The sequence below is a fragment of the Crotalus tigris genome, unplaced genomic scaffold (assembly GCF_016545835.1).
Source record: "Crotalus tigris isolate CLP2741 ecotype Arizona unplaced genomic scaffold, ASM1654583v1 scf7180000020075.792833, whole genome shotgun sequence".
In the NCBI taxonomy this organism is placed as follows: domain Eukaryota; kingdom Metazoa; phylum Chordata; class Lepidosauria; order Squamata; family Viperidae; genus Crotalus; species Crotalus tigris.
Genome location: NW_024097847.1, coordinates 630,223 through 702,311, shown reverse-complemented (window position 1 = coordinate 702,311; position 72,089 = coordinate 630,223). Strand labels below are relative to the sequence as shown.

Here is a 72,089-nt window from a genome sequence, read left to right as displayed (position 1 = left end):
CACAATGACCAGTAGATCTTTATAAAAAACTTAGAATACTACCAATCTGACTGCTCCCTACCTATCACACTTTTGAAATGTTACCTTCAGAAACTATCCATTTATGCAACTTGAACTTCTGCAGAAGGAAAACTAGATACTACATTTATATATGCATTGCTTTCTCTCTATAGACAGTCATACTGATGTCACAACTACTTGCAGGAGCCAATAGATTTTGAGTGAATATGCAGTGCTTAGTAATTTTTATACTGTTTCTACTTTTTGCATGTTTTCTACCTTTTTTTGAAATGGGAAAAGTATGGGATATGTTGCATATTATAGGTATAAAGCATTATGTAGAACTATCAGAGATTGGTGGTTTGCTTGCCAATGTTTCATTATCTGACCCCCATGACATGAGAGGGGTGACCCCATCGATATTCCTCCAATATGTTGGTACATTTGTCCATCATTGAAAGTAGATGGTAAGGAAAGGATTGATGAGGTCTATAATCCTGAGTACTTCAGTCTTAGCATATATACGTAGGTTGCCATGGATTCTTTCACAATAAAGAGGGAAATGTTGCTAAAATCAAAACAATGAGAAAGATATGTATACATGCCTCAGATAGACCCCCCCCCTAATTCACATGAATATAAGAAATGGAGGAAGTAAAACCATCACCTTTTGTGAGATGGATGGTTATATAAATTTGATTAATAAATAAATAAAACATAATCAGATTTCTAACATTCTGTTACTATTGCCCATCTTAATAAAAATAATTTTAGTCTTAATATGAAGTTGATTTCTTGGTCTGAACTACATCTTAAGCCTGATAATACAACATATATCTTATGTTCAGAATAATTATGTTAATCTAAATAGAGCTTTATTGAACAGGACCTGCCTAATATTACAACATAGGATAGCAGGGTTGAAAGCGGTCTTGGAGATCTTCTAGTCCAACCCCTGCTCGATCAGACATCCCTATATCATTCTGCACAAATGGTTTCTTGAAAAGTTCCAGTGATGGAGCAGCCACAACTTTTGGAGGCAAACCATTCCACTGATAAATTGTTCTGTCAGGAATTTCGCCTGAATTCTAGGTTGTATCTGTCTTTAATGATTTTCCACCTGTTATTTCATGTCCTGCCCTCAAGTGTTTTGGAGGATAGGTTGCCTCCTCTTTTCTGTGGCAACCCCTCAAGTACAGGGAGGCAGGTATAGTGTCATCCCTAATCCTTCTTTTTGATAGGCTAGACCAGGAATTCTGGGAGTTGAAGTCCACAAGTCATAAAAGAGCCAAGGTTGCCTACCCCTGGGCGAGACATATCTAGTTCCTTCAACAGTTCATCATATGGTTTACCTCCAGACCCCTTATCATCTTTGTTGGTCTATCCTGCATTCTTAATCTATTTAATTTATTTAATTTGTTAAAGTCTACTAGGTTTGTGCAGGATTAGACCCTTAGGGCTTTCCAAGTCACAAGCCCAAAGGTTTAGACCACAAAGCAGTATTTTAAATTCACAATTCAGGGCTTTTGGTGGAGAGGGAAGGATTATTCTATATGATACATTAAACTAAGAGCCATTCAAAATATCATTACTTGGAGTGATCATATGGACAATGTTTTTTTTTTTTTCAGTCAAGGTAGTAAAAAATAAAATTAAATGATAAATCACAAGTTATTGCAGTAGCTTGGTTTTCCCCACATTTTTTTATTTATATTATGGATTTCAACAGAAACAACAATAACAATTTATTAAATTTATATTCCACCTGGCTTCCTGGCACTCTGGGTGGTTTATACTTGCTAAAAAAAACACTTGAAAATACAAAAACAGCACAAGACAAAAGAACAACAATGGCAAAGAAAACAAATTGGGAGGGGAACAAAAAGGAAGAAAAGGGCATCCAGTCTGTCCACACCAAAGGATGTTGGGAGGGTATTGAGAGAAGGAAGTTCAAGTTATGTTTTCTGTCTTCCTCCAGGTCTCTCAAAGTTTTAAAAATAACTTGGTTCCACTACATTTTAGAAAAATGCACAGATCAAGCTTCCCCTTATGCAAAAGCATTGATGGATAAGTATTCACTTGCATAACTTATACCTTCAAGCATTTGTTTAAGGCAGGGGTAGTCAAGCCAGCTCAGGAATTCTAAAGAGCCAAGGTTGACTACCCCTGGTTTAAGGCATAGAAACCGGAAAAAAAAAATATTCTGCTTTCAGACGCAAACTTTCAATCACTTTTTAAAAATACAACAGTACCAATTAAAATTTGGTTAATTCATGTTTTATTTAACTACAGCAGGGAATCACGCACACTAGGAAACAAGAGCTTTGAAATGATAAAAGCTATATTCAACAGTACTAGTTTGCAAAATGTAACTATATTAAAATGATTTTGGTCCCTTCTACATTTTTTCCCTTTGGGAAGAAATTTAGTTACAGATTACAGATGTGTGTGTAGGAGAAAACCAGGTTCTGAAGAAAAAAACCCTGATGTTTGAATCATTTTCTCAAATGTGGAAACTAATCAAGGAGGGAACTAACCTAGAACTAAAGAAAAATTTCCTGACAGTTAGAACAATTAATCAGCGGAACAACCTGCCTTGAGAAGTTGTGAATGCTCCAACACTGGAAAATTTTAAGAAGATATTGGACAACCATTTGTCAGAAATGGTATAGGATTTCCTGCCTGAGCAGGGGGTTGGACTAGAAGACCTCCAAGGTACCTTCCAACTCTTGATTCTATTCTATTCTATTCTATTCTGTTCTGTTCTGTTCTGTTCTGTTCTGTTCTATTCTATTCTATTCTATTCTATTCTATTCTATTCTATTCTATTCACATGTGAGTGTTCAAATGAAACGTTCAGAAGATTTGCTGACCTAGACATGGCGCTTACTGATCTTTAGCAATTATTAGGAAAGTTTCTCCCCACATCCACTTTCAATGGAGCTTCTTCATTTAGTTAATCTGAAATTTTATCCACCTCCTCTCCAAAAGAATTCATGATAATCATGCATATTTATTTATTTTAAATTATAGCTTATTTCACTAACTACTAAATGTTTAAACAAAAAAAAATGGTTTTAGTATTTGCTTCCTAGACATTATTATTGTCCATATGGTAGAAATTTTTAAAATTTATATTTTAGGCTATAGTTTTTATATGCTTTCTAAAACATCTTGGGAAAACATCTGCTTCAATTGGCATCCAATTTTAAATAAATAAATGAACCTGCTCATTTGGTTGCTCTGAGTGCAGACAACTTATGAGGGATTGTGAGACGCTACTGAAATCATTGTACGTATATCTCTGTGCCGAACAATGGAGTGGAATCTCACATTTCTTAGCTTAGCTTCCTCCCCCAATAAATGCTATATGAATAAATAGAGAAAATGAAATTAGCTTATAATAAGTGCCAACCCAAAATGGTACAGCTGTCAAATTCTGGTTTCTCCCATATGTTCTGTATTATGGGAGGATCAAAATCTCTTTCTCTAGCAGCTTTGATACAACTGCCTTTTGGCAGGGATTATCCCTTACTATCAAAAAGAAAAGCTGCAAAGCAGATACTAGTCTATTCTTCCAAAGCAATGAACCTGAAAGGCATCTTTTCAACCAAACCACTATACAGTAAAAAAAAAAAAAAAATTCAAACTCTACATAAGGCCTGCCTTGACTGCTAAAGCAACTGGTGGATGAAGACAGAAGAAAGGCAAAAAAAAAAAAAAGTGTATTGCAGAAAAAAGCTCACACAGACTATGGGAAAGTTAATCCCTTTTAGCACATTTATATTACGAAGGAGAGAGAAGGACATGGAGGAGGAAAGGAATAGAGAATCTTTATTGGAAGTTGAGGAAGAGCAGCAGTAACAAAAAAAAAAGACATTCAGGAGTGACTTGCTGTGGCAGAAGAGGAAGCTCAGTTCGTTGACAGCTTAACTCCAGATGCTTTATTCATATTAAAATATAAGTGTCTTCCCTGCATTCTGTGAAGAAAATCTACCATTTGATCAGAAACTTGTTATTCACTATCTTTCTACCAGTTCTGACAGGTTATAGGCAGACTTCAAAGCTGGTTGACCCAGCAAGAAAAAAAAATCCAATGTATTGAGGGAGGGTTTCTATGAAATGTCAATTTGTTTCAAGAATAGAATAGAATAGAATAGAATAGAATAGAATAGAATAGAATAGAATAGAATAGAATAGAAAGGTACCTTGGAGGTCTTCTAATCCAGCCCCCCACTCAAGCAGGAGAACCTATACCATCTCAGACAAGTGACTGTCCAGTCTCTTCTTAAAAACCTCCAGTGATGGAGCACCCATGACTTCTGAGGGCAAGCTGTTTCATTGGTTAATTGCCCTCATTGTTAGGTACTTTTTTCTTAGTTCCAGGTTGCTTCTTTCTTTGATCAGCTTCCAACTACTGTTTCTTGTCCAGCCCTCTGATACTTTGGAGAATAGTTTGACCACCTCTTCTTTGTGGCAGCCCCTCAAATACTGGAATACTGCTATCATGTCACCCCTATTTCTTCTTTTCTTTAGACTAGCCAAATCCAAGTCCTCTGCAGCTGTTCTTCATATGTTTTAGTCTCTAGGCCGTTGATTATTTTAGTTGCTCTTCTCTGAACTTTTTCCGAGGCGAGGTCTCAACATCTTATTTGTAGTATGTGACCAAAATTGGTTGCAGTATTCCAGGTGTGGAAGGGATCCTCTGGATTACATCAAAGGAGTTTGAAAGAAAACAGAATTATGGCCATGTTTATATCATGGAAAAAGAAAATTGTTTTGGAATTACTCTTTGAAAAATAATTAGATTAGCACTCTGTAAATCCTAATTTACTACTTTCAAGGAAATAAATAATTAAATTTTCAGGAGTTGATGCAGTAAGAAACAGTGAGCTTTAAAGTAAGAGACATTACATAAGGTTTTCTTCTGAATTCATCTTTAGATGTTGTGTTGTTTTAATGATTTTGCTTTTAAACTGGTATAGAACAAATCTATTTTCTCAAGTCCAATTTTAATTTTCAAAAATGTTATTGTGCATTCAGAGATAAGGATATAAGAAAAGTCCTGCTAGTTGCAGATTAAAAACTAAAAGGATCATGCATTGATTGACATTGTTTAGAAAACTTTGGGATCTTTCATTCATCTACATTTAATATGTTTCTACTGCAGTGTGTAGATATATAATTTTTTAAAAAAATATTGTAGTTGCATTTCATTATCAACTATTTTATTGATAAATATATACTCTGAACCTTGGTAAAATATTACAGAGGAGCCAATATGAAGATGTATTTAATGGTTTCAACATTTTTTTCCCTATGAATCTTTATTATGGGCCAATAACAGATATGTGCATCAGTAAAATATTATAGAAAAAAATTATTTCAGTCTTTCATCAGTCTATATCCCCAATATAGTGATTTGATAGAATAAAAAATATAAATTGGTTGTGGAACAAACAAGTACGGTACATTATATTTATATTACAGTAAATGTGTATAGTAATGAATATGCTTACTTACAGTTAAAAATATCTCTAGAAATAATTAAAGAAACACAGATGAAAGCAAAAGTGATCTACAAGTAATTTGTATTGTCGACTACTAAATCATAACCACCCAGCTGATTTTTGCAATTCTACATGTGAAAATTCTACTGGCAGTTTGATTATAAATTAAATATGCATAGAAAGCTAACCAAGTTATCCTATCAATAAGGTATTCAAACTTCCTTTATGAAGAGACAGGCAAAGTCATCTCAAAACTCCTTCCAAAGCAAATTCTTTAAATTTGGGTTTGCTTTCATGCAATTAAAAGATAGGTATGTGAGTTTATGGTATGATAATGTTTTGTATGTACATTTCTTCTGACAACTTGCCACTACTAGTCAAAAATATTTACAGTTTATGGAAGCAGTTCTAACATTAACAGCAACACCAACAATGCCCTGTCACTATAACTTTCAGTTCCCTGAAAACAAAACAAACTCTTAGCTGAACAGAAGAATTCCAGAATAAGATTATTTCAATGTATTACAATCACTAAAACGGTGGACAAAATTATGTTTGAATGTACCATGAACTTCTGATAAAGTTTGTAAAATACTACAAAAGCTGGATGAGTGGTATCATCGGTCTGTTTAGTCACTTTGTGGGATCAAGTGCCCCTTTTGTTCCTCTTTTTACTGCTATTCTTTCTAAAATCAGTTTAAGATTGTTTTATGTGATTAAATAGATTAGCCTGGCCACGTTTGCTGACAATAGTTTGAAACAATGCTATTCATATATCTAACAGTTATATATGAATCACTTTTTGTGTCTTTTATTTAATTCAGATTGATCCTGAAGTTCATTCCTAAAAGCTGAACAAATATGTAAAACCTAAGCACATACAAAGTTGAACATCTCAAATTCAAGAAGGCCACAATTTCAAAAGCTTCAAAGTTTCAACCATACTTTTTCAGGATTTCATTTTTAAATAATGAAGCTGAACTCCAAGATTCTTATTGACAAATGTTGTGTGCAGTAGGAGTATGAAGTAACCAATTTCAAACTTTCTTTTTCTTTATGTATTAACATATTGTATTCATGTTTACAAATGAATTTGTAAAAGTTTGATATGGGGCATTGATCAGCAGCTTTGTTTCAATCTTATTTGTTGAAGTTGTATGCATATATAAGTGTACTGGCATACACAAATTGGTCTTTGAATGCATATTCTAATATACTTCTTGGTTTGTTTGGAGCTATGCATTTCACCCAGAAAACTTTGACGACTTCATGGGAGAGAAGTGATTTGAAACTCAAATTCATTTTACATTACAGGGAGATAAAAGATAAAAGACAAGCAGGAGCAAGAGATTTCAAAGACTCAGCCCAGAGTCACCCGCTCCTGTTCCCCCAAACCTACTCCATTATGTACTTTGGACAAAACCCTTGACTGTAATGAACCACAAACACAAACATGGCTTCTTCATTTACATTCAGTATGAGAAGAGATCTGCTTCTAATGAGCACTGCTGGTCACCCTTCCCCAGCTGCTGAAAGAAGCCCGCTGTTTCTCCAGGGAAGCCACCACTGAGTAAATCCTCGGGCTTCGGATTGCAAATCACATTGTGCTACACACTGCTGGCTCATGCTTCCATCCGTGATGCTCTTACACTCAGTCTGCCATCTCCTTAGGAATCAAAGAGGCAGCGGGGGTCCTCAGATCTCCTTACTGTACATACACAGAGATTTTAATCCAATTATGCAGCTTCTGCTCAGCATGGGATGCTCTGCCTGTTTCCTATTCTTCTTTTTCATTTGTTTTCAGTAAAGAAGCTTAATTTGTTTGGAAACTTTTTAGAGGCACAGATTCAGCCATTGACAAAGAGAAAGCTCGAAATCATAGGACATGTTAGAGCAGTGGGATGGAAATAGCATTGTGACTTCATTTAAAAATAATCCATCAAAATCTTATTAGGAAGTCTTTTTTTTTTTCATTCTCATGTTCATCAACACTGCAAAAACCCACTTTTAAAATGCCCTAGTAACTTAAGTACTTATGATGTCCATTGAGTATAGATTTTGATATTTAACAGAATCAGAAATTTTACCTTGTACTTTCTTAAGTTTACATTTAAAAAATAATGTGTGTATCAAGTGTAACATAATTAGGAAAACCGTTTTTATTCTGCAGAATTCAGTATAGATGATCTGTGGAAGGACTGCGATAGGGATAGTGTGATCTTCTTGGTCCTACTTGATCAGTAGCTCTTGATACTATTAATCATTCTATCCAGTGGTGGGATTCAAATATGTGAACAACCGGTTCTCTGTGTGGATGCTGCTTCCGGAAGTCTGTTCTGGGCCTGGGCAACAAAAAATTAGCTACCGGTTCTGCCGAAGTAGTGCGAACCAGCTGAATCCCACCACTGATTCTATCCTTTTGAGCCATGTTTGAAGGTTAAGAATGGGGAGTGCTGTTTGGCAGCGCTTCTGTTCCTCCCTTAAAACATAGGACTGTTTTTAGTTGAGAGCTAGCATTTTAATTAATAGCATTTAGTAAATTAGTACATTAGTAATAAATTAGTAATATTTACTGTGGTACAGGTAGGCGTCAACTTACAACAGTTTGTTTAGAGACCGTTCTAAACGGCACTGAAAAAAGTGAATTATGACCATTTTCATACTAATGACCATTGCAGCATCTCCATGGTCACATGATCAAAATTCAAATGCTTGGCAGCTGACTTGTATCTATGATGGTTGCAGTGCCCCAGTGTCATGTGATCATCTTTTGCGACCTTCTGACAAGCAAAGTCAATGGGGAAGCCAGATTCACTTAACCAATGTATTACAACTTATCATCTGCAGGGATTCACTTAACAACTGTGGCAAAAAGATCATAAAATAGGGCAAAACTCACTTAACAACTGCCTCACTTAGCAACAGAAATTTTGAGTAATCATATGTCGAGGACTACCTGTATCTTGGAATTGTTTTGTTTTTTTACATCCTACCTTGATTAAATAAGCTTGATTAAACCATTTTAACTGTATTTTTTGTTTTATTATTGCTTTTGTCTTGGTAGTGAGGAAAGTAGTGGTCAGAGCAAGGACAAGGAAGAAAAGGAAACTGGTTTGGTAACTAGGACAATGGAATAAGAATAAGGAACTAACACAGTGGTCAGTTCCAGGAATAGGGAGCTGACCTGGAGGTCAGTCCCAAGAAAGGGAAATGGGATGGCTATTGGGTGGTACCAGAATGCTAGAGGTGGGCACAATGTTAAGGTTTAAAGCCTGCTTCAGATATTTGGGTGTTGCCATTTGGCTTAGCTGTTACATTTAATGACTGCTTGTCCATCCTAGCCCTTATCATAATAAGTTGTTGAAATGTAAGTACTGAATTGGGTGTCAAATTTAAATAAACCTCTGGATCCTAAAGTGAGAATTTTGTTGTGTGTTGTCTCTTGTTTCTCTTTAACAAGTTTTTCCCTGACACTTGTTAAATGCATTATATCTTGGACACCTGCTTTAGGACAGGCAGTACAAGAACGCTTACATTCATACCGAAGTTAAAAAAAAAAAGATACGTTGGGGTACATCAGATCTTAGAAAACCACATGCTACTCAAGTATACTTCAGCATTCTTTTATACATTCCTTCTTGCATGAAAGTTTGATATGGTGGACGCAGTGAGTGAAGTTCATACCATTCAATGTTCTAAGGTACTTCACTATCTATACAGATTATCTGATCTACAGTTATGGGGGGTCACTATAGGGAGCAACTGCACACTGATCCCAACTTTATATGTTTTACGTTTTTCTCCTCCTGGAGACCTAAGTCTCTATGTTGGTGAAAGGAGAGAGTATATTGGCATAGGCAGGTTTTTGTGTAGTACACCTTTACCTATCACAAGTTGCCTGCGAGTCATATGGTGTACTAGTTATATAGCTGTAAATGAAATTGTTATTTTAAAAAGTTCAGGTTTTATGACTTATTCAGTTTTAATTGCTCAATATGCAGTGGGACTGGGCATTAGCAATCTGGAGCAATTTTGTCACAGAACTTCCCAAACTAAAGACAATTTTTGCAAATATACATCCATTACAGTAATAAATGCTTTCACTGCTTCCAACTCTGTAAGTCCCATGACATCAAAAAAGGCTATATGAGTTTCTGTGCAAGAGATTAGATATGGGACTTTGTTGGTCACAAATGAGAATGCTAAGATGACATTTTCAAACATTTGCTTACTTTCCTCCTATTAGCCTTATAATAGCAGATTTGGAGAACAAGAAAAGGAAACATAATAAAAAATGAGTTTATATTCATAAGAAAGCCATTTTGTCTTATTTTGACCAATAAAATAATCACTCATATTTTGCCCTTTCTTTCTTTTTTTAACTTTAACATTATATATAGTACACCTGCTGAATATGCTTTTTCCTTTCTAATGTGATTCTTTGTTAGTGATGCTTCACTTTCTCATTTGAATTTAGCATGACCTTTTATGGACTTTTATCACAAAAAGTATATTACAACTTGGCAACCTATAAATCTTTGTGCCATCATTTCAGAGATATTTTCTTACCTAAACAAAAATAAAATGACCATGTGAGTGAAAAACCAAGGGAATGGGAGCGATTTCTGATTTCCTGCCATCTTCCACATTCCTGCATTCCTTGTAGGAAGCTGGCAGAGAGTGTTGGAAGTCACAATCACGGCAGCATGACAGTGCAGCAGAACTAAAGCAGCTACACCTTTTCCCAATTTCAACCCACAAGAGTCATGAGTCCTAGATTTTGGGAACATTCCTTAAATTAGCCCATTTGATGTTAAGTTGATAAAAAAAATGTTGCCCTACAATCCACTGTTTTGCCCAACCAACAATCAAACAGACATGAGAGTTTTACTACTATATAGATGAAGGGGTAGGATAATGCTTCCTTCTTTATTGGCATCAAAAACTTTAAAAGGAAGTTACAACTAGAAATAACGTTTCAGGAATTAACGTGGCAAAAAGAGCACTAAGTAAAAACATAAGCAAGTAATGATGTTCTTACAATTATTCATCCAAGGAATTCTCTAGAACTGATGAATGGAACCAATTTATCAGTCTGGTTTAGTATCAGGCTATCAAATTAATAAGAATAAGACCCAAGTGACTGCATGGAATTTACCTGAAAGAAAAGCAATATCTGAAGTAAATATCAGGGTCCAATATTATTCTTAAATTGATTAAGTACCTGGGAATTTATTTTACAAAAAAACCACAAATTATATTGGAAAAGCACTTTAAAAATGGTTAAAATTGTCCCTATTAGGAAGAACAGCATTAGTAAAAATGAACATTTTACCAAGGCTCAACTTTTTATTTCAAATCATCCCAATAAGAATTAAAGACAAGGAATTAAGCCATTGGCAGAGACAAATATGGTCAAATAAAAAAACCAAGGATTAAGGTTAAGATTTTACAAAACTGTCAGTATAAAGTTGACTGTAGTACGAAATTTCAAACTGGACTATTGAGCCAGCTATCCTACTTGGATCACAGACTGATTGTATCACCTTAAGGCTGGGTTATTTCTTTAAGGAAACAGGATTCTCAGCTGGTTGCATAAATAGTTTTTGGCTTGATAATATTTATCACTTCCTGAATTAATTTTAAATACTCATTTTCACGAAGATAAATATATAAAAAGTTTGAACAATGGAGAGATAATAATTTGTGCAGGCTGCATGACCTACCTCTTAATAAAACAAAGATGCATTTTTTTTCCAAAGGTAAAAACCACCTTGTTGTTGTTAGTTGCGAAGTCGTGTCCGACCCATCATGACCCCATGGACAACGTTCCTCCAGGCCTTCCTGTCCTCTACCATCTCTGGAGTCCATTTAAGCTCACGCCTACTGCTTCAGTAACTCCATCCAGCCACCTCATTCTCTGCCATCCCCTTCTTCTGTTGCTCTCAGTCTTTCCCATCATTAAGCTCTTTTCCAGTGAGTCCTTCCTTCTCATTAGGTGGCCAAAGTATTTGAGTTTCAACTTCAGGATCTGGCCTTCTAAAGAGCAGTCAGGGTTGATCTCCTCTAGGACTGACCGGTTTGATCGTCTTGCAGTCCAGGGGACTTGCAGGAGTCTTCTCCAGCATCATAGTTCAAAGGCCTCAATTCTTTTGCACTCAGCCTTTCTTATGGTCCAATTTTCACAGCCATACATTGCAACTGGGAAAACCATGGCCTTGACTATACGTACTTTTGTTGGCAGGGTGATGTCTCTGCTTTTTAGTATGCTGTCTAGATTTGTCATAGCTTTCCTCTCCAGGAGCAAGCATCTTTTAATTTCTTGGCTGCAATCCCCATCTGTGGTGATCTTGGAGTCCAGGAAGATAAAATCACCTTACTGGTTCCAATACCCTTTTGTAGGCTGTTTAATTCACAACAAATTATGAAATCAGGGTGGAATACATTCAGACTTGACCCAGTTTGAAAATCTTATAACACATAACTCAGAATATTTGTTTCTGTAATACAGTTCTGAAACTGAACAAGTTAAAAATTATGATTAAATGCATGCATAATTTAAACAGACCCATCAATGTGCAATGGAAGACAAACATTGAATTCATTGTAAATGTCACATTTAGAGAATACTGGTACAAGATGTTTTACCACAGTGTTGATTGCCAAAATAGGTAACTCATTTTCTAAAAATGGTTGGAGCTATTATTTTGGATCATTATTTTATATTTGATGGCAACGCTGTGAAACTGAGCAATTCCAGAAGATGATTTATTATAAAATGAAACAAGATTCAAAAGATGAATTATTTTCCACAGCAGTTGTTTTTCTATTAAACTTTGTATTCCAACAAAGTACACCCAGTCAGCTCTACATATGATAACAGCTAATAGGAGATTTTATGGCTTTATTGGAAATCACATAAAATTTCCTATTTAGAAGAATTGCAAACTAAGCTGTAGGAACATGCATCAGTGTCAAAAAAATAAATTCATATTAAAAAAACAAGTCTCAGACAAGATTTAACTAAACTTGGAAACCATTTATACATTATAATTCTATATATGTACTAATATCACATTTCACATTTAGATTTCTGAATATGAGGTTTTAATACATTAACTCAAGCTCAAATCATTACATAAGGATAAAATTTTAGACTAGATTGAAACTTTTCTTAATAGTTCACTTTGATTAATTCACACTGTACTCACTAGTTTAATTACAGAAAAATGACATGATCTTCTATTTTTTTTCTGTATTTCTTATTAGTAATATTTTAAAATTTCTACTAAAATAAATATTAAAAAAAATAATTCAGCATCTCTGTCTTAATTTGGATGTTGATTTATGTAGCTCTGGTGTGAAGAAAATAATTGTATTAGGGAATTTAGCCATTGTTCAGATTTTTACTTTCAAATAATGTTAGTAGAAAGAGTATTTGCATTTTGCTGTTCTGTTCTGTTTCATCATTTTTGTAAAACACTTTCCTCTGCATTATCTGCATTTGCAAGGGCACTTGTATGTGTAAGGTAGAGCTACTAATGTCCATACCAACATTCTCAACTTTCCCTTTCCTTGATGTCTAGGTATTTTGGGAGTTGAAGTCCACATATCTTAGAATTGCCAAGGTTGAGAAACACTGATTGATACAGATGGTTTTCAGATGCAACCATAAAGCATTTCTCAAAAATCACGAGACAGTCATAATACATGTAAAGGATATATATACATAGAAATATACCAACGATGCTTCTGTTTTGGATTGTAGTATTTAAATTTTGAAATGTAAAGTTTATGAGAGGAGGCTAAGGAGCTACCAGAGCAGAAGTTCTTTTGTTTTCTCTTTCTCAACATTCAGTCAACCAATTCTGAGAGCAGTAAGTACAATAGTACAATAATACATCATAATATGAGGACAACACATAATTAAATTGTTATTATTAAACAATTTCTGGCATGGAAATGGCAGAATACTCCAGTGCAAAAAAGTTTCTGGAAATCCATGATAATGAGAGCTATTCTTGCTCAGAAGACCCATTGTTCCAAAGGAGAGGAGTTTCCATCAAAAATGCCTTATTTAGCCACAGCTCTCAATAGATATTGATAGATATTCTCAGAGCAGTAGAAACTAAATGGGACTGGTGGTCTCAAAGATACCCAGGTCCCAAAGTGTTTGAGACTAAGATCCTTTGTAAACTTACATTTGAACTGGTTTTTGTTTATGTCAACTGATTTTATTTACTGCTCTTTCTCCCAAGAAGTTATGTGAGTTATGCCATTGGAGTTATGCCATTTTATCCACAACATCTCTCTGGGATAAGTTTGGCTAAGAAGCATGGTGGTTATTGGTTATTTCCTAAAAATCCTCATAACTGAGAACTATTTCCTTTGCATCTTCATAACTGAGAACCATGTTTCTTAAACCAACCAAAACATTTATGTATTACTTAACATTGCTATTGTTGCCCTGCTGTCAGTTCTTCCTTTACATAATCAATATAGGCAGAGTGGGAAGACTTTGCCCTGATTACTGAGTAAATAAGATATTCTAAATATAATAAGATGCTCTACTTTTCTGTGGAGAAAAGTACTTTGGGGGGCAGGTTGCACATGAGTGTTTGTGTACATCTTGTAAGCCATATTTTTATTCCAATGGAAACAGATTTCCATTTTGGAAAAAGTAGGATGTTACTCAGGGAGTCTTACTATTCAGCCATGTTTCTCTTTGGCTAAAAGATAGTGAATATTCCTTTAAAGTATCTAGATATCTCCGTCTGTGCATTACTAATTAATCATTGTTTCTCACTGCACTGTGTTTTGATATCCTCAGCCTCTTGCCTTACAGAAGGGAATTCAGAACATGGGACAATTCCCTGAAGATTGAAACACACATGTTACTATTAACTCCAGTCAAGTCTAATCTTTTGGAAAAAGGAAATACCTGCCTTTTTGGAGATCACACTCAGGTTTTGAATCAGACACTTCCCTCCCTCCCCAATACTATTGCTTCTCAGAGAGGCTCTTGTGTTGCATCAAAGTGAGAATGGCCATAATTTAAAATGACAGCTCTAAGAAGCCTCAGTATCCCTAATAGCATCATTAATTTCAAGGGGAAAACCTAAAGTGAGGTATTCTGTAACCTGAGCTCTTCCAATAAATCTATTTTCAGAAATTCTCTTGAGCCCCAAGGCTTCAGACTGCAAGAAAAGTGCACGGCTTCCCTTGCAATTCAGCAAGGGGGCCTAAGGTTGGATACCAATACCTGAGTGACAGCAGCAAGCATATATTAAAATAACAGCAATTTTAATGAGTAAGTTTGCATTTTTCATGTGGGCTTGTCTGTGCGATTTCATATCCCTGGTGGGCAATTTTCTGCCACAAGAGCTCTACAGCAGTTGCAAAGCATTAGTGGAATAATATTTTCATTGAGCTGCTATATATGAATGGGTCATTTAAGAATGTATCCATTAATGGTCCTAGATATCAGTCATATCTGTTAACTCTAGGGTCTTGGAAATGTTATTGCAATAGGGTTCTCCTGTGGCTTTTATCTTCCTGATTTCAGGGCTGAAAGAAAGCCTCTTTGACAAACCAAAGGTTATATTTGTTTAATCTTTATTAAGTTGACCCATGATGCCTGGGAATAAATTTTAGTTTTCTGGAGCAAGACCAAAAGATTTCATAGCTCTTTAGGGAACAGAGTATTTGATCTACCTATCGATGTCAACCTAGATTTTCAACCTTACAAGGTAGACCAGACAAGAAACTAGATGAGCCAGTTCTATTTTATTGTAAAGTTGTAAGTTGCAAGTCTGAGAGTACATCTCTTCAGCATGCCCCCACCCCCCATCTCTTTTATAGCCCAAGAAACTAGGGAAAATTTCTTCTGAGACTCTTGCCCTGCCACTATCCAGCTGTGGGCTTTAGTCTTATCTGACCATTTTCTTGACTGTGACTCTTCTGCCTTGTCTCCCATCATCATTTCCGCATACTATTGCAATGTATCTGCTTTTTTCTTTTTCTTTCGCCAAAAGATATACATAGATGTCTGGAGGGTAGTTGGCGACAGAGACCAGATTTCTTTTTTTCCTATTTAGTAGCAGACCCTTGAGGAACATAACTGAACAGAGGTGAATTATGTGTAGAGCAACAGAATGTTAATGAATAGAGAACTGAAGGAGTGTACTTCATATGTTGGCACATTAGCACAGTTTTCCATTGCAAAAAAGTTTGCATATTCAAAGAGACACTCCAGGTTATTTTAAGTTAGGTCATTTGCAAAATATGCTGTACAGTAAAACCTGTGTCAGTCAGTTAGAGGATTTGGTTGTTGTTGTTATTTTAAACTGAGATATATTACCTGTATTCAGAATACACTCATTGCACATTTGTAAAATCCGTACATGGGTATTTTCCTTTTTTTGCTTATCTCTTTAAAAGTATGCTTGAAAATCCAGGAAACAATAAATCTCATATTAAATTAATATACTGTGCATAGATATAGTATATATCTAGAATAAAGTCTCCATTTGTTTGAATCAAGTATTTTTTTTTGGCTCTCTCATGTAGAGGATGGAAATGGGGAGAGAGAGGGGGGAGGGGGGAGGGAGAGAGAGAGGGGGGAGATAATGAACACTTCTCTCCTTAATTCTTTCCATATTCAAATATTTGAAAAGGGCTCTTTAGATGCCTTATGACATAAGGAATCCAAAAAGATCATTTCTCAAAAAAATCCTAATAATAGAATAACAGGATGACAGAATTGGAAGGGACCTTGGAGGTCTTCTAGTCCAAATCCCTGCTCAGGCAGGAAGCTCTATACCAGCGATGGCGAACCTTTTAGAGACGGAGTGCCCAAAACCAGCCCCACCCCTGCCCCCCATCCACCCTGCCCCCTGCCCATCCATAGGGCCACTCCCTGCCTCCACAGCCTGCCGATCGCCCAGGAGACCCAGCAGCTCCATAGTGGCCACACCTCACAGCATCAACCATGCAACAGGGCATGAGGGTGGAGTCTTGTTCCCACTGCCTGGCTGCCATGTCCTTGGCTGCGCTGCTTCATGCGGGCCACACTCGGGGGCGACTCTCCTCCTGGGGAGCTGCTGGTGAAGGGGCTGGGGCGATGGCGCACGTGCCCATAGAGAGGGCTCTGAGTGCTGCCTCTGGCATGCATGCCATAGGTTCGCCACCACTGCTCTATACCATTTCAGACAAATGTCCATTTGGTTGTAATAGGGTGAGGGGATCAGAGATTCAGCACTTTTGCCTCTCTGTGGTGGCCCTATTGCTTTCTCACTGAAAGTCAGGCCTTTGAGAAGCTATTAAAACTGAATTATTCTGGGCAGGATTTTCCTGACTTCATTGATTTCATTTACTGCACCATTGCCACCATTTCATTCTTTTATTTATTTTCATTTAAGCTGGTATTTTGCATGTACATTTAAAGTAACATTTTACTGTACTTGCTAATAGTTGACTGGCTGTTATTGTATGCTGTCCAAAGTCACTTCTTGTCAGATGGGCAGCTATATAATCTTGATTAATAAATAAATAATAAATAAGTTACAGAAGGGTATACATCCAATAAATAAATGAACAGGCCTGCATGTGAAGCTGGATATGAGAAAGAGAATTTTATTATCTAAAATGTTTGTGCTCTGCAAAATACCAACCCACACTTTTGCAAAATGTGCTGCATTCTGCAAAAGTTGCTTTTTTCTTCTTCTTCTTCTTTTTTTGTAGAACAAGATTTTCTTTAACTTTCAACATTTGCAAATGAATGGAGAAGTGGGCAGCAGGGATTGTGCTTGCATTATTAAATGTACAAGATGACTGGCAAAACATACAGTCACAGGGCCACAGACTTCTCTTTCCGTAAGTTTCTGGCTAATCCCCAAGAAGGGCTACAGCAAAGAAAATGATGTGTGTGGTGATTTGAACTGAAAGATCATTTCAGAAAGTGCTGAGGGAGGAGCCCAATCCAATCTCTTTCTACAGCAGTGGTTCTCAACCTGTGGGTTGGGACCCCATTTGGGGTCGAACAACCATTTCAAGGGGGTCGCCAAACAAGGCTGTCCGCCATTTTTCCCCCCTTTTCTTTGGCCATGCCCCTGGCACCTGGTGATGTATAAGTGGTTAGGGGTCACCACAACATGGGGAACTGTATTATTGGGTCGCGGCATTAGAAAGGTTGAGAACCACTGTTCTACAGTCTTATGTGCCCACAATGCACCTTTGAAAAACAAGGTGGTGTTATCTTCTTCTCCTCATCAAAATGATTGCTTTTCCTGCCTCTGACCTGGCAGGCTACAAAACAGATATAACCCATTCTGCACATCAACATGAGATCTCATTTGCAGATTAAATAACAGGGGGAAATGCAATAATGGAAAGAAATAATTAAAAATACTGAATGACTGAACACCTAATCTTGTTGCTGATGATCAGCGCATGGAGAACTCATCTCTATTTCTTTCCCAGGTAGTATATCCCATCATCCAAAAGAGCAATAGGGGGAAACAGGTTGTATAGGCAATCCTGTAGTCCAAAATTATCTATTTTATTTATTTATTAAATTTATACGTTGCCCATAGTGCTACTGGAGCAATTCTGGGTGGCTTAGGGATTATACTTTATGTAAAGAATAATACTACACAGTTTCTCCATATTGAAATTATCACTGCAAGTATGACACAACAACAAAAAAAGGCTCTTAATAAATTTAGCCAGCAAAAGATCTGTCTGCAGAGGGAGATATAATGGCAGAAGTACTTATGAGTGAATTGTTAAATGAGTGAGCAAGAATAACGGGAAAACTAGAATAATATCAATTGGCTGCAATCTTTCAAAAGCTCTATAGTGGGGTATAATAGTGACTGGAGTCATTGCAGCACTGTATAGGAGTATTCATTTTCAGTTTTATTAAAGTTGGGATTCAAGATCTAGTCTGCTATATCAGCCTGTCAGAGGCTCATAAACTTAAATGTCCACATAAGTGGTTTCAATTATTTCGTCGTATTTTCATGATCAATTTTACGGTACAAAAAGACATTTGATGCTAGTAGTACAATTTTCTTCTGAGCTATGATATGCTCCATAAAAATATAAAGCAAAATGTTCAGGACAGGGGAAGTAAACAATCACAAATGCATTTTCTCCTGTGATTTGGTAAGCAACCTTTGAAAATGAACTGTTCTGAGAGATATAAACACTTGATTTAATGGGCCAATATGAGAGAGGGAAGGAGTGTTGTTTAAATTATGCAACAATTGGTTCTTGAGCAAAGGAAGCCCGTGGGATCCCCACACTCAGAGTCAGCTTCCTCTAGTGAAGTTTGGGGTTGTCCCTCTCCAAGGGACTATTATCTAAGCGAAAGGGGGAATTCCAGCTCTTCTGAGCTAGAATTATCAAAATAACAGAATAACAGTTGGAAGAGACCTTGGAGGTTTTCTAGTCCAACCCCCTGCTCAAGCAGGAGACCCCATAGTATTCCAAACAAGTGGCTATACAGTCTTCTCTTAAAAACCTCCAGTGATAGAGCACCCACAACTCCTGAAGGCAAGCTATTCCACTGATTAACTGTTATCACTGTTAGAAAATTTCTAGTTTGCCTCTCTTCTTGCTTAGTTTCCATCCATTGTTTCTTGTCTTGCCTTCTGGTGCTTTGGAAAATAGGTTGACTCCCTCTTCTTAATGACAGCCTCTCAAATATTAGAACACCACTATCATGTCACCCCTAGTCCTTCTTTTCACTAGACTAGACATACCCAATTCCTGCCATTGGAGAAATATTCAAAACTTTTCAGGGAATTTTGTTCAATGGGTTTGATTCCCATTCAAATGAATAAGAGATGCTTGACTGCTTCAGGCCACTTCTGCTTAGAACTTGGGGGACAGAATCAACAACTAGCTTGCAGAAACTAACTAGATAACATCTCTAAAGGAAGGACTGTCCATTAAAGGCATATGTTTATTAAACAATAAATGGGACTTGAAGACAGCACATTGTAAGATGTATCAGCTAACTGATGTAACCTAGTGTCAAGGTTCCAATAGATGAGACCAAACAAATCAGAACTCCGAGGCTAGAGGTTTCCTCAAAGAACATGTTTATTGGCTACATAGTATTGGCATGGTCAAAAGTGAAACCAAGTCTGAAATCTCCTTCAAAAAGAAACACTATTACAAAGTTAAACTTCCCACTCCACTGCTATGCAATCAGCTATGTTTCCCAATAGAACAGTTTGGCGGATTTTCTAACTGAATGCTCACGCCCCCACCTAACTGACATAAATTAGCTTAGTTCCTAAGAAACAGTAAAATGTTTAGACTAGCAGAAATCCTCTGCACTCCCTCCCATCATGTGGCAACCTAGAACAAGCAAGATGGCCTCAGCCAGGTTTATTGTAGAGTTGACACCTAGCAATTGATATGTGAAGGGAAAAAGGCAGTTTGGTCTAATAGTTAAGGCACCAGGCTAGAAAGTGGGAGATTGTGAATTGTAGTCTGCCTTAGCCATGAAAGCCAGCTGGGTGACCTTGGGCCAGTCATTCTCTCTCAGTCCAACCCACTTTACAGGATTGTTCTTGTTGTGGGGAAAATAGGAGGAGGAAGGTGTATAATAATAATAATAATAATAATAATAATAATAATAATAATAATAATAATAATAATAATAATAGAGTTGGAAAGGACTTTGGAGGTCTTCTAGTCCAATCCCCTGCTCAGGCAGGAAATCCTATACCATTTCAGACAAATGGCTGTCCAGTCTCTTCTTAAAAACTTCCAGTGTTGGAGAATTCACCGCTTCTGGAGGCAGGTTGTTCCACTGGTTAATTGTTCTAACTGTCAGGAAGTTTTCCTTAGTTCTAGGTTGCTTCTCTCTTTGGTTAGTTTCCATCCATTGCTTCATGTCCTGCCTTCAGGTGCTTTGGAGAATAGCTTGACTCCCTCTTCTTTGTGGCAGCCCCTGAGATATTGGAACACTGCTATCAAGTCCCCCCTCGTCCTTCTCTTGAATATGTTCACTGCCCTGTTATTTTAAAAAATAATAAAGGCAGGATACAAACAAATAAATTAATAAATATTAACCAGCTAAACCCTAATACTTCTCAGAATGCTGTACCTGGCTAGCTTTGGCTATGGAATCAGACCAGGTTGGGTCTTATTAGTATATGGATGGCATACCATCAGGAAATTCCAAGGCTGAGGAATAAAAAAAAATCCCAAAAGAAAGCAACAGGAAGCCACCTGTTCCATTGCCAAGAAATTTGCATTAATGTGTCCATGAAGCTACCAGGAATTGAGGTTGACTTGAAGGCATTTTACTCTTCCTATTTCTCTGCATAAGGCACATCTGAGAAAATCTTCCCTAAGGGAATAACAGTTCTTTATTTCACCTTAGTAAATTGCTGTTCACAGTCTGCTGCCTCAGAGGGCTCTATATCTTCTTCTGAAGTATATTGGGGCAGGGAGGGAGGGAGGATGTCATGACACTTAATGGAACCTAATCTGGCAAATGCTATCTTTCTTTTCTTGTCCCACCCCACCCATTTGCCTTTTCAAACTTTCAGTGAGAATTATCAGTTTTGTGCCAACACACAAGCTCGGAAATAAATGTCTTAACCAAGCCATTCTTGTTTTCTGGTAACATTCATTATGGTTTTTCTAAGCTTCTGTGTTTGTGCGAGATGTGCATTTGTGTCTAAAATACATTTTACTTAAATGCAGGTGTATAGTAAGTTCAATATTTCTCTTTGCCTTTGTATCTGAGTGTCTACCTAACCTTTCTTTTCTATGAGCTTCAATGTCTATTCATAAGATGCAGCCATTCCATAAATTCATAAAACAAGAGGCATAAATTACTAATGTACAAAGTTTCCTGCATTTTAACCCATTCTCCTTCAATCTAATAACAGATAACAGACTCTCTGTTATTTGCTTCTGTGAATAATATTTCAACAGAGAAAATAATCTTGATGTATGCCCCAGCAGGGTCTGCAAATTTCTTGTCTTGCAGCATCCTTGGCTTCTCATTCTTCAGTTAAATACCAAAGCCAGGTACTATGGGACAACTCCTAGCTCTGAGCTTTTTCCAATTGGCAGACAAGCAATTAAGGAAGCTTCTGTGTGATAGATATTTAGCCAAAAGCACCGTCAACGATAACATCTTCTGTCAGTTCCCCAAGGAAAGTCAAAAACACCATCAAGAAATATTGAAAGAAATTCTCAAGCAACCTTAGGAAAACAAACAAACAAACAAAACCGAAGTCTCTTTCAGGTAGAGAGAAAACATTGGAGAAATTGCAAAAAGGGTTTCAGTTTGGTATTAATCAAAATGCAAGCCAAATCATGCCCCTCTACTATAGGATTCATAAAATAATGATGCTCATTGTTATATCCTGGGCCTGTGATTGACAGAGCAGGTGCAGGAAGCTGCAGACCTGGGCAGACCACGTGGCTGCCCCGGCCAGACAGGCTGTCTCCAGCCTACTGTGCATGTGCAAAGCGGGAAAATATGGTGCATTTATTGGCTGACGCTGTTCCCTGCAAAAGGGTATAAAAGGGATCCGCGCCATTTTGTATTGTTCTTTTGAAACTTGAACAAAGAAGCAACTGTTGTTACTCCTGCCTCGCCTCAATGCCTTACCAACGCACAGAACAGAACACTCAAGATGCAAATGGAGGACTAAACATTGATATTTAATGTACATCATACAGTAATTTGATGACCAGGCTTAGCCAGTCCAAAACTTTAACTTATATTCTAGTCCTTGCTACCAATATTTAAAAGAGGTTTTGGTCACTGCTGTGGATTTTAAAAGAGGGTTTTTTTTTCTTCTGTGAATGAGCAAGCAATGATTTTTCCAGGATTATGTATTTTTATTAATTTCCTCAACTATGGCAGACGGTCAACATAGAAATCAGATTGACTATGTGCTCTGCAGCCAAAGATGGAGAAGCTGTATACAGTCAGTAAAAACAAGACCAGGAGCTGACTGTGGCTCAGACCATGAGCTTCTTGTTGCAAAATTTAGGCTTAAATTGAAAAAAGTAGGGAAAAGCACTAGGCCACTCAGGTATGAACTAAATCATATTCCTGATGAATATACAGTAGAGGTGACAAATAGATTTAAGGAACTGGATCTGATAGACAGAGTGCCTGAAGAACTATGGATGGAAGTTCGCAACATTGTACAAGAGGTAGCAACTAAAACCATCCCAAAGAAAAAGAAATGCAAGAAAGCAAAATGGCTGTCTGAGGAAGCTTTGCAAATAGCTGAGGAAAGAAGGGAAGCGAAAGGCAAGGGAGAAAAAGAAAGATATACCCTTGAATGCAGAATTCCAGAGAGTAGCTAGAAGAGATAAGAATGCCTTCTTAAATGAACAGTGCAAATAGAAGAAAACAACAGAATAGGGAGGACCAGAGATCTCTTCAAGAAAATTGGACATATGAAGGGAACGTTTCATGCAAAGATGGGCATGATAAAGGACCAAAATGGCAGAAACTTAACAGAGGCAGAAGAGATTAAGAAGAGATGGCAAAACTACACAGAAGAACTATACAAGAATGACTTAATATCCCAGATAACCACAATGAGATGGTCACTGACCTCGAACCAGACATCCTAGAATGTGAAGTGAAATGGGCCTTAGAAAATCTGAGCAACAACAAAGCTAGTGGAGGTGACAGTATTCCAGCTGAGCTATTCAAAATCTTAAAAGACGATGCAGTAAAAGTGCTACACTCAATTTGCCAGCAAATTTGGAAAACTCAACAGTGGCCACAGGATTGGAAAAGGTCAGTTTACATTCCAATTCCAAAGAAAGGCAATGCCAAAGAATGTTCAAACTATCGCATCATTGCACTCATTTCACATGCTAGTAAAGTTATGCTTAAAATCCTACAAGCTAGACTCCAGCAGTATGTAGATCGAGAACTACCAGAAGTACAGGCAGGATTTCGAAGAGGCAGAGGAACTAGAGATCAAATTGCCAACATACGCTGGATCATGGAGAAAGCTAGGGAGTTCCAGAAAAAATCTACTTCTGCTTCACTGACTATGCAAAAGCCTTTGATTGTGTGGATCACAACAAATTGTGGCAAGTTCTTAAAGAGATGGGAGTACCAGACCATCTCATTTGTCTCTTGAGAAACCTATATGCGGGTCAAGAAGCAACAGTGAGAACTGGACACGGAACCACTGATTGGTTCAAAATTGGAAAAGGAGTCCGGCAAGGCTGTATACTGTCGCCCTGCCTATTTAACTTATATGCAGAGCACATCATGAGAAAGGCAGAGCTAGATGAATCAAAAGTTGGAATTAAGATTGCCGGGAGAAATATCAACAACCTAAGATATGCAGATGATACCACTCTAATGGCAGAAAGTGAAGAGGAACTAAAGAGCCTCTTGATGCGGGTGAAGAAGGAGAGTGCAAAAGTTGGCTTGAAACTCAACATTAAGAAAACCAAAATCATGGCATCCGGCCCTCTCAATTCCTGGCAAATAGATGGGGAAGAAATGGAGGTAGTGACAGATTTTATTTTTCTGGGCTCCAAGATCACCTCAGATGGGGACTGCAGCCAAGAAATTAAAAGACGCTTGCTCCTGGGGAGGAAAGCTATGGCAAATCTAGACAGCATACTAAAAAGCAGAGACATCACCCTGCCAACAAAAGTGCGTATAGTCCAGGCCATGGTTTTCCCAGTTGCAATGTATGGCTGTGAAAGTTGGACCATAAGAAAGGCTGAGCGCAAAAAAATTGAGGCCTTTGAACTATGGTGCTGGAGAAGACTCCTGCGAGTCCCTTGGACTGCAAGACGTTCAAACCGGTCAGTCCTAGAAGAGATCAACCCCGACTGCTCTTTAGAAGGCTAGATCCTGAAGTTGAAACTCAAATACTTTGGCCACCTAATGAGAAGGAAGGACTCACTGGAGAAGGGCCTAATGCTGGGAAAGATTGAGGGCAATAGAAGAAGGGGACGACAGAGAATGAGATGGCTGGATGGAGTCACTGAAGCAGTAGGTGTGAACTTAAATGGACTCCAGAAGATGGTAGAAGACAGGAAGACCTGGAGGAACGTTGTCCATGGGGTCGCGATGGGTCAGACACGACTTCGTAATTAACAACAACAACAATGGCATCTAGGGTTGGTGAGGGACCTCAAACCCAGGAGGACAAATCTCTGCGAGGGAAACTTTGCTGCCTTCACCCAACCAGATATCCATTATACATGCCAGCTAAAGCAGCATCTCCAGCACCAGGTCATGGATGAGAAAAATCTAATTATAAATGGACCTGGCACATTTACCCTCATTTTTTTAAAAAAAAAAAAAAAAAAAAGATGTTTCCTTTCAGAATTGCATATTTAGTTTTTTGGCAGATATACCAAACATGTAAGTTTCAATAAAGTCTCCTTGCTTCTATTTGTGTTTATGGATATCTAAAATCTTCTGCAGCCAAAATTGACTTGGGCATCAAATGTTCCTTCATTATTTTTACTAGTTCTTCAAGGGAAGGGGCATTTAAGGTAAGACACTTGACTTAAGATGTATTTTTTGCCTGCCACAATAATTTTCAGCAAGTATCTTTTTTACCAGGAAAAAAAAACAGCTTTCTTTGCATGTAAGATCTAGTTATCTTTGGCACTATCAAACCATTCATTTCCTCCTTCCACCCTGTTGCATCAAAGTTGACTATTCTTGGACTTTTTTTCCCCATTTCCAATTGCTATTGCTTCAAACGTATCCTTCCTCTATCTTTATTTTCTTTACTGCTGTTTCTTACACTCTGGAGCTTAAGGAGTGAGTTGAGAGGCTTTTTTCCCTCCTTCTTTTTTGTGATCCCACATTGTTTCACTGATTTGGCTTCTCTACTGATCAAAAAAAAGACACCAGGATCAGTAATGGGCTTGTCAGCTCCTTGCTTCTTGAAACATCTAGAAAACTCTAGAGAATCTGCAAAAATCATATAGAGGGAGCTCAAGGTATAGAATCACAAACATGCTCAATCAACCACTTAGAATATTGACCCAAAACACTATAAGTTTCATTCTAAGCATCAGCCCTGTTGAGATACTATTCCTTTCCTTTCGCCTGCCCTCCCTTCTCATTTTGTTATAAGCACCCCAAAGAGCTATCATGGACTCTCTTAATGCAAATGTGCACCAGTCCACAGAGCTTGATAACTACCTTGTATTGTTTTGTTGATAGTCATGTAAGAAACAAATGAGGACTATGAGATATCTGAAAGGTCCATTAACATGGTTAGGTTGGATGAACTGACAATAGATCAATTTTTTTTGACATGACTGTCACAGTAATAAAAATATGTCTCTCAATGACTCTTAATCTAAGATAAGATATGGAAGCATGTTTCTCCTCTGATACGTGTCTTGAGGATCAAGGATAGCGTAAGAAAAGTTTTGTTCATTGGCATGCTAGTAGGAGATAAATGTTTAAGATTAATAGCAGTGCTATATTTTGTCTTCTCTCTCCCTCTCTCTCTCTCTCTCTCTCTCTCTCTCTTATTTAGCAGGCTCTCCAGACTACAAAAAATCCAAAAGCAGGCATCATTCCCTTCTCCTCATCAATTTCAGGAATTTTCTTTTTAAAAGTACATGAAGAGTGATGCCATAAAAAATACAAATGTATCTCAGAAAGGTAAAATGCAGGTCACTTGTGAGATAATAAAATTTATAGAGTGTGTCTGTTGTGTTCTAAAATTAAAGGCCTTTCTGTGTAGGATTTAGGTACCATTTTTATCCTGGTGATCTGGATTACACACTAGTGGCCCTGCCTAATGACTGAGTACTTTTCTTCAGTTTTACTATTCAAGTGACAAAAATTTCCAAACCACTTTTATTACACTGGAAACTCCTTAGAACTTGGAGGAAGGCCAATTTCCCATTGCTGGGATTTCCTGCTCTTCCCGGCTTTCTAATTCAGTGGAATTTCCCCTTTCTCATAGCTGACTGTGTCCTTGTTACCCTCAAAAAACAATGGCAAGATTTAGGGTGGCTGTGTCAGAGAGCAATAGAAGTCTTTTTAAAAGGTCAAGCATAAAAAGTGGAAAAGGGGGCATATAACTAAGGCAGAATATCAGCAAATAGCCCGAGCCTGCAAAGATGAATTGAGGAAAGCTAAGGCTCAAAATGATCTAACACTTGTGACAAAAGTCAAAAATAACAACAAGGAAAAAAGGTTCTTTCAACATGTAAAAAACACAAAAAATGTTAAGGAAATGATTGGTCCATTAGTGAGAGAAAGTGGCAAGAAGGTGACAAGCAACAGAGATAAAGCAGAACTACTTAACTTGTTTTTTGCCTCTATCTCTACACAATGGAAAAACAGTCCAACCTATCAAAAACAATACTGTAAAAACACAGATTAGAAACACAAGTTAAAATAGGCAAGAAAATGGTATGTAAGCACCTGTTCACTGTAGACAAGTTCAAATCACCAGGACCAGATAGATTACACCCCAAGGTTCTGAAGGAACTGGCAGATGTGATCTCAGAACCACTGAACTATATCTTTCAAAGAACCTGGAGCACTGGGGAACTACCAGAGGACTAGAAAAGAGCTGATGTAGTTCCCATCTTCAAAAAAGGAAAAAAATAGATCCAGAAAACTACAGATCTATCAGCCTGACCTCAATACCTGGGAAGATCTTGGAAAATATAATCAAGCAATGAATCAGTGAACATCCAGAGGCAAACAAAGTCATTACCAAAAGCCAGCATGGGTTTGTCAAAAACAGATCATGCCAGACAAATCTTATTGTATTCTTGGACCAGGTGACAAAATTAGTGGACCAGAGGAATGCTGTGGATATAATTTACTTGGACTTAAGTAAGGCATTTGATAAAATAGACCACAACCTACTACTTGATAAGATAGAAAAATGTGAGTTAGACAGCATCACCATGAGATGGATTCATAGCTGGCTGACAGCCATACTTAGCACTCATGTGGTCCTCTATGAAACTGCATCTACATGGAGGGAAGTGTGTAGTGGAGTGCTCCAGGGCTCTGTTCGGAGCCCAGTGCTCTTCAACATCTTCATAAATTATTTGGATGAGGAGATATGTGAGTAACTCATCAAATTTGCAGATGACACCTAGCTTGCAGAAATAGTCAACACTCCAGAAGATAGACTTAAGGTACAGCAGGATCTTGATAGACTTGAACATTGGGTGCTATCTAACAAAATGGAATTCAATGATGAAAAAAGTAAGATTCTACATTTAGGCAAGAAAAACCAAATGCACAGGTACAGTATAGGTAGTACCTTGCTCAACAGTAGTAACTGTGAGAAGGATCTCAGAGTCCTAGTGGACAATCACTTAAATATGAGCCAGCAGTGTGCTGCAGCTGCCAAAAAAGCCAACACAGTGCTACGCTGCATTAGCAGAGGGATAGAATCAAGATCATGTGAAGTGTTAATATCACTTTATAATGTCTTGGTAAGGCCACACTTGGGATACTGCATCCAGTTTTGATCACCACGATGTAAAAAAGATGTTGAGATTCTAGAAAGAGTACAGAGAAGAGCAATAAAGATGATTGGGGGATTGGAGAATAAAACATACAAAGAACAGTTGCTGGAATTGGGTATGTCTAGTTTGATGAAGACAAGGACGAGAGGTGACATGATAGCAGTATTCCAATATCTCAGGGGGGGGGGCAAAAAGAAGAGAGAGTCAAGCTATTCTCCAAAGCACCTGAAGGCAGGAGAAGAAGCAATCGATGGAAACTAATCGAGGAGAGAAGCAACCTAGAACTAAGGAGAAATTTCCTAACAGAACAATTAATCAGTGGAACAACTTGCCTCCAGAAGTTGTGAATGCTCCACCACTGGAGGTTTTTAAGAAGAGACTGGACAACCATTTGTCTGAAATGGTATAGGGTTTCCTGCCTGAGCAGGGGGTTGGACTAGAAGACCTCCAAGGTCCCTTCCAACTCTATTATTATTATTGTTGTTGTTATTGTAAAAAAAAAGTTTGCCTTATGATGAGAAGAACATAAAAAAGGCAAGTAAGAGGGGACTCCTGGCTCTGTTAAATGATTTCATATGGATAGGGATAACCTTCAAAATTTGGGGGAAGTTATCAGAGCTGAAGAAGCTTCTTGGATGAGAAGCAAAACATCTTCAAAGAAAAACAAGAAAGTCCAGTTGCCTCATGAAAAACATATTTGGGACATGTAGGAGAACTTCACTCTAAATTTCATATGCAACAGAAAAAAAAATATATTCTTGCCCCAGTGTTAAATATCACTACTGTATATAATGAAAGGAAATAAAAAAGGGAATGTAACAGTCCTCTTTTAGAAGCTGATTGTGTGCCACATAGATAGGTTTTCCTTCAAGATCTATTAGAAATAATGACTATGAAAAATTGTAGAATAATAGAGTTGGAAATGGCTGCTGAGGCCATCAAGTTCAATCCTCAGCTGAGTCAGGAATATTAAAGTATCTTGGACATAGAAAATTCACTGCTTTTCTGGGTGATTGATTCTTCTATTCAACTGCTATTTCTAATTAGAACTGTTCTCTAATGTACAATAAGATGTCTCCTCCCTTTAAATCCAGCATTCTAAAATGATAGAAATGTGTAATATTCTCTCAGATATTTGAGGAATAGTGTCATATCTTCCTTCAGTCTTCTCTTTTCAAAACTAAACATGTCCAACTCATTCTGTCATTCTTCACAGGACTTAGTTCCTTGATCATCTTTGTTGCTCTTTGAACTTGTTTCAGATTGTCTAAATCCTTCTAAAAGTGTGATGTCCAGAACTGGATGCAGTACTGGCAATATGGCCTGGGCAAAGCAGACAAAATGGAATGACCACTTTCCATGATTTAGAAATTCTAATTCTGTTGATGCAGCCTAGCATTGCATTGGTCTTATTTTCAATTGCATACATCATAACAATGACTCATATTCAGTTTTCAATCAACTGTTATTCCAACATCTTGTTCATAAGTACAGTCACCAACCTGTTATTTTATTCTGCACATTAGACTTTTTTTCTAATTGAATAATTGTTTCTGTTAAATGTCATTTTGTTACTCTCATCCTATCAGGATCAAGTTGAGGCCAGCTGAGAGGTCACTTTCTTCAGAGAAAGACCAGGCTAAGGAATCTGATATTTTAGATACTTGCGAGTCAAGTCCAAACAACTGCTCTGAAAAGTTAAATGCAGATCTCATTATGTTTGCCTCTGATGCTGAGGATTTATATCTGGACTTAAAGCCTCTTATGTTCTGAAACTGCAGAAAAACAGATGCCGATCAATAAAGACTGATGATGGGAACTTTTCTTTCTTTCTTGTTCACATTTTGTCAACTTCAGTCAGAATAGATCTGGAAGGGACCTTGGAGGTCTTCTAGTCCAACCCCCTGCTCAAGCAGGAGACCTTATACCATTTCAGAAGGGTGGCTGTCCAGTCTCGTCTTAAAAACCTCCAGTGATGAAGCACCTACAACTTCTGAATGCAAGCTGTTCCAATGGTTAATTGTTCTTAATGTTAGGAAGTTTCTCCTTAATTCCAGGTCGCCTCTCTCCTTGATTCCATCCATTGTTTCTTCTCTTGCCTTCTGGTGCTTTGGAAAATAAGTTGACCCTCTCTTCTTTGTGGCAACTGCTTTAGAGATTTTTTTTTAAAAAAAAAAAAAACAACAAGCTTTTTTATTGTTCTTTGATAATGTACTAATCTCAGCTCATTCATCAGGCTGCTAGTTGGCACCGTTCCACAATAATTTGGCTTTCTTTTCATCTTCCACATTGTCCTTTTTAGTTTTCAGATGCTCCCTAAGTTTCTTATGCAGCCACGCAATTTCCTTCTGCTGTCCTCCATCTTTTCCCTCATAAAAAATATTTGCCATGTTTAATTTTTCTCTTTCTGTTTTAAGAACCACACATCTAAGATCAATTTCCCATAGTTCTCCTGTCACAAAATCTTACTATTATTATAATTCTGAATTTATTAATATTTGTTTTAATGAAGTAGAATGTATATGGTTGACTACATTCAGCTTCAGTTTCCCTTATAATGAAAAACTACTTGTTTCATTAAGAAAGGAATTACAACTACTTTTATAAAAGACTGGAAATCCTTAATAGGAAATGGATAAAAATGAACTTCTAATTATTGATTTAAAAGATTTGTGGGATGAAGGGAATTATGAAATGCAATAAAGGAGGGAGGAGATGGTAATTAATATTTTTATAATAGTTTCAAAGAAGATCAGAAGTCACTTCTTTGGATATCTTGTTTTTCTAACTCTTTTGTTATTCTTCACTTTTTCTTTTGGCCTTCTGTAATCTCTTTCTTTTTCTATTGGTTCCTCTACATTTCTGTAATTTTTTTTAAGTCTTTGTAAGATCTTTTGTAATAAAAATTGTTCATTAAAAAACCCTCCAGTACTATATATTGTAGTTACTTCTCGTGATATCACTGTTATTTCCACACCTTCACCTAAGTTTTCTTTATTTACTAATATAACCTCAAAGTTACCTGGTTCTCTTGACCATGTTCCCAAAAAGCCGATCTCTTCTATCATTGGCAGAGGTCATTTGCACCAAACTGCTTTCTATTTCTAGTCCTCTACTATGGATGGGAAGGATAAATTAAACTATTGAGATTTTTAAAGACCAACATTAATAAGTGAATTCATCGAATATATTCCTTCCAATTATACAGTCTTTTTCAGCTTTAAACATTTATATTTCTGGCAAAGTATGAAGATTGGGATGGCCTTGGTTTGCAATTATTGAAGTTCATCTTTAGTTGAAGCTGGGATGAAGAAATGAAGCTATTGTAAACATATCTCAAAAGAACCCAGCAAATAGGAACATGCAAAACGTTTTGTTTGTGAACTGTTTCACTACAGTTCTGGGTGTCCAAGTCTGGATGGTAGCTGATGTGGCAGCTCAGGAAGAAGTAAAGGAAAAAAAGTTGCTGGGAAGATTTGAAAATAGGAGGATTAATTAGAGAGCTGCTATCACCAAACTGTGGTTTCAAGTGCAGTACAAGAGGGTTAGGGAAAGGATGGTGTTCAGAAGATTAGCAAGTAGACCAGTGTACAAGTCACTGTTCTTCCCCTGTAAGATTCCTCTGGATTTTGTCTCAATTGAAACTGTAATAACCAAAATATTTTTTATTTCAAATTTATCAAACCACAGCCTACCCAGAGCAGCATGGTAGAACTTCCAAGACACAATATGTTTCTTCAAGGTTTGAAACAAAGTTAATTTTATGTACACTCACTTAGCAATAAGATCCTTTGAGGAAGCAGGCTGAAATTACCTGCTAATGTTGAAAAATCTTAAAGTTCCAGAGGAAAAGAAATCAATCCAAGTGGTTTTGGAGGATATTAGCCATATGAGAATAAATGGACAGGTCCCCTAATGACTTTAGCTGCATAAATATTTGCATCTGCTGATCGTGAATTTTACACTATTGATTTTCATTATGATGACCCCTTGCAATCTAGCTTCCCTCTTTAAAAAAACAAGTTTTGCCTTTTAAGAAGTAGGTTAAGCAAAAGTACATAAACTGCAATCATTGGGAAAGATAAATACTGTATATCAGAATCAGACTTGACTTTACTGATCAAAGCCCAATACCTATATTAAAGCAAATTGTATCCACATTAGATTGTCAAATTCATTATTCATCATCCAACAATGTCTCATAAAAGACAAAGTTTCCATTTCTCTAAAGGTGTTTCTGAATGAGAACCTCAAGTTAAGATGGCTACATGTTTTGGAACATTGAAGATGCTCTTTTCTAGACTTTTTAAAAATAATATTGATGCTCTTATTGGGGAATGTTTTAATGATAGTTTTTTTATTGTATATCACTCAGAGTCAAGTTTGTGAGATGGAAGGCTATACTGGTATAAGTGAGAGGAATGAATGAACGAATGAAGGAAGGAATAATTAAACAAACAAATAAATAAATAAATATAATGATCAAGATTACATGATTACAACATACATCAGCCAAAACAGGTATAAAATGTTGGTTTCCCATGTTCTAAGTGTTATTTTATCCACACATTTTCAGACAGCAATGTGGTCTTTGGAGTGTTCGAAGATCTTTATATTCTATTAATAAGCCTTGCAACAGTCTTGTTAGGATAGCTTTTAGGGCCCACTGATAGATCTATGGGTCATCACTAACAATTTGTGACTCTCATTTAAGAATAGTAAACACATACTAATGCACATGCTTCTATAATATGTTTCTATCTATTGAAGAGCTACCAAATTAAAATTTCAAGATGGTTACCAAGCAATTATTTAGCCTCCTTGTGGCAACACTTTTTCCTGATTTTTTTTTATCTTACTCTATGGGTACAAATTCAGAATATGTAAAACCATCTGAGTATAGAACTGGGATTATTTCACTTGATTGGGGGAGGAAGAATTCATACGGTGTTCAGAAGCTAGCTATCAATTTGAAGGAAAAAAATAGTGTGGAAAAAAAGGAATACAAATAGAATAAACCTCATAGGACAAAGAAAATAAAAAAATACAAGCAAGACTTTGAAAAGTTTGAAATTAGGGAATGAAAATGGATTCACTGAAGTGGGATAGAAAGACCAATTTAAAAAAGTAGCAAAAGAAGTGCAAATGAATAACTGGATTCAGAACCAAGTTGAAAGAGTGAAAAGTTTATACCTTGAGAGAGGAGGGAGTCATGGCTTTGGGAAGTTGAATCAACATTGCAGTGAATGGGCCAGCTGTGACAGAAGCAGTGGTGCTGGATAGGGCTGAAGCAATACAGTGATTGTAATGGAGCCCCCACACTGATGGAAGAATGCAATAAAACAGAAGATGTATAATCATACATCTGCACCTGAATTTCTTCTCATGAAATGTCAAAGATTTGGGAAATACAGATCATGCATTTTATACCTTGAATTATATTAGCAAGATGAAATATGGACTCTTTTAAGCTTGGCTTTATTCTGGACTATTTCAAGAATTGGATATTAGAGGAACAGTTTTACAGTAGTTCCGTGTCTTCCAAACTAGAAGGATTTAGTTTATGGGATTTAGTTAAAGGTGGTGAATCCACTATGGGTGCTGAATGACTTAATTCTCTCCTTGCTCTTAACATCTGATGAAACTGCTGGGAAAGATAATCCACTTCTTTAGGGGCTGTATGATAATTGAATGGATCATATACTCCCACCCTGGGCTGGCCAAGAGTTGCTGTTAAAATCTTGTCAGGGTCTGTTGATGTTGTTGGAGTCAGGCTGGAACAAAACAGACTAAAGTTGAACCAGGGGAAAATAGCATTGCTCTTTGTTTGTCATGGTTCTCCGCCAGTTCCAGTGTCATCTCTTGATGGGAAGGCTCTACCACTGAGGGACCAAATCTGTAACTTGGAGAATCTCTTGACTCACAGCGACTCCTATCATGGCTTAACTGAACTCCCACAGGCCATCTCCACATTTGGTGGCAGTGAATTTTATAAATTAAGTATGTCTGGAATGATGAAGCACTTCCTGTGGTCTGCCGCTGACCCAGAGTTCTAGTGTTATGGGACAGGGAGAAATAATAATTTATCTCTACTTCCTTCACACCATGCATAATTTTAAAAACTTATTCCCTTTCCTTGATGATTTCTATTTTTCCTTCAAATGAAAAAAGACTGAAATGCTTAAAAAAATAAATCTTTCTTTCTTTTTCTTTTTCTTTTTTCTTTTTTTTCTTGGAAAATATTTTTAAAGGCAATTAAAACTATTTTTAAAAGATAGCTGCACTAATCATACTGTTGCACATAACCAAATATGACTGTCATGTTTCAAGTTCTCTCCCTCATAATCTATAACACTGAATTTGATTTACCTAAATTCTCTTTCATTATTAACCATTATCTATCCAGATTCCAACAGTACGTTTATATTTTCAATATATTTTCATTATATTTTCGGTATGGTACGTATTTTTTAGATATGGCACATATTTTTTAGGTATGGCACATATATTTTAGGTATGGACACCTAGCAGTTTAAAAGCATGAAAATGTGAGTAGATTAATAAATACCACTTTGGTGGGAAAGTAACAGTGTCCCATGTGCCTTTGGCATATAGCCATGTTGGCCACATAACCACAGAAAATGTCTCTGGACAATGCTGGCTCCCTTAGCCGAGAAAAAGAGATGAGCACCACAATCTACAGTCAGACATGACTGAACAGGGAAATCTTTACCTTTACTTTTACATATTTTAGAACACTAGTGACCTCTTATTTTACAAAACCCTAAGGTCCCTCATTCTGGCATTCTTCCCTTTTCCAGGAACTACTCTCATTTCACATACACAGAGAGAGGGAGGGGTTCTTGCCCATGTATTTTACCAGCCAGTAGATCTGCCACCTTGGATTTTAAAATAAAAAATGGGTTTGTTGTAGAACAAAGTTTTAATCATGGCCAGTTGGTGGATTTCTTCAGAGGAACTCTGAGGAAAGAAAAGTAGGAAGTGGACAAGATAAAAGCTATACTGATTTTTGTTAAGACTGTAATGTACAATTTGGGAGTTCTTACAAGTTAAAGAACCCTGAACTTTTATCCTAGCAACACAATATTTCAACCATGGCTGTCTTTGCAATACGTCAAAGAAGGCATTCTCCAATCAAAATTTTGTCTCAATTTGCTTTACGCTTGCTTGCACTGAATCCTAATTCACCCACTCACTAGAAGGATTTTTCTGGAGTTTATCCCCAACCCCATTTAAAACAAGATAATATCCACTTCATTTGTGAAGTAATTAAATAGAACTAGTGGCCAACCTATTGCTAATGAAGACTGTCCATTTATTCCTATATGCTACTACCAACCCAGAAGACTGTCTTAAACTTTATGGGTTTAAAAAAATCACCAAGGTTCTTCCATATGCTTTTACAAGATAACCATAACAAAGCAAACCAATATTCTCTTACATATGTACATGCACTGCACAGAAAAGGATAAGAAAATAAACAAAAAAATGTGCACGCTTAAAGTGTGTTATCATCCTCATTTTGATATACATCTCTGGAATGTTCCTATTTACTAAATGCTTTATAAAAATCTGAATGTATGAAAAACTTGATGGAGTGCAGAGAAGAGAGGAATATAAGAAGCAGAAATATTTCTTGTAGATGTCATGGCTTGCCTCATGCATTATAAGATGTTTTCCAGATGATTTTTAAATTGCTGAATGGAAAAATATCTTGCCTAAAACTAGTACATAATGCTTCTTCTCATTTACATTTTCTGGGTTCCTGTCTAAATTGGATAGCAGACAAAAATGATTCTGAATCTAAGCTTGGGAAACATGTGCATGAACGTAAAATATGAATTAATATAAGGAAGTATTTTAGCACATTGCAAATAAGCATTTATCTAGACTACTCCAAATAGGATGTTTCAATATTTGAGACTTTCCTTCTAAACATCCATGGTTTTTCATATTAATAATCTTGAGGAGCAGGATAGTTTACCAATCAAATATTCCTGATGGTTATATCTGCTAATGTGAATCTATAGAAAAGCTCTTAAAGCAGCAAACATTACAGTGTATCATTGAAAGGTTGGGATTGGCTTAGCGAAATACAAAATGTGTAAGGCTGTTCCTATGCTAACCATCTGTGACATCAACCTAATATTAACAGAACATTTCCATACCATTCCTGCAGTTTTTGCCTCTTTGGGCTTCCATTGCCCCCTTTTTTCAATGCAATGTAATCTAAGGCAGGGGTCCCCAATCCATTGGTTTGCAGCAGGCCAGAAACCAGGCTGTACAACCAAATGAAGCCCTGTACATGGGTTGCAGGCAGCATGCAAAACCACAACCTCTCCGGTCCAGGGAAAAACCATTCTCCATGGAACTGGTCCCTGGTGCCCAAAAGGCTGGGGGCCACTGATCTAAGGGCTTTGAGCTCTGTGCTACATGCAACCATTAATGTCATTTGCTATGACCAGAACTGTATTTTCCAGGAAAAAATGCAGGGCAGTGATGGCCCAATAGCTCACTTTCCTATGGCGCAGTGACAGCTTCTGGGAAAATGAAGTTTGGCCTGGGAGATTGGGAGGCTGAAAAGGTGGACTGGGTTTGCCTGTTCTGCTGTGGGAAAGGTAATAGGCAAGCAAATCTTTTCTGCTAGACAAAGTAAATGTGGACTTTGTCAGACCAGATCAGGAGAAAGAAAAGAAAGAAATCAGATGAGAAAAAACTGGATAGAAAGAAAGTCCTTTCTGTTCAGCTACAAGAGAGAAAAAAAAGAAAAGCAAGATTTGGGCAGATACATTTCCAAGATTCTATCACCCTAGATATCAACTGAAAATAAAAAAATACAAATCAAAATGGACCCCTCTGTTGATATCTCAATGTAAAGGTCCTGGCAGCTTAAAGTTTGTGGCCTTCCACCTACAAAAAAGAGTTGGTCTTCCCTTTATCTCTTGTAACTGCAGTGGATTTAGATATTTGTTTTTTTGTAACAAATTAACTCAATAGAGTCAGTATTAATTGGTTATTATTCTATGTCATCTTTCATCTGTACTATGCTCTTCAGGCTGGCATTAACATCTGACAGGGTTTGCTTTCCATATAACATTATGAATAACTTTCCCTATATTTAAAAAATGCCTACTTGTAGCCAGTTCTATTAGAAAACCCAGTAGTCTACTTCAGTAACTTTAAAAAACTAAATAGGGTAGTAACTAAAGAGCAACATGTAACCTCTTTTTAGAAAAAGAATGTCTTCCATTCACTACTTACAGGGAAAAAAAACCTAAGCATTAACCTTATTTAATAAAATGGATAAAGCTATAACAATGATGTATTTTAGCATTGTAGAATAAATTAAGGTGCTGACAAATTCCATATGGTCACCTTTGCAATTGTCCTGATATTGGTTTTGTGCCAAAAAGGATTATTTCCAAAGTTTTTATGCTATGTTTTCTTCCTTTCTAGTTTTATGTCAAAAGAATTGTTGCAAAACCTAAATATCTAATAGGTGGTAATTGAAAATAGGTAACACTTAGTCTTGTGAAATCTAAGTGGAAATTATCCAATATAGTTATACAGAAGCTGCATGATCTGTTTTGAGAATTTGAAGTTTGTGCTCTGGAATTGACCTATCTGAATAGGTTTGATGCAATTCTATTTGATTTGCTACCAGTTTTGAAGCATAATTTGGAAAAAAAATGCATCTCCTTTCTTGCTGGGATTATTTTCTTTGTGTTTTTTTAAAAGATATCCCTTTTAAAGATATTTTCCACTTCTGTTTTTTCACTGATAATATATTCATAGCTCAGCTGCTTTCCTCTTTTATCTCCTTCTCCCTGTGTAGAGAACTGCCCAGAATTTCTATTGTAGAGCTCTACAGACACACTTAACCAAAGTCTTTACAGTCTCCCACATACCTCTGTAGACCGAGTATTTAGAGAGAAATGGAGCAGGCAGAATGCCATTTCTTTCCATCTATTTTGTACACCGCAATCCTTCACTTGATTTTAGCGCATGTTATCATATTCTTCTTTTATTTATTTTTTGCCTGGACTCAAAATACTTCTGCTTTGTAAGTTACATTGAACCAAGACTCTCACTTATCATTGATCTCCTGAACTGGTTCTGCATTTCCCAGTCAGTGTTCAAAAGACCTTCACTCTGGGATCTGATTGTGCCACCTATCCAAATGTTGCAATCGGATTAACTAATGGTGGCCTAGTTGCAAGTTGGCCACTTGCTAGAGAGAAAAGGAGGGTTAATACTGAATTCCACACTTTTCTCTTTAAGTCTTGAACTGCCCTGAGCAGCCTTGTCTTGGAGCATAGTCCTAGAGGAATCAGCTTTTATCAAATGCCAAGCTCCTGATACCTCTTCCTTAGGCTATGTCTCACTCCAGAATCCTCACTTGTTACCATGATCAGCAAAGAATACCCTGCCTTCCAGTAACTATTCTGTGTCTTCATAACATGACATATGTTTGCTCATGAACATAACCCCTTCAGTTTTAATATCCTCCAGCTATAAAAATACATCCCCGGCTTGCTTAAAGTTCTTCTCCTTGCCATACATGCAGAATATCTTTCAGCAGAAGCAATCAGCTAAATGTGACTTTGTCTAGCATGATGAAGAGTTACACAAATTCTCCTGAATTATGAATGGACTTTGCAGAGCTACAACAGCAAAACAAGATAGAGCAGACTTACAGGAGACTGAAAATAAGGCTGCAACTTGTTTTGTATTATTTTGCACACCAGAAACTCAAGCTAAGAACCATAGTTCCCCAGTTCTTTGTAGCTGCTAAGCAACATGCATTATGAACAGTGAAATAGTGCATAATAGATCACATAGGTCACACCATAATAGATCATATAGGTTATCACATATATGACTCCTTCTATTTAAATTCTCAACATTCAAAAAATAAATTTATCTTCAGATTAATTTGATTCCTTATCATCCTTCTTTCCCCAAGGAATTCTTTCAAATAGTCAAGAGGAAGAAGTCCAAGAAAGTCATGTTTGAGAAGTCCTTGGTGCCCTCTGAGCTTGGTTGTTTTCTTGCAGATGTTTCAGTATCCAAACTAGGTAGTATCATCAGTGTAGTATTGGTTGGAAGGACAATATGAAATCATGAAAAGAGAAGGTATGAGAACTTTAAAGAACAAAAGGCAGTATTTGAAACAATGTTTGGATGTAGTGAAAGCAAGGATGATTGGCAAGAATAGAAATTTAGAAAGATGCATATTGTTTGGAGTACACTAGTTTTATCTATATTTCCTTTGCTTTTTTATCTTATGCCTTTATTTATTTCACTATTATTTTTTATTCTTTTTCTTCATACTTGGAAAGGAATAACATATGTACATATATGTATATATATTTAATGAATCAGCTGTGATCTTTCTTGAATTGGCTCATCTGTCACCAGTTATCCTTGCTTTAGTTATATTAAATGTAAAGTAATGCAGGGCACCCTATGTAGGGCTATTTTATCTATTTATTATGTTGAATTTAATCATGGTTTGGGTAACTTTTCTTTTTTAAAAAATAGCTGGTATTTGAAAGCAAGCTGGATTGAGAATGTATCACAGGCCAGTAGGATAAATGGATTTTTCTTTCATGCTGTGAATAGGAGTTCAGTTCCAATCTGGACCATGGAAGAAGCAAAGCACTCAGTGAACAAACTATGTTTTATACAATATCTATTTTGCTTTAAGACTGAAATCTTACGTATGAGATAGGAAGCCTTTTGAATTCAGTGACACTGACCTCTGAAAGAATCTGTTTGGAATAGGGCTGTAAATGTGTATGCAAATGATTAAATACTGAAAACAACATTGCCTTTTAATATATGTTGGCACAGTTTTGTGGAGGGTGAAGTTACATTGAGATAAAGAAAGCATATCACATTTGCAAGAATAAATCTAGTCAGTAATGGAATTTTGACAATTTGTTGGCACTCAAGAGCAAAAAAAAAAAAAAAAAAAATGCAACCAGGTGAAAGATTTGGTTTTTCATGATATATTTTCATCTCCAAAGTATTTATGTGTTTGGCAGTAATTCATGTCATGGTCCACTACACAAATTCCATAAAATGTTTAACATAGCATCTGCCTATATACCGCTCTTCTGAAAGAATGTGTGGGCAGTTTATACAAGCTCATACTAGTTTGTGTCATTTTAAGCTGCAAATAAAAGACTGCATGTGTAAATGAATCCTTAACAGAATAATTAAAAAGAGATAGCAATAAGAATATCTGAGGCTATGTCTAGTAGCTGCTAGAGGAAAACATGATTTTTTAAAAAATAAACATTTGACCTACAAATACAATTTAGAAACAACTTTGCTGTGTTTTGAGTTTTTATCAGATTTTAGCATACCTTCCCACTCTCCAAAGAGTGCTCATGGCAGCTTATATTACATAGCAACCAAACACAGAAAAACAGCATTAATCAAAACTATATTGCTAAATGAAAAAAGAGGGAGAAAAAGGAGAATGATATAAAGGCCAGGCCAATCTAGATTATTTTGAATGTATAAACAAATCTTATGTACTGCAACAGTACATAACTATGCACGATTCAGTATTAAAGCCATTTGCCTTGCAAAACAAATGATATTTGGACAGCTTTTGTGTTCTTTATAGCATAGTTGACACTGTCAGATGATTGGCTGTCCAAGTAATACTTAACCCTCTTGTCTTCATGGACTTTGAACAAGAAATGGAACCGCTTCTCCAACCATTCAATTGTTTACTACTATACAGAGCATAGTTTAGTAGAAGATTTCACTAATTCCTCACTGAGGGAAGAATTTTGTTCTTTCTCTTTAAATATTTTTTCACAGGCAATGTGAGGGTAAAGTTCAGTGTGGTTCCAGCTTCCCATAACAACAATTCTTCTCTTTCCCAAACACTTGCACATTTCCTTAGAAACAGGTGACAGACATCTGCAAAGCTCAGTTCAACCCTGAAAGAGCTGTAGGCTGTAGCCCCACTTGATCAATTGTACATGTTCAATCTTAATACCAAGATGAATCTATATGCTACTAAAACTCTCATTGTCATAATCTTTAATAGAGTGAAATGGTGCCTCATAAGGCAACAATTTTTGAACTGATACCTCAAATGGGCTTATTTATGGAATGTGTCGAAAATCCAGAACCCATAACTCCCAAGGAAGTTGTGGCTGCTTCAGTGCTACTGGCTGCTTCTGCAGTGCTGGACTGCTACTGCAGTCATGTGATCTTCATTTTCAATGTTCCAGGACCATTTCTCAATCAGTCTTGCAATCTCTAGCTCGCTGCCCCATCCTGCAACTGCCACTTATCTGCCTGATAGTTAGGGAGGTAGGGAGGTAGGGAGATAGGTAGGGAAGGAAGGAAGGAAGGAAGGAAGGAAGGAAGGAAGGAAGGAAGGAAGGAAGGAAGGAAGGAAGGAAGGAAGGAAGGAAGGAAGGAAGGAAGGAAGGAAGGAAGGAAGGAAGGGGCATCTGCGGCTCCTTGCCAGATTCTGACAAGGAAACTCAGTAGGAAAACTGACAGGATTCAGAAGTCCCCCCCCCCACTACCACTTTTTCCCCCACCTGTGTTCATTCTGTTCCTCTGTTTAGATAAGGAAATATCTCTGGAACAATGACCCACAGCACATGGTTTGCCTTGTATCACTTAAATGTCTCCAGGCTATACATCACAGCCCTCCCACTCTATGTGAGTGAGTGTTGAAGCAAACTAATAAAAGAATATAATATTCATATGTAAAAATAAAAACAAATATCTCACATTTAACAAAGTGTACATTTTAAGATAAATCTAAGGATTAATTAAAGCCCATATAAAATTCCATACATTTCCTATACGTATATAATTAAGTAATGAAGATAAGTAAGGAAAATATAATCACTGGCCCAAAAATAATTTATCAAAATAGCAAATAACAGTATATATTGTCACATAATAACATTATCAGCTGCTATAGTCTATGGTACTGCCACCAAAAAAGAATGCAAGACTTGCTCTTTCTGCTGTTTATAAATATGTTATTCTATGCTAAAATATAAAATTGTGTGGTTTAAAGTACCCCAGAGAAACTTCCTATTGGAATCTCCCAAGTGGCCAATAGGGAGCATTTAGAAGCTCAAGACCAACTCCAAATTAATATTTAATTACATTGGCAATGAAATCTTACGTCAGTCTAGGCAATGGGATGGCATCATCTTCCATTTCATCTTCCATCTCTTTCTATAGTTTGCTGAGAAACCCATTCACTCAACTCAGTGGCCCTGAAGCCCATAAAGTATTATCACAATTCTCACCTAGGTGAGGTTCAGGGTTGGCTAGCTCTCACAATCAGACACTGCAGTGTTTGTTGTTGAAGCAGTGTGTGCATTTTGAAAATAAATCAGGAGCATAGAACATTTTCAGGGCCATAGGCCACATTGGTTAGTTGGTTTTGGTTTTAAGGCTTATAGTGGGAAATACGGTGTTATTCAAATGGACCGAGTTGCAGTCTTTTTTGTTCTTCCTTTTTCCCCCTAACTTTGGGAGAGTTGTTACTTTAAGACTATTTTAAGGTTTATATTAAGTTTTTCACGCACACATACAGGCACACATTTCAAAAGGGAAAGAAAAGCATCATTAGTTGTGGTATGAAATGTTTGACTTCCTCCAAGAAATTTCAGTTTGAATTGCTTTCTAGATAATAATTTGTGCAAATCATTTTGAAAGCAATGCCTGAAAGAAATGCTAAAATGGGGACCTGTGGAACATTTGGCCTACATCTTCAGTAAACTTTCTTTTCCTTAAAATTCTTTCAAAATATATTCTGATTTAGGCTAGCAGCTCCAAATAAAAGTTCATTTACTAAATAATGCCAATTTATGTTATTTGCTAGTTTTAAACTGGAGATTGTGGCCTTGGTATAAGTGTAAATTTATATTGTAGAAAAAAGTAGAAGGGGGGGAAGACTGAGTAACTTATCCTGCCTCTTTTCCTTTGAACAAGTGTTCATTAATCTAGCATTCATCCAACTATATATGTAATGCTTTTTGGAACAGAAATATTTTTGTTGGAGAGCATCATCTTTTATGAAAAAAATCCCATTAAAAAAATCCCTCTTCTCCATCTGTGGAAATCTCATTAGATAGTTTCAAATCAGCTGGCATCTGGAAAAAATCATTCTCTCTAAACAGAAAAATATGTCATAAATGTCATGAGGAGTGTTGAGAGAACCACATGAAATTAGTTTGGTTCCTCAAATCAGCAACTGGGGCCTGAACTGTAAGTGAAAAACAGATTTTTCCAATAGGCATTAAATAGATTTCAGTCAGGGTTTTAAGCAACATGCAAGAAAGGGCCCTATGTAAAATACAGAAAACAAAGTTAGAAGAAAACTTTTCAAGTCAAAATGATTATCAGGCTTCTGAAGGGATACATTTTGATCCTGCAAGACAACAGAAACTTAAGTTATATGAGACTAATGTATATAAAGATCACAGACCTATTCATATGATTCCTCAGTTATTAATGCACAGCAGACTGATAGCATTTCCAAATTTTTCAAGAAATTCATATTTCATAAGTTCCTTTTATTTTAACAGATAGCTAGGCCAGAACTAGAGAGAGAGGCAGAGACTTCCATTAGGTTCAGCAGGAGGGGCCTCGTCTGTTAAAGAGTTTCACCTGACTGGACCCAGGAGATCTTTCTCCCATGGCCTGTCCTCTGGAACATCATTCTCCCTGAGATAAAGTTAGCCTCATCCCCTTTCCTGACAGTTAGAACAATTAATCAATGGAAGTTGTGGGTGCTCCAACACTGGAGGTTTTTAAGAAGAGATTGGACAACCATTTGTCTGAAATTGTATAGGGTTTCTGGCTTGAGTAGGAGTTGGACTAGAAGACCTTCAAGATTCCTTCCAATCCTGTTATTCTACCAGCCTTCCAGAAACTCCACAAATTTGGTTTTTCTGTCAATCATGGGAATCCCATGAGAACAGGAAGCTTGCAAGATGGTTGCATTATGCTTAGGATGTTATTTGTTCTCCCACAGGCTTGTTTGTATTCATATTTTATTTATGCTTAATTATTTTTAAAATTATTATATTTGTTTTTAACTATCTGTCTTGCTGTAGGCTACCCAGAATCATGCTTGTGAAATGGGTGGCTGTATAAAAGTCCTAAATAAGTAGACAGGTTTGTAAAATAGACTCGGGGCATTAGGAAGGGTTTCAGATCCATTCCAAAAACTAAATACATCCCCATTTCAGGACACATCGATATAGTACGTTGTGTCCATTTTACATATTGCAAGATTTCTGAAGAGCAAAAGAACTTTCTTGTTTATTCTTATGACTCAGAGAAGACAGTTGGATTCAGAACTGTGGACTTATTCTAGAAACACTTTGCAATCTGATTAAAATCATAATTATTTTATTTATTCCTCACTTCACCAGACTGGTCCCATTCATTTTTATCATAACACGTAGAAGGTGAGTTAGAATTGGGTCAAATACAAGAACTAAAACTGTATCAAACTGTAAAAGTTTGTTTCCTTCCCTGCTTTCCCAGCACACAGTAGTTAGGACACTATCAATTTCCATATTGTTCCCAAGAAGACTATATAATCATTAAAAGTGCAAGAATGACTCAAGGCAAAAATTGTTTACATAATGAATTATTTCCATAAACAACTACTATTTTGTACAGAGAGAGAACATTGGTGTGGTAAAAATACACAGTGAACAAGGTTTTCAAAACTACTCCTGTGTTTGCAAATGTTTATACCAGAAATGCTTTATTTGATTAGCTTAGTTCCACTGAATTGAATTTTGGAATGGATGTTGAAATTTAGGGTGTTTCCACATAAAAAGGAAGTGACAAGGGCTTTATCAGTTTTCCTTTGTTTTCCTAGAAGAGCCCAAACTTGCAAAATATCAGGCTAATGATGAGGGGATTTTTGTTACGGTGGAACCAATAGCAGCTGAGATGCTGCTCCTTGTTCCTTGTTTTCAGCATTTCAAATCAGTGGAATGGAAGGCAATCACCGATCAGTTTCAAAATAATTCTGAAGTGGTTGGAGTAATGTGGAAGCGCTACCTTAGACTTCACAGAGGAAATTGAACGGTACAAATTATAGTCTTGTCATTTAAGAATGGTTGGTGTCCCCTCATCCAGATAAAACAGCAAAATTATGTGGGAAAGTGTTGAATCAGCCCTGATTACTTGAAAAGAGAGATTAGAAAAACCAAATCTGCTTTTCTCAGCTTTGTGAATGGATGGATAGAAGATGACTGGTGAAACTTCCAGGAAATATCTGAGCAACAGAGGAGAAGGTTATGCTCATAAAGCAAGATTAATTTCTACAGCCCAGCTGCTTTTTCTGTCTGCTTAGTTGATTCCTATCAGTGCAGTGAGTACTATGGGTAGGAACCTTAATTTTTTCTATCTCTCAGAATTCCTACAAACATCAACTCTATAACTGATATTTAATTTTGACATGTTTAATTGCAATAGAGAGTGGTGGGATAATGAAGACAAGATTCAGACCTCTCATGTCACTGTCAGATAGCCATCAGGAAGAGATGGACAGGAGGTAAAGGGGGGCAGCAAGCACTATGGTATTTCTCTTTTGCCTCCTACTCAGATGCTGCCAGCCCACTAGGTAGACCAGACAAAGAAATCAGCTCCAGAGGAAGGTGATTGTTACTTTGATTAAGATTGGCTATAATAACAGGATCTTGAAAGTCTGATTGTGCTATATTTCCTTCCCCTTCTTATAACTGGGAAGCCATATGTCTGAATATTTTCAAAGTTGTTTGGATGTTCTGACTTAAAATATATTTCACCCCTATGCTCCTTATGATGCAGTTTGACTATGATGGAAATACTCATTTACCTTACTGTCTACAGGTGATCTTCTGAGTGGGCGTTTCCAATCACATTAACAGAGCAGTTGACTACAAGGCACATTCCTTGAAGAGTTGTCACAGTGATGAGACTCTTACTTTAAGACAGGGCATCCTGTCTTAAAAGGTTCTCAATGAGAGATTGCCAGTGAGCCATTTTCCTGCAGCCAATAATTTTGCAGCCAAGATAACAATCATGATACTAAATGGAAAATGATGTGATTGCAGGCCTAAGGAAAGAGGGAAAAGTACTTTTTTCCCCAATGTACCAGTTGAATGCAAGATGATTAATTCTTGGAGTTAGCTAGAAGAGGCTCACCCATTCATAGATAATAATCATCAAAGACAGTAAGCCCTAACCCATTATGATGTATCATGTAGCTTCAGTGATCAGTATTTTCAAATGCTATCATCACATACAGCAAATATTTCAAGTTATCAGCTGTCAGATTTTAAAGACCATTTGATGCCAAATACAGATATCAAATAACTGGACCTACTTAGAGGCGTATGTGAGCCATCAAGAATATCTGGAAAAAGTTCAGCATCCCAATTTGCAAAGGAGACATTTTGGGCTGCCAAATTCATTTGAGCTTTATCTTTCACAGAAATGAACGTCAGTTCAAAATGCAAATCAAGAACACAAATATATTTTTCTCCTATAAATAGGCTCATTTTGAACAACCAGAGCCAAGGGCAGTCAGGGTAAGAAACACTACTTACACAAACTGATTGTTGCAATGAAGAAATAGCAGACTTAGTCTATGCTAACAATGCTGACACAAAATCAGATAGCACCTTCAACACTGACCAAATTTATTTAAGCAAAAGCTTTTGTGAGTGAGACTTGTTACTTAATTGCTTTGTAATGACAGAGTCAAACTGTTGCTCATTCTAGAGTCTACGCCTTTTTAAGTCCCAAGTTCAAGTATTTCTGAATTGTGTGAATTGAAACACTCTGCATATGTGTCCAAGCACAGCTGCTGCACAATATATATGCCACATATGTGCAATAAGATGTCACCCCCTGGGAATAACAGTGTTCCCTATAACAGTGCTTCAATTGTCTCTTATTTTTTGCTTTTATTTTGTACCTATTTATCTTGAAGTTTCTCTACTGAAGTTAAGAATGATCTTCAGTGAAGCAGGAAAAAATAAATTTCCAGGGCTGTCGATGGGAAATCTACACCTGAGAGTAAGCCTGCTTCTAACTCATCCCCTTCCTGATTTAGGTCCTAGTCAAATCAAGTGTTGATGGTAAGTTAAGGTCTACAGGAAGAAAATGCTTTATCTTGACATTATAATTCTTTGTAGATTCAACATATTTGTATAATAAATCTGATCATATAAGAGCTTTCTCTCATTAACATTCATAACAATTTCAGAGGATAGTTTAGGAATAGCTTTCCAAGATGTACTCTACTAAATCCTCCTGCTAGCTTTATTTTGATCTCAGTCTAACTATTCCAATTTTGAAATTTGCTGAGAGTTTTGAAAATATATTAGTTCTTTGGCACTGTGGCCATACTGATGACACTTGTGATGAAGTACAAATTATTAATATTGTAGAGTTTCATAATGATTTCCTTTATTGAACGTATGTGTTCTGGAAGCTATTGATGTAAAATAATCTAAAAATAAGTATCCAGGTATTTAATTGCATAGTTTCTCACATTATATGCAAGTCAGCATTTTCTATATGTATAAAGATTTTCTCCCTCTCAACTCATGAAGAAGTGATATATATACTACAAAAGTCAGAGATAATATACTTAACTTACCATTTCCTACACACTCTTCTCCCAGGAGAAAAATGCCTGAAATGAGATAGATGGAATGATAGATGAACAACACTTTATAAAGTGATACTACCACTTTACATGATTTTAATTCTATCCTTCTATTAATGCAACCAAAGATTGCATTCGCTTTTTTTGGCAGCTGGCTTATATTTAAGAGATTGTCCATTAAGATTCCAAGATCCCTTTGACTTTAAACATTACTAAATAGAAATTGTTGCTCTGTTTCTTGTATTGCAAAACTCTTATTCAGAAGATATAGTTTTGATCAAATTTCAATAGCTAGGGAAGTTAACAGGTGAGGCCATTTTCTTACACCTATATTTTTCTTTCTTCAGAGCTGATCAATTTGAAGTCCGAATCCACATTTCCCACCTGAGGTTTGACTTCAGCCCCAGATGACCACTAAATCTGCCCAGACTCATCTATATGAGATGGGTGGCTATATAAATTGGAGTAATAAATAAATGAGATAAAGGAGGCCATCAAATTAGCAAATTAGGGGACTACAGGTGAAGTAATTGTTCAGTGCTTCCATATTACTATCTCTTTCTTGTAGCTGACATTTTGCTACAACAATATACCTATTATCTGCTTTAAAAATATTGAAATGTTGGAAAAGGTAAAAATTTGCTCTCTTGATGTAATAAGCTGCAAATGAACTGACACTTTCTCATCTGGCCTAAGTGCTTGGGAAAGCTTGGTGCTAACAGGTACATGTTAACAAGGAACATGTTCATGTCACATTGTTAAGTATTTTTGGATGGGTGGTCAAGCGAAGCTGCCTTTCAAGCTGCTTCAGAAAGGAGAAATATTAATAAACTCCTGGCAGCATGCAGATTTGATTGAATTTCTCATGGATCACAGCCTGCTTGCAGCAGTGTGGCGTACCTGTCAAGCAAATACATTGTTCCATAATTGTTCTTGATGCATTGTGTGCTAATTACCATTGCTGAAAATAATCTCCAAAGATTATAGCAGGCGTCATAAATAACCAACCGGCAGTTCAACACTGCATTATGACAGGACCTCAATCGTTCTTATCTTTTGCTGGAGTGGAGCTTACACATTAGTGTTACTAATGAATCTTTTTCATTTGTGCAAGTGATGTTTCCATTTGACAATGACATGAACATAAAGTGGAGGTTAATTTACTCAATTCCAAGAGGTTCATTATTTAACCTGACGTTGAGGACAAAACAATGTAGCCTAATAGATGGCACACAGAAATTAGTTGTGATGAATCTTGCCATTTAATGTTTCTGAATTCAGTGGCATGTTTGGCATCAGTATGGCAGAGAAAGTGCTACTTTACCAACAGAGTCCCTCTAGACAGCAGTGAGGGGTTTTTTATATTTGTTTGTTTTTGTTTCTTTTCATGAACTGGGCCAATAACTTGTAAAACTGCAATGGATTAACAGCAACACAAAAGGTACCCTGTATTAATAGTCAAAGCCTGTTACTACCGTATGTCAATTTTTATTAAATTAGTTGGCATTAGTCTCCACCACCAACTGCTTTACAAGTCAGTGAATTGGATCAGATTCAGATCACTATTAGAATTGCCAGTTTAAACACTCAAAGCTAACTGAAGGCCCTGACAAAAATACTAGTCGTGCTCATCACTTTTCAGATCAAAACTCTTAGCAATCAAGGAATACCTAGTCACTGGAGAGCCATTTGTGAATCAGACATTTTATCGTAAATTGATGAGAGTAGATGGCATGAAAGAGGCTGGTTTTCATACACAATTTTTCATAGGACAAACATATCCACAGAGGCTTTGAGACCATAGCAGGTGAACATACCTTTCTCTCCTTCAGAATTACTTAGCCCCATCTCCAATGAACTTCCTTAAGATTAGCCTGAAATAAAGCTATGGAAAGGCATTACAGCTTCCTAAATGGAATCTATTCAAGAGATCAAAAGGATGAAAATATCCATAATGCACCCTTAGCTTAGAAAACACTTAAGGTTGACAATATGCCTCAAAACTGCATCTGATACCAGATTTAGGAGTTGGAGAGTGAGGCATATTTGCTCAATATGATCAAGGGCAGCTGTGGTGGTCTGCAAAGAGACTGCCTTTTTAATATATCAGTCCAAGAGAACCCTCTGTCCTGAGTGTTTTAATTATAAAATGTCATGGGATTATCTAAATTTAGTAGGTCTGAAACTAACAAATTGAGGTTTTCATTTTTCATGCTATTACACTGTTTTCTACAGGATGGAAATCCACAATTGTCTTTTTGTTGTTGTTTTGCAGCATTGAGGGATAAAGGCTTCCTTTGAACTAGTGGCTGAGGTTTCCAGAAATATGTTGGCAAGGTATAGGACACCCTTACAATAAGTAAGATAGCACCTACAAATAAGTTGAAATATACCTGCCCCACTCTGTCATTGACCATGTTAAATGGGAACAATGTGTGTTGTAAACCCACACATTTGGACTGGAAAGGTTGGAAAGTTTACTACAGGGCAAAGCAGTGGCTGGAACCCAGAAAGGAAGGGAAGGTTTATATAATGCTAATTTCTAATCAATTATATCCAAAATGACACATAAATGCTTATAACTAGAAAAGCTATAAAAACATGTTGCTGCATATAATACAATTTAAGGATTATACTATGTCAATTAATATGCTATCATCAGTATGGTTTGAATCAAGAAAATAGTTTCCTTGTTTATTGCCGGAATATATTGTGGTGTGTTTTCAAGCGATGTTATTTATAGTTTGTAGTAAATTAGCCGAGCAATTTGCTATAAATTCTGGAGTCATATTTTTAGCAGTGACATATTGTACAGGACAAACATTGACCTTTCCCATGCCATAAACAGAGGGAAGGGCCACTGGTATATCCATCATAACCCTGCCTTTTGTGATTTCATATCACCACAGCATCAGATTCTCACAGAGCATAAAATTCTTCTGCTCTTAACAGTAAATATAAGATTATCTAGTTAGACCTGTATTTTTGCATTTCAGTGGCTACATAAGGCCACTGTGTTTTTGTCCTTATAGATTCTTTGGGACATGGGAAAACCTTAGAAAAATAATTTCCCTGTATTGTCTTACTCATATCTACTTAAAAATCAGACCCATTGAGTTCAGTGGAAGTTATTCTCGAAGATGCATAGGTTTTCATATTATCCACCAATTTGCTTTCTTTGGATATCATAAAATAGCCAGATTGATTTGGTCAAAATTGTATGGTCATGAAATCAAATCCATGTGCAGATTGGAAACATTGTGTTTTGCTATTTGTGTGCATTGTGGAACTATAACTATTAAGAGTGTCATCCACATAGGGGACTACCCTCCAAAACCAATGGAAGATAGGTAGATATTTATGGATTAGAGTTAGAATTGCTTTCCACTATTTCAATAACTACATAAACTTCATATTAAATTGACAAAACCACTACCAAGTAGTGACCACTAGGATTATTTTTTACTTTTCATGTTATCATAAAATCATAAGTACTTCCTCTACATTTCCAGAATAGCTATATAATATGATTCTGTGTGTGATGTTGGAGTCATTGGGTTATCTGGCCTGTTAGGCTGAGTCATCAGCTGCAGTAGGCCAAGGTATGCGGAAGTCAAAAGTGAAAAAACAAGTTTGTGCCGTGCGGTGCAAGGGAATGTTGTTTTGGTGTTTGTTAGTGCCGTGTGCAACAGCTGTATAGTAGCGTGTGCAAAACAAAGTTAGCACGTGTAATATGCTAATATGCTGTGTCATAACAAATGTGGTTGGTGTAAGGTGGTCACCAGGTGCCTATAAACCCGCCTTCTGATAACACAATAAAAGGGATGCTTCGTCTTTGTTCGAGGCTCCCATCCCGAGGAAACCACGTGTACGTGTCTGTTCTTCAACACCCATGGGAGACCGCTGGGCGCGTGAAAACCCACAGTGTGATTTTTTTCAAGAATAAGCTTTTGGAGGAAGTACTACAGAAAATAAACATTTGATTGGAAATTTAACAAGCAAAGAATTTTTATCAGTCTGATCTTTTTATAGGAATTAAATTAGTTTTATAATCTTTTTCTCATATTAGCACAAGATATTAAATATTGTGAATATGCAATCTTAACTGTTCACAATGGACTGGGATATAAACTTTTTTAAAAATCCATAGACATCTAATGGTAAGATGGAGAAAATGGTAATGGATGATACAAATAATAAACTTGGTCACAATCCCATACATATTTGGAATATTAGTCTAGAGAATAGTAAATTTCAAAGGAAGAATCATATTTTTAGAGGAGATTTTACAGATAACTATTTGTGAATAAATATTCAGTTCAATGGAAAGGCTAGTTGCTGGATTTCAGATATGAAGGCTTTTTTTTTTTCTTTTAGAATTTAAACTAGATTTTAATATGGCTTTACCAAATCAAACCATAGAGAGATAAACACATAATACAGCATCAGTCACTAAAGTTGTCTAGCGTGAAACAGAAATAAAGCCAACAGGTTTGAAGAAGATGTGGGGGACGTATTTTTATGCAGAACTAACACAATAATGATATCATCAGGCAAAGTTTTATGGAACAAGACTCCAAAGCAGGTTGAAATGACTGCCTCCTTTTCTGAGCAATTCCTTTTGTATATTTGTAATACTCAAGTCTTCTCCTTCACAGCATGTCTACATGCACTTATTTAAAGCTGTCTAAAGACAGCATTTTCTTCCAAGTTGAACAACAACAAGAAAACTCTGAATCTCAGTCTGATGTGCCAACTGATCTTTTCTTCTTCCCATGCTAGTTTGTAACTGAAGTGAAACTCAATGATTTCATTACTTGATTTTGTTCAAGAGTACTCTACCTGTAATTCTGGCTTGAATATTGCTTTTCTCAGCTATTATCCCTGCATGCATAATAATACATAATAGAAAAGACAAGAGAAATTATTTTTCTGCTACTTCAAATGCTACAGAGTGAGCATATTTGCATATAATTAGGGCTCTAAATCAGAAACCTCTTTGCCCATAAGTTAGATGTTTGATCAAGTCTCCTCTATTCTTCCTGATCCCTGCTTTTCTCTGCAACTGAGTGGGATGGGAGATACAGTAGAGGATGGCCTTGCAGAATGAGTAATGGTGACTCTTATTGAGTCCTTTCTTTTCCTCACTAGATTCTTCTGCTATCGTTGACATTAATCTAAACAGCATGTGAAAGTGTCTCCCTTTTTCATGGTTGTTAGAAAATATTTACATACTGTTTTGCACTCACTGAAACAGCATCTTTCATTCCACAGAGAATCCCAGTTAGATAGGGTGTTTTTTTTTTCTTATGTGAAAATTGGAAACCACTAGTAATTAGTACTAAAGTAGCATATGTTGTCACCCACTGAAATCACATTGATGGAGGCTCTTTCTGTGAAACCATCTGGGATAGGAATGCCCATTTGGAACGATATGAATTTAACTTTTCCAGTGCTATGCTTTTTGAACCCCAGGCCACTTTAGCTGACTGTGTTCAGCAGGTCAGTGGTTCAAATCTCACCGGCTCAAGGTTGACTCAGCCTTCCATCCTTCCAGGGTAGGTCAAATGAGGACCCAGATTGTTGGGGGCAATGTAAATATATATATATATATATATATATATATATATATATATATATATATATATATATACATTGCTTACTGGTGTACACCGCTTAGAGAGTGCTTGCACTTAAAGTGGTATATAAGTCTCATAAATAAATAAATAAATAAATAAATAAATAAAATAATGTTGTTTATTTAGTTTTAGGTGGGCAATGTAGCATCCCTCTTCAATCCAAGATAGGAAAAAAAAAAACCGGATATGCACACAGACACGTCAACATTCTTTTTTATTCCCTCTAAATAAATTCTAAGAATTTTTGAGGTCATTGAAAGAAGGCATTAGTTGATGGAAATCCAAATTCCAAAAGCATGGTCAAAGAATGGCTATTAGGGAATCTGGTGAATTCAAAGAAAGAAATAGTTGTTTTGTTTGGAGTTTGTAGCAAATTAAAAGAGAAAATGCTAGCATTCTCTTTGGAATGGAAATTTATCAAGGTGGTTATGATGGTGGTGACAAGAGGAGAAGATTTAATCTAGTTTCCTTGAATTAAAAAAAAATCTGGAAGGCAGCAGTATATTCCAGAAGTGGTTTGGATAACAGCTCTATTTTGACTTGTTTTTATTGCATATTATTGTAACGTTACATTCATAGTTAAGGGTCAGCTGCCATTTCCTGAGGTTATAACATGCCTGTTTTAATTAACATCAGGCTGAAACTTGGAAGGGGGAGTTAGGGTCAGCCCAGATGTTCATGTTACTTTAAAAAACACTTTCTAGCAGCTAAACCTTTTGAAAATGTATTACCTACTAAACCATTGGACATGTGACGTTTGAAAATGGCTTTCAGTAAAAAGGAAGAGTCTTGCTTGGAACAGAGCAAGAAAAATGCATTTAATTATCTTGTGCTTATATGCTGGCAGAAAGATTGGTAGCTAGCTTGCAACCTAACTTTAAACATTTTCCTTGATTCAGAAGATGTTTTAAATATGATACATATTAAATCATAAATACTATTTTACAGTACAAAGATTATTTGATATGGTAGAAGTACAGTATATCAAGAACTGAAATGACGGGAATGACTTAATTTCATAACATTGAACTAAAGTCAATTAAAATTAAAATTCATTTAATGCATTATATGAACAGTTCCATAGGCATGTTCTCACAAATGAATTGGGGGAAATCCATGGTATTTTACTCCCCTTGCATACACATGAATATCTGCTCCAAATGATTCCTCAGTTTCTGAGAACAGATTTTGAAGGCTTCTGGGTGTTTCAAAGAAAGAGGAAATATCACTTTTTCCATTCTACTTTTAAAAGCTATTTCCTCTGAAGGGTGGGTTGTTGGATACCAATCTATCTCTAGTAGTACGAATATTTCAAGACTGGTGAATTTTTAAAAAGGCAGAAAAGATGATAATGGCAACAAAAAAATGACGATTTTAAAAATAATCTTTACAAGTGACAAAAGTGGTATAAATAAGTACACACAGTACATTTTTTTAAAAAAATGCAACATGTTTAAATGTTTCTTCATTTGGTACCAACCTCATACCAAAAATGGCTACATTTTCTTTGCAAATCAAGTCACTCAAAAGTAGGTTGAATCATTGCACTAATATTAAAAGGATGTTTATTTGCCTAAAGTATGAAGAATAACCAAAATTAAATGACTGCAGTTACTTGCTCTTTTACTTCTCTGTTCTTTAAAATAAATCTTATTTTTTTAAAGGCAATTAAAATACCAGTTTTAAACAGGTAGCCAATTCCATTTTTTGGGGTTCCCTCTTTTGGAGATATTTTGCACCTTGTAGTTTGAAGCAGAAACAAATATTAATGACTTCTCAGGTTCCTTTTGTAGCAGAGTCTAAAATGGGCAATAATGATATTCACTGTTGCTTTAATTTAGCCTGGCAACATATCTGAGAAAAATGGTGCAATAAACGATCAGTCATAAGCATTAATAATCTGTTCAACCATATTTTCTGGTTACTGTGATCAATGCATGCATTATGAAATGACTAAAAGATAGCAATCATTCTCATGCTTACTTCCCATTGAAGTGCATGCTGATTTATGGTAATAAATATAGATTATGGAGTACATTGGTTAGGAAATATTTTATTAACAATGGTTCCCATAAGATTTGACATTCTCCCCATTCAGGCCTATTTGCTTCCATTTTGCTTCTTTTTTTGAAAGTTCTACTATTTTTGGTCATATGCCAAACACAAAGCCAAATATTAAAATTTGGCTTAGATCTAATTTCAGGATATCACAATTAAAGATTGATTATTTCCCAAATTTTAGAGTTGTTTAGAAGACAGACAGGATGTCACTAGTTGCTTCTGGAATGAATTAACATGAAATCACTTTGAAATATTGATGTCAAAGAGGCAACAACCCAAGAATTGCATTTATACAATAGCAAAATATTCGCTGCAGTTGTCTTCAGAAGTTACTTTAGCATTAGCAAGTGACAACTCCTCATATATGATCAAACCATTCTCTCCACTGAGTGTGCTTACTTTTTGTGTTGGGTGAAGAAAATAATTTAATGCATGTGCTGCTGCATACTTTTAGCTTGAAACACAGAACACTGCCCTTTAAAAAAAAATCAATATTTCCCTCCCTTGATATCATCACAGGTTCCATTATCTCTATTTGATTGTTATTATTAATGTCCATTAGCAAAGTAATAGATCCCATGTTTTGCATACAAAATATCTTTAGTTCAGTCCTCAGCATCTCCGTATAATAAATCTCAAGTTTATGGCTGGGAAAGACCTTTCTTGGAAACCTGGGGGAACCACTAAGGGCCAGTAGAGGCAGAGGACAAACTTGTATTATTCATATTGCCCAAACCATTCTGTGAAGCAGGTTCAAGCTTGTCTGAGTTCTTCCTAGCTCTCAAACACTTAAAGTCTGGGTCATTGTTATCATCTGTGCTTCCACTATAAAATGCAGTGAAGGAATGATTTTCAGTAAATTACTTCTAGATCTTTTTCCAAGCACTAGAACTTAGATTAAAAGGCAACTCTCTGGTAAAATTATTTTCCAGTTCCTCTCTCTGTTATGATTGTATTATTAGTTTGGGAACTATGAATCCTATCAGACATAGGAAATAACTTGCCTCTACAGCGGGATATATGTTTGGCACTTTCATGGCTATGTACAATCCAGCAATAGCCCACCATAAACAACTCCAGAGAAATAATCCCAAACACAGGCCTTGGACTCCTTTGGAGAACATTCTCTTGTGTTTTAGCCATGTCCCCTTCTTCTGAATTGCTGTGTGTTCCTTTTCACAGGAAGAAAATAAGGAAATGGGAAGCCAACAGCAAAGGCATAGATTTTTTTTTTCCTCAAGGAAATCCTAAAAGAAATAAAAATAACCCCAGTCCTCAAGCAGAGAGTTTTGTTTTGGGCTCAGGCTAGTCATCTTCCCTAACAGCAGGAGGGAAACTTTTATAAGCTATGTTCAGCTGTGGCAACTTTAAAACTCCCAGAATGCCCAGCCCAGCATAGCCATAAGTCTTAAAGTTGCCAAGGTTGGACACCCCTGGGCTATAGAGGACCTTCAATAGATTGTAACTGGTAGGGATTGCAGTGCAGTATAATTCAATAACTTCCAAATGAAGCCATTCAAGAAGTATCAACTTGCTGGAAAAATATCACTTCATTCAGATACACTCACTATTCGATAGTTCTCAGAAATAAGCTCTGCACTTATGGGAAAGTGTGAATAAGCATACTAATTATTCCAGTTTTCCATTCTTATCTGTGTATCTTGCACAAAGAATGAATAGCTACAGAGAGTAGCATTCTTTATTAGGGAGAGCCTCCAGGGTTGGACAAAATTTACTGCTCAGTCATTTTCTTCAGGAGTAGAAATTATATGTGAAGGAAACTAATGAATATGTCTATCATCAGTGCCTCTATGTACCTCTGAAGTTCTAACAAAACCATCCAATACTACTGGGAATCCTTGTTTAACAAATCTTTTTATAAATGTTGGCAGCTTCTGAACATGTCCCAATTAGTAATTTAGGTGCAGAATTGACGATTACATACGTCTAATCACAAGATGGAACAACTCAAAGGTAGGGTAGGGCTAATGTCAAAGTGAGAGTTTAGTTGGAGGAAGAAAACCACTTTTTGTCTCAGGGCAACTACAATTACATAGCCTTGTCTGCCTTTTTCCTTCTGAGAGCAACATTGAGCCTCTGCAGAGGGAAAGTAAAAGTGGGTCCAATAAAGGCAAATGGATGAGAAGGTAATCATGCAAATAGTGCAACTTGTGCATTGCAATCACTTCCCGAAGCAACTATGCATTTCTATGAGTGTCATTGCATGCGATCCTTTTGTCATCATCATAGTTTGCTGCATGTCCCATTGCTCATGAGTTCCTGTTCCTGACTTAATAAAAATGCTTTTATCCACTAGTACAAGAGAAAGAGAGAGAGAGAGAGAGAGAGAGAGACAGAGAGAGAGAGAGACAGAGAGAGAGAGAGAGAGAGAGAGAGAGAGAGAGACAGAGAGAGACAGCATTTGCTAGAAGTCCTGCCTATAATCCATGCTTCTTCATTTGTCTAGCCCCCCAAAAAACACACCCTTTCTATGGATATGCTCAATAGGAGTGGGGGAAGAGCAACTGAAAAAAATCCAGATAAATCTTTCTGATGTCACAGTGTCACTGCCATGAATTGAGAAGCAAAGCTGGAGATAATAAGCATGATCGGTAGTCCTGTGGCATGACTGTATTTCTATTACTTTCTGAATAGTTGTTACTTTGGATCTGTATTGAACTTGGCTGGGGGTGGGGGGAGGAATAAAAGAAGACGAGTCAAAACAATTCATGGATAAATGACTACTTCCAGAATACTGAAAGCTGATTGCAATTACTGTACCTGCACTGATTTTACATGGGAAAGAAATATTAAACTGAGTGACCAGAACTGGGAAGCATGGCAAGAATGATCTTCCATGAAAACATACTTCCCCAAAGAGGTACAGGTTGAGCATCTTGATGTATCATTGGGTAAACATTAAGATAAAAACATATTTCCTTTTTTTAGATGCCTGACAGAGCAGGGAGATATTCACTGCATTTCATATGGAAAGGCATTGGTACCATGAAAACTTTAGACAGATGAGGCATTTTGCTGATGTAACAATATGGCTCTCTGAATGTCATTGTAGGATGGTCCCTGCAAAGTTACCAGAAGCAGATACAGATCTTTTCTGAGGTATTTCAGACCCATAATACACCAAAGATGAAGATTAGCACCTTGAAGTGCACACTAAAATAGATTTTATGTTTACCACAGAGGTATGGGACACTATGGACTGCTGGCAGTTTTGGGATTCAGCTCCATCAGTTCTAGATACCATAGCCTACAGATACATTATGGAGTTGTGGTCCAACAATATCTAGAAGCCAGACATTCCCAGCCCTGTCTCAGATCTATTCATACATTATACTCTTACCTCTTATTTAAATCTGTCCATACACTTCTATGATAATGAACTCCTGCATTGGGCAAGTGGGACTAGAAGATCTTTAAAGTCCCTGCCAACTCCTGCATTACATAATTCTATGATCAGAATTAAATCATGAGCTACCTCCTGTTTCCAAGACCCAGTTACAAAATACAATATCAACAATATTCTTTCCCACTCCTATTTCAGTAACCAGCATGAATCTTGGAAGAATAAATTATTCAAATATTATATACACGTACAATTATTCTGAATCAGTCTCAGGAACTCCCTTCCATACAAATTGGATGTGAAGGACAATAAATTTACAGCATCCATGCCTAGTTAAAGTTCACTATTGTTGTCTAGCCTAGTACAAAATGGTACTACACCAGCTTCCTTGCCTTTGTAAAGGAACTATTTAATCTGAACCGATTAGAAAACAAACAGATGACTGAGACAATTGTGCAACTCTTCTGCAGTTTCATGAAAAATAACAAAATAAAATAAACATGAACGAAAAAATACAATGCACCAGCTAATTCCTTTAATTTCCAGGGCTGTTTGTTTTCAAGAAGCAAAGTTTCATTCAGACAAGGGCTAAAGTGTGCCATTTATTTTACTAGTCTCATTAGTGAACCACAGGGAGACACACACACACTTACACACTGGAGGAGCTGATTTGTGCTCCAGCCTCTTCTTATTGGCAAACAACAGATATGTAAGTAACACTGTATTTTTTATCCTGTAGCATACCACATTTTTCCATTGTCCATTTTCACATAGACAAATGTGGGATGTTTCATCGTAGGTTCTGTTTCACTAAAATAAGAATTTTATCACATGCTTAGAAGTGGGTATATCTTGTTTTCCAGAAAAAAAACCAGCCTTATTTCATACAAGGAAGGGAGAAAACTAACATGCGAGTTCAAATGGAATTTACTTTTATTTTTTTAGGTGTGATTCAAGTGAAAGAAGTAAGCAATATTCTTCCACAAATTGCATCTTGAAATGGAAACTGGTCCAACCATAGAACAAATTGCCAAGAGGAACTGCATCTTCAGAAAAAGTGGCCGTGGAAATATATAAAATCAGGTACTTAAAACCAGAGGTCCCCAACCTTTTAGGCATCAGGGACTGGTTATATGGAGAAAGCTTTTTCCACAGACCGGGGGGGGGGGGGCATGGCTTTGTGTGCTGCCTGCATCCTGTGGATGGGGCTTCGCTTGTTTGTGCAGACTGGTTGCTAGCATGCCGTGGCCCAGTACTGGTCCACGGACCGGGAGTTGGGGACCCCTGCTCTAAATTCCTGCTGAGTTGCTATCCAAGTGTAAATGGTGATGGGATAAGGCTGCTATCTTTCTCCAATGCCAAACTACATTGCCCTCCAAGCAAAGGACATTTTCCAATAGAGGACCCAGCTCTACCAACTCTCCAAAGGAAGAACTGTTTTTTTTTTAAAGTCACCCTACTTGATCATCAAAAGCAGTGATGGTTAATTCTAATACTGGAAATGTATGTTCCTACTTAACTACTATATGTAATGACATTGCATATATCATTTTAAAAAACCATTGACTTCTACTCATTTTTGTTCAATGTATCGTGTATGACATGTAATTTGAGAGTCGAGTTGTGAAAGAGGGAAATTAAGCATCTAGTGATGGGAATACAATTAAAAAGGATCCAGCCTACAGAACTGAAGTTGAACCAAGCTAAGCTCTCCTATGCCATTTTTATGTTTAACATTGTGGTTTTAAACTCATCTCTCACCTTTCTTAAGATGCTAAAAAAGGATTCTGGACCGGTTTTGGCCTGGCGTCATATGTTAGACACTATGCAGCCCTTGTATAATTAGATATACAGGAAAATGTCTCGCTCCCATTCACTCTTATGAAATGAAAGACAGAAATTATGTGAAAGACAGAAATTCCTTAGCAGTAGTGCAATGTCCACAATGTTGCATGCATCACGCTGAGAGGTTCTTCTGGTTTCAACCAACTGAAAAACAATATATAAGTCACAAACCCAGGTCATTTGTACATTGCTATAAATAGACCTCTCCTCCTTCCCCTTCATTTAGTGTTCAGAATTCTTAACTGTATTAAGCCCTGCTTGGGCCATCTTAATGATGGCTTTTTGAAGATCTTAACTAAGCCTTATTAATATTATTAAGATAGTTTCTCTGATCATTCAGAGTTCAGATGGTGAAGCTACAAAAAAGGGAGCAGTAGGAAAATACAATTTCTCAACATCGTATTTATTCAATGCACTGAGAATATAATCCCCACAATTCCCAGTCAATTCTACTATTACTACTTCGTTATTACATTAACCCAGCATATACAAGCATTAAGCAACATGCTCTTGTTAATCATAGAAGAGCTCCCATATTCAGAGCTATTCATGTGTTTGCTACAATCCAAATGTCACAACAGTGGGCTCTGTGCTGAGTTACGACGAGGAGCAAAACTTCCAGAAACCAAAAAAGAAAGGAACCGTATTAGAAAATTTATTGAGTATTTTGTTAGATCAATATGGAGTATGATTTAGGAATCACTGCCCAGGCTCTTTAAATCTACTTAATCAAACCAATTAATAAAAAAAAGCAGAAAGCTGAAGCAACCCTTCTAAGATGCACCATAAATATACTTGCTTTACTTAGGTTTTGATCATAGTCAGGTAATTAATGGCTTTAGTTACATTCGAGTCATTCCCTTATGCTTGCTTCTGGTCATAAAATGCTCATGGCTATGTGTAGCTCCTAGATTTATTATGTTTTCTTTGCAGGAAGAGCTTCTCCAATTCCTTTTTCCTTTCTTTAACTTTATGTATCCAATACTTTTTCCACTGTCCTATCAGCCATGATGGCTGTTTGACTTTCTTACTTATCTCTTTTTAGGACAGTGTATACAACAGCCACCTCTTTTTTTCCATCTCCATAAATACAATAAAGTCTCCTTTCCCAAAATGCTCTGAGGGAGCTAGTGTGCTCACCAGGCTCGCTGTTGTTAATTTGTGGGGGAACATCCTTCCATCAAGGGGAATGAACTCCACAGATCAATCTCTACCTTTCTGACCCAGAAGCAAAGGGGATGAAATGATATTCCCCAAGAGACTTCAAAGGTTCCTGAATCTTCAGCTGTAAAACTTTCAGCTTGCCAGAAAAACAAATATGGATATTGCCAGCCCGGCAGTAGGAAACTAGAGGCTGGGATAGTTTTATGTGTGTGTGTTTCATGGTAGAGAAAGGAAGGAAGAGAGAGAAAAAGAAAATGTGCATTCCTTCCCAGGGTATTTAAAGTCAAGATAGCAGGTTTATCTTACTCTGCAATCAAGGAAATCCAGGCTTAGAGAGAAGCAAGGCAGATGAATGGTTTCCCTCCAAACTCTCGTAATGTATATCAATATGTGAAGAATGTTGGCCATAACTCTCGGTATTCACGGCAACAAAATAAATAATACAGAACAGCAGGAACTGGTTAGTTTGTAGGAATGATTGAACTGAAACTGAAAATGTTAACAATGAAGAGGCCCCACTGTCTGCTTCCAATAAAGAGTCAATATTATTTTACTTGAAGGGAAGGTGGGAAAATGAGAATTTAAAGCTAGCTTGATTTATTGTTCTAGGAGGATACTTCTCCAAGCCAACTCCACAGAAATTTGCACCATGACAACTATCAGCAACTGAGGATCAGTCTGAATGTGGCACAATTTCACTTTTAATGTGGAATATTTAACTTGTTGTTTAGCGAAATGAACTTTGTTAGGTTTATTGAGTGCATATCAAATAATAAAAGATTCAGGCTTGTGGTGGGTCAGTCTGACTATTTCATGTATTCTGAAATCTAATGCAACCAGTAATTTTCCACAAATAGGAAAGTAGCCCAGGCACATGAACAGCAAGCTAGTTAGATTCTCTTGATTACCATTTTAGTGTCCTGAGATTCCATTCTGACTCCCAGAATAAAATCATCAAATCCTTCTGATGGAGTGATTGATTGATTGATTGAAAAACAAGTCAAGGCCATGCTATTTTGTATGACAATGGAAGAGCATAAATATGGTTTCTGTGAAAATAGACATTCTGCATATGTGTGTAGATAGAAAAAAAAAATTATACTCTATGTTCTGATATCTTGAAGCCCAAATATTTACAACTCTGTGAGTTTCCTTTCTATAAATCAGGAATCAATATGTAATCATTATATGAACTGGCTATGCAAGTAAAATAGATGGGAAATAATCATTTTCCTCTCTTGTGTATTGAACATAACCCAGAGAAAAACCTGCGATTTACAGAAATCGAAGAACTGGCATTCCAGACTAGATATATTATATTATTTATATTTTAAAACTTATGACTCTAGGGAAGTGGTTCAAAGCCTATTGTTTTGTCTAACTCATTATGTATTGACTTGGTGCATGAAAAGAAAAGGCACTTGCATATTTCATATTACATTTCCAAAAGAACTCCATTGTAGTAACTATGTTTAATTTAATAAACCAACTCCACATTAAGCATATCCTTAAGGAATAGGGCAATGCTATTCTTAAATTTTCAAATTAGGATCAGAATGGTTAACAATATTAAAAAGAAACATATATGATGACTTAAATATTTTTTCAGCTCTAAGGAAAACAGAAAATTCATTATGGCCAGATTAAGTACCGTAGGTTCAGTACTGTGGTGCATTTCTAAGTCCTGACAATGACAAATAGGGTTAGGGTCAGATTGTACCCACACAGGACCTGAATTAACTTTTGATTTCATCAGTCTGGCAGGACTCATTGCAAGACCCCTAAATCTTTGGAACTCAGTCTTCTAAGAGTCCAAATGACTCACCACCGGTTGATTTTAAGGTCTCCCTCTTGCCACCCAATTTCTTGCCCTAGGCTTTGAGCAGTTAAGTTTAGAGAGCACCAAGGGCCACACAATTCAACCCTGAATTACAAATATTCTTTTCTAGTGACTATCAACACACCTATATCTAGGCTTCAAAAAAAATGGGAGAATCATTAAGTCCACTTTTTTGTAATCTAAGTGCAGGTCCCAACTAGTGGTGGGATTCAAATATGTGAACAACCAGTTCTCTGTGTGGATGCTTCTGGAAGTCCGTTCTAGGGCTGGGCAACAAAAAATTAGCTACAGATTTTGCCAAACTGGTGTGAACTGGCTGAATCCCACCACTGGTCCCAAGAAAACTTTCAGGAGAATAATGATATTGAATGAAGGCAGGTTCTAATGAGAGATCTAGAGAAGGATCTAAAAGATCTACTGCTGCTACAATCACCTCTTCCATGGTTTCACTTTTTCCTTGGTTGCTGCAAGGAGAAACACTTCTTGGAAACAGATGTCTCATAGGCTTTGGCAGTTTCCCCAGTAAATTCAAATAAGGTGTGTTTAATTTCCTTTCCCCTTGTACTTTCACAAAAATAAGAGAAAGATCTTTGCCTTAAAAAAAATCTATATGATCTTTAGGTGGCAGCAAAGTCATATAGAAAACTCCAGCCCTACCATGTAGGGCAGGGGTGTCAAATTGCCAGCCCGTGGGCCCGATGTGTCACACAGAAGCTGTGACCACCCCAGCTACGGCAAGAAGAAAAAAGACACGATACGTCGCAACATGTCACTTGATGCAGCGAGTTTGATACCCTTAATGTAGAGGCAACCTAGATATTTGCAGACCACTTATTCTCTATCCTATGTTTGTTTTGTATTTTGTTCATGATTTCATGTTGTCATTTTTATGTTTACTTCTTCTGATTCCTCATCTATAAAACACATTAATAGGTTCAGCTATTTTTAAAATCGTTTTATATTACTGTTTAACACTTTATGTACTTGAGAAAGCTGCAAGGTAAATACTAAATATTCTTCTTAGCCATTGAGAGATTGTAGCCTATAAGCCAGAGTGGCAAACCTATGGCACACGTTCCAGAGGTGGCACTCAGAGCCCTCTCTGTGGGCACGCGTGCCATCGCCCCAGCCCCACCTCCCCGTGGCCCCCTCCTCACCAGCATCCCCCCCCCAGAGAAGAGTCTCCCCTGAGCATGGCCTGCACAGAGCAGTGCAGCCAAGGACATGGCAGCCAGGCAGCGGGGACAAAACTCCACCCTCGCACTCTGTCATTTGCAGTTGATGCTGTGGGGCATGGGTGGAGGGAGTGGCCACCATGGTGCTGCTGGGACACCTGGGCGATCTGTGGAGGTGGTGAGTGGGCCTGGGAGCAGGTGGGGTGGGGGGCGGGGGGGCAGAGCAGAGCGGGCGGGGCAGGGGCAGTTTTTGGGCTCTTGGTCTCTAAAAAGTTCGTCATCACTGCTATAAGCTGTTTAATATTACCTTGTTCAATATTATCTTCTTTCTACTAATCTCAATATCAACCGTGGTGTCATTCATTCTGTAAGGACCTGGTTTAGATTATTGTAGATGATTTAACAAGTTTAATTATTCTTGCGTACACATGTTTTCATCTCTCTGTGACTATTTCTTGGGTCTTTCAATTAGTTGATTTGTAAATAAATGCTTGAATTAACACAGGAATTCTTAAGTCTTAGTAAAGAGTGCAGGCTGAATGAGCCTAATAATTCATTTCAAAATGATACTGCACATAGCCGACACACATTTCTTTCTCTGCAATTTCACATATCCTTCTCCATTGCTCCTTTCATATGCCCATCTTTTCACTCAATTATAGATTAAGAAAAGAGATTTCCTAAATATGTTTTATGCGCCCTATAAATGCTTTAAATTGGAATTTTCACCGAGTTGAGAAGTTGTTTAATACAAGTACTTTTAAAATATAATTCAAAATGGCAGAGTTACTATTACTTCTCATAAGAATTTGAAAAGCAGGGAGACAGTAATGTAATTGAAGAGACTACAGGGAAAGAGAAAACTAATGTATTACCCCATTTAATGTGTGTGAGTGTGTGTATATCCTGCCCATGTGTGATCCTGAAATAATTCATAATTTATCAACCAAAGACTACTGCTTTCTTCTGTATCAATACTACTACTTCATTTCATAATAAAAGAAGGAACCAAGGAATAATATTAGATGTTGTTGATGAAGATGAACAAGCACCCTCTTTCCTCCCACTTGCCAAACTGAGTGCATAGATCCAGAAGAACGGCCTTTTGCAAACTTCTACACTATAATTCATGCTCAGCAATGGGGACAGAAGTGAGGGAGCCTTTTGAAAGCAAGACAACAAATCCATAGCTTTTAAATTATACATAGCTCTTATCCCACAATTAGTTTCTAATTCAGAAAGACTGCAGACAGTCAGACTCCGATGTAATAATCCATGAGATCGGATTCACATTGAACTGACAAGCTTTGAAGAACAATGTAAAAGGGAATGCAAGGAAATATCCTGTCTTTGAGCGGCAGAGCTTCATCAATACACACCAACAGAAGATTCCTATTCCTATTCATCTCATTTTGGCAGTTCTCCTTACATCCAATTTACACGTTTTTCAAAATGAGGCTGTGGAGGCTGTTGGTAAAGGAATTATAGTTCTAGAAAAGACCAATATTAGTAGTAGCATTAATACTAAAAACTATTAAAAGTACAAAAAGCCTTTCCTTTACGATGAAGAATGTTATGTGATGTATATGAATATGCCCTCCATGAAGCAGCTGGTAGACCTCCCATTTTTAATACAGAAAGTTCCAAAGTGCAAATTCTGGAATTTTAGTTTAAAATATAATTTAGCAAATAGCAAAAAAATAAAAAACAAAATCTTTACCTGGGACTCTGCAAAGACTTACTAAATTAGTTGAGTAAATAATCTTTTTTCATATAATACCAGGAAAAAAAATCTATCTGTATCAGGTAGTGGGAAGATTTATAGATGGGAGCCCATGTTTTGCTTATTGGGATACCATGGCATCTGGTTAGCCAATGTGTGGCACAAGATATATTGATACATTGATATAAGTAAAAGTAAAGGTTTCCCCTTTACCATCATGTTCTACTCTAGTGGATGGTGCTCATCTCCTTTTCTTAGCCCAGGGAGCCAGCATTGTCCTAAGACAATGTGGTCATGTGGCCCAGCATGACTATTCACAGAGCCACAGGGAATGCTGTTACCTTCCTTCTGAAGTGGTACCTATTTATCTACTTTCATTTGCATGCTGTCAAACAGCTAGATGGGAGGAGCTGGGGCAGGTAACGGGAGATCATCCCATTGTCCAGTGCTCAGGTTTTGAACCTAGGCTGTCAACTTTCCAGCTGGCAAGCCCAATGTCTTAACTGTTGAGTCATCATACTCTTACACTGATATAGTGTGTAGGAATTCTTTATGTGTTGAGCAGAGTACCGCCAAGGCATTCTTATTGCTATCTCTTTGTTGGAGTCCTGGATGAGTGTATCTGAACAGCATAATAGGTAGGCTGGCTGATGAGGACGCAGCCAATTATTAACTTCTTTCCATACAGGGTTTGGAAATTTTGGCTCAACCTGTTGTGGTCAAACAGCTTGAGAGCCTATGCCATTGACATATGGCTACTTCGTAGAAGAAAAACTGCTATTATTATAATATACAGTATGTTTATAATTAATAAAAGCAATAGCATATATTCTTTCTGTTATATTTTGCTTCCAATATTAGGAAGCATTCCAATCAGTTATAAAAAGTATACTGTTAGAATTCTCTTAGGCTTTATAGACATGCTTTATTTTCAAGAGCATTTATTGTTCCATGTTTAGATTTGTGTGATTTTTCTTTTGTTTTGTGCATGGGAAGTTCTTTGGGGGGATGTCTTCAAGTCAGTGTTGTTGTGGTGACTGCTTGGACTAATCCCTGCAGTTTTCTTGGAAAGGTTTTGTCCTTCCAAAACCTTCCTAGGACTGAGAGAGTGACTGGCACAAGGTCACCCAGATGGCTTTATGTCTAAGGTAGGTCTAAAACTCAACACTCCCAGTTTTTTAACCATAGTAGTAGTAGTATCTCTTGACATATACTATTATACCTATAATGTAAGTGTTTTAGAATTTTTCAATGCATTAAAATTATGTTTACACTATTGCAATCTATTAGTTTATTTATGGTAATGCATTTATCTCAATGCAAAGTGTAACATTAGTCATGAGAACTGGGTCAGCAGTGTTTTCCATTGGAAGAAAGTAGTTTTGAACTAATTAGCTGGTTCTGCATATACAGTTCTCAATGAATGATTTTGGCAACCTGATTATGTCTAGCAAGATATTAAATAAGGCAGGATTCCTTTTGATTTATTTTTACATTTCTAAAGTAGCCTAAATCTAGGATTATTTAATCCTTACTGGGAACAATTGCTCAAACTCAGACAGCAAAGATAAAATTTGCCATTTCTGCTTTTCAGTTTTTTAAATATATTACGTGTACACAAAGTGGCTTCATTTAAAAAATGAAAGTTAATAAGTATTGCAATGGATTTTTAAAAAGCAGTGTCCTCTCCAGTCATTGTGCTCTCTTCAGAAGCCAGTGACTTGAGATTGGAGTTCTTCTGTTTAAGAAGACACAGATTTCAAGAACATATTTTTTTGTATTTATTTATCAAATGTATTTGCCACCCACTTTCATGGATCTGGAGGCTTCTGAGTGGCTTAGATCAAGTTTGGGATAATGAACTTCTTTTCACCACAATATTGGCTCTTATTACAACTCATGGTCCATGTACATGGTCCTTGTATCAACAAGTAGGGCCTTGTTGAAGAATGCTTAGCTTTGAGTCATCAGAGACACTGTCAAAAATTTCAACTAGAGGGAAACTCAATGGTGAAAAAAGCAAGGTTCTACATTTAGACAAGAAAAACCAAATGCACAGATATAGTATAGGGGGTACCTTGCTCAATAGTAGTAACTGTGAGAGGGACCTCGGAGTCCTAGTGGACAATCACCTAAATATGAGCCAGCAGTGTGCTGCAGCTGCCAAAAAGGCCAACAGAGTGCTAGGCTGCATTAACAGAGGGATAGAATCAAGATCACGTGAATACCACTTTACAATGCCTTGGTAAGGCCACACATGGAATACTGCATCCAGTTTTGGTCACCGCGATGTAAAAAAGATGTTGAGACTCTAGAAAGAGTACAGAGAAGAGCAACAAAGATGATTAGGGGACTGGAGGTTAAAACATATAAGGAACAGTTGCTGGAATTGGGTATGTCTAGTTTAACGAAGAGAAGGATGAGGGGGGACATGATAGCAGTGTTCCAATATTTCAGGCTGCCACAGAGAAGAGGGAGTCAAACTATTTTCCAAAGCACCTGAAGGCAGGATAAGAAGCAATGGGTAGAAACTAACCAAAGAGAGAAGCAACCTAGAATTAAGGAGAAACTTCCTGATAGTTAGAACAATTAACCAGTGGAACAACCTGCCTCCAGAAGCAGTGAATGCTCCAACACTGGAAGTTTTTAAGAAGAAACTGGACAGCCATTTGTCCGAAATGGTATAGGGTTTCCTGCCTGAGCAGGGGGTTGGACTAGATGACTCCAAGGTCCCTTCCAACTTTATCATCATCATCATCATATCATCATCATCATCATTATTATTATTATTATTATTATTATTAGCCTTTATGTGCTAATTTACTATGTACTGGACGGCTACAGTTTTTTGTCTGTGAGAGCTTTGAAAGTTATGATTCATACACTCCTTTGAACTGTTAGAGTCTTGTATCTCATCATTTCACTTTATCGTCCACAAGAACCTCACCATTTTATCATCCACTGTTACAAAAAAGTGATTCTCCCGTTGGCTGAATTGAGAGAACAGATTGTGGATTTGGGCAGTCCCCTGGTGGATAATTATACAACTATGCGAGTTTGTTTGTACATATGCAAATAAATACATATGTAACAAATATTACAAACTGAGCGGTACATAAAATTATCCAAATGTCATAAATATTGATTACTGACCTAGTATATAATAAATCAAAGGACCATAGTCATTAAATCAAAAATTTATGCTTGTAAAAGAGAAACAATGCAATTTATCAATTTCCCATTAAAGCCAATGATTAATTAGTTTCTACTCTGATAATTTAGAAGCTAGTTCTTAGGATTAAACCTCAAAATATGTAACATATTTTCCCCTACAAAACCTCTTCCCTCTATTGGGATCCTTCAGGAAAGAGATACAAATGGAAAGAAGGAGGCTCCATGAGAGTACATGAGCATCCCAGCACTGAGGCAAATGCAGGCACGGCATTTAGGTGGTAGGGCAGGTCCCCATGGCATTCACACGATACAATCACCTTGCTGAAACTAAGTAGATCTAGGCCTTGAGAAACCCATAAGAACCAGTGGTGGGATTCAAATATGTGAGCAACTGGTTCTCTGTGTGGATGCTGCTTCTGAAAGTCCATTCTGGGCCTGGGCAACAAAAAATTAGCTACCGGTTCTGCCAAAGTGGTACAAACCAGCTGAATTCCACCACTGCTAAGAACTCTATGCTACAGCCGAGATGAGGAAAAAGCAGCAGGTAGATATACTAAATATACTGCATATAAATTAAATCTTAGACATCTTTGCAGCCTAGGTTAAGTTATGAGAAGTTGCCTGGTCTGGTAATGAAATGTTTGAAGGAAATCAACAAAGTTTGGAGAACACTAAAAATTCAACAAACTTATCTGACTGGATGATACTTGCTACGAAGGAGAACTGTTAAAACTGAAATTACTCTGTAAAGGACTAGAGAATATAATTTTAAGATGAAAATATAAGATGAGAATATAATTTTAAGATGAAAATATCCACTTGAAAATATAAACTTTTTTTAATAGCATTTTTGTCAGATTTGAGGTTCATTCCTCCATTGGGTAGAGTTCCCCTCCCTGCAAAGAGAAGAGGGGAAAATCGCTCAGCATACTGAGGGAACAGACCTCAAGTCTTCTGATCCTCCATTTGCAACCTTCTCTATTGGCCTATATCTATATTCCCTATGTCTTTTTAAATTATTTTTGCTACTCGTTTCCTTTTTTGTATCTTTAATTTTTTCTTTAATTTTTTTCCTTTTCCTTTTCTTTTTTGCTTTATTTTGTTTGTATTGCTCTTATTCTTTGTTTAAAATGTTCAATAAATTGTGTAAATACAACAACCAGATAATAAGATAAAGTACAACCAAAAGTATAGCAGTTTTAAATAATGAATAAATGACTGATACTTGTAGAAATTAAAAGCATATACATAAAATGTTAAAACTACAAAATTAGCTCAACCATTTAAAATATTATTAAATCTGGCCTTATTTATTTATAAGTCAAGGATGACTTATTAAGTCAAGGTCTTCCATCCTTCTGAGGTCAATAAAATGAGGAGCCTGATTGTTTGGGGGCAATATGCTGACTCTGTAAACCACTTAGAGAGTACTGTAAAACACTATGAAGTGGTCTATAAGTCTAACTGCTGTTGCTATTGCTGTTGCTATTTATTTATTATTTTTATTTAAAAAAAAACAAATTTTATTGGTTTTTTTAATTCTTAGAACAAAGTGCTTAAGACACACCATGGTGCTGGGGTAATCAAACATCCAGAAATAAAACCATATATGAATAACTCAAATCAATACATTAAATATTCCCTCTCTATTTCCCTCAAATAGCATAATACATTTAAGATGATCCATTTCTAATTTAAATTTCTATAGATCCTAAACCTGTTTTAAAGCTTTATGAATTTACAGTTACCATAGTCAAATTTAACTTTAAATAAACAGATTATCAATTCAGGTATCCCTTCCAAATATATTCTAGATCTTAATCTTAAATCCTTAATTTTATCAGAAATCTCGTTTATTTCTTCTTCCACTACACAATATATCTCCTAATTAAAATAAAATATTAGTCTACCCTATACAAATATAATCCATCCATCAATCAATTTCTTTAAGATAACAAAATAATATCAAACCTTAAGTCATTTCAGCCCATTGGACCAGATTCAAATTTCATCTAATAACGTCCATATTGTCAAACAAGACATCAACTTACTAATTTAACATACTTGATTAATTATTAAGTCAATCCAAATCTAAAACGCCTCTTTCGTTTTCTTCATTCCATTACATAATAGTTTTCATACAAATAAACCTATTATTCCAAAAAATACATTCTTAATCTATTTAAGATATATATTCTAATAATCACCCATTTTTCTCTTACTTCTAACTCTAAATCTTAATCCTTAAATTAGTCCATAATTCTACTGTGCCTTTGATCCATTACATATAATTTTGAATTTATCTTTTCAGTCTTATTCTGGCCTTCTTTTTGTGACAGGCAGGTTTCCATAACAAAGCTTCCCTTTCAGCCAATAGGTCTCTCTT

The 72,089-nt window shown here is 36.7% G+C and overlaps 1 long non-coding RNA gene across 2 annotated transcripts; it reads left to right on the top strand.

Annotated features, from left to right (window-relative positions):
- Positions 1–45,038: 45,038 nt before the first annotated feature.
- On the top strand, positions 45,039–62,791 carry LOC120318152. Of its 2 annotated transcripts, XR_005559423.1 has the most exons (4): positions 45,084–45,146; positions 47,038–47,185; positions 59,728–59,865; positions 62,401–62,791. It is a non-coding gene; the product is annotated as an uncharacterized LOC120318152 (long non-coding RNA). The 2 variants fall into 2 exon arrangements; XR_005559424.1 differs by lacking the exon at positions 47,038–47,185 and having other exon boundaries at positions 45,039–45,146.
- Positions 62,792–72,089: the final 9,298 nt, after the last annotated feature.